Consider the following 72089-nt stretch of genomic DNA (forward strand, 5'->3'; position numbering starts at 1 on the left):
AATTTTGAAATTTCCTATAGGATTTGTAATTATCAGAACCTGATTCCTACAGCTGAGGTATCCCAGACCTCATGTATCCCATTTCAGGAGCCATAATGCTTTCAATTCAAGTGGAACAGGTTCTTAATCTTGATTTTTTGTGCTCAGGTGTTTATATTAAAAGCCTACCTAGTCACAACGTGGAGCAAAACAGGGATAATTCCAATCAAACATCTAAACCCAAGGAAAGTCAGAGGGGAGGGAAAAAAAAGACATGTCCAAGCCAACAGGGAGTGAAATAGTTGTGATCAGTCCTCAGCCTTGCTGATTTTGGGAGAGGACACAAAACCAAAGGGTAAAAATATACCTCATGTAAGCAAACAGCTGCCTGCTCTGGTTAAACAGTGTGGGAGGAGACATTTCCTTGCTTCACAGTGTGCCCTCCTTTCCTGATGGAGTCTGGAGCTCTGCAAGACCACATGGAGATCTGCGGGTCCAAAGCGCTTTACAAGTAGAACCCACACTACTGCCCAAAAATTAAATACAGCTTCTTCTTGCCAGTATCCATTCAACCCTTTGTGTAAGAAAAATGGGAATATGCTGGTAGATCTTCAGACCCCCACCCTTAGAAAGGAACATTCATACCTTGAGCACAGAGCTGACAATTAGGCTGTGGATACTCTCCCGAGGCAGGAGGGACCATCCTGGCTGCAGCCCCAACCAGGATCTCACCACAGCACAGGGGATGGATCTGTGCACAGCTGGGAGCCCCAGGGAGAGCCACAAAGCAGCAGCTCCATGTGGAATACCACTGCCCAGCCTCACCCTTCTGAGGGAGCTGGAAAATAAAAAGTTCATGTTTAGATTAAGAAAATGGAAAAGGGAAGAGCAAGGAAAGATATCTTCTGAAACATTTTGTATTTTGTCCTCAAACATAAGTGGAACAAAAGTGCTGTGTAAAAATCAGTGTGAAACAAAGCCCCAGAAGAAGAGCTAAAGGCTATGCCTCCCTTCCTCTAATTTATTGCCAGAGTTATTCAGAGTGCAGACACTTAATCCCTAATGTAAACCTGCAAGCAACATTATTTACCTTTAGGAAGACCTGGGACTTTTGTCTTTTCATTGTGTGGGCTGCGAAGGAAAGATGGATTCAATTGCTTTCTGCAGATATCAATATGGAATTTAAGGAGGTGGAAGGGCCGGCATTCCTTGGAATGACTCAAGTGCACATTTGCTGTCTCCAAAGAAAGGAGTTTACAATGGACAATGACAGAAACACGATCCCACCGTGTTGGTCTGTGGCATTTGGACTTGTTTAGTGAGGCACCTGAAGGAGGCGTTTCCTTACAGCACCAGCTGAAAGAACCAAGTGTGTGTGTGCAAGAGTAGAGGGCTTTCCTGCCTAAGGGTGATTTTATGCCACAAACAAATGTTCATGGTCATAATGAAAGTGACTCTGCATTCCTTCACAGTTATCACATTAGATAGTTTTCATCCTTCTTAATGAAAAAACTATTAATGAGAATGAAACTGGCCTCTAAAGCATTTCATCCCTGCTTTCAGGAAAATGGATCAAGGGCCGGTTCTCATTATTTTTCCAAACTGAGCAGAATACATTTTAATGAGGCTTCTTTAAGCTTTACTCCCTGTCTGGCTTCTGCCATTCCATCTCACGGCATTTCTGTGCTCAGGTCACAGCTGCCTTAGCAACATTAAAATATGGGGTGCATGCAGGCCTGAAACACACGTGATCCTCTCTTAGAACAAGTTTAAATTTTAAACTTATTGGAACGCGTGATCCGAGTACCTGGAACAGCTTTCTCAATAACCTTTCCACAGGAAAATGGAATCAAAAACAGCCAGTGGGAACAATTCCAGCTCCAAGCAATTGGCTCCTGATCACCAAGTCTGACGGTGTGTGGCTGGGGCTGGCACCCTGTGCTGCCCAGGGCGAGCAGCCTCCACAGCCACGAGTGCCCCGGCTGTGCCAGGGCTCCATCCCCACCCCAGAGGGACACGGGGCCGGTCCCAGCAAACGGGGCCCTGGGGTGGCAGCTGGCCCTGGGAGCACAGGGGCACCTGCAGCCCACAGCACCTTCAGCCCCAGGCACCCGCTCCTGGGGCTAAATGTGAGTTCTCCTTTCCATGGTCCTACAATGCAGCCTTTCCCAGAGGTACAGAGAGGAAAGGGTCAGGCTTAGGGACACACCCTCCACTTGCAGCGCCTGCTGCACCCAGGCCTCGATACCAATGATCTTTCCCTCTGCTCGTGGTGCAGTGTCCTGCCAGCACCATTTTCCACGCCATTCACTTCTTCTCTTTTCCCTTTGCTAGCTCCAGCTTCTCCACTGCAGTAGGTGAAATTCACTCATCCTCACCTTAAAGGTTCTCTGTCCTTCACTCCCCGCTCATTACCTCTCACATGGGACCCAGGGAAGGACCTGGGCACCCCTGCACACCCTGGGACAGCAGCTGGCCATCCATCCCCTGTGCTGGGGCTGTCCTCCGTGCCTTTGGCACAGGGGCACGCACAGATGGCCCTGGAGCCAGGGCTGAGCCACTAAACCCCTTGGAGGGGACACAATCTCCTGTCCCAGGCCTGAGAAGCGATGTGCACAAAGTACCCACGGCCCTACCAAGCTAAATAACAGAAGGAGATAAAGAACAGGGAAATGAAGGAGAAGAGAGGACAAGCAATAAGCAAATATCCCCTGATTTCTGCAGAAAATGTTACCCCAGTGCCACTGCACACTGATGGATGAGAGGAGTAGGGCAAAGCAGGAGGATTTTTCCAAACCTTTGGCAGCCATCCGTCGTCCAGAGCTGGGAATGACCCCCTTGGTGCAGCTCCTCAGGCCAGGGCTCCCTGAGCCACCCACACAGAGGATGGATCCTCAAACAGCAGGCACAGGTGACAAGGTAAGGAGCCCAGCACACCATGCCTAGGAGATAAATGGATCCATCTGTCAGCAGTTACTTCACAGGGGAATTGCTCCCAGTTATGCTAGGAACAGCTTTTCACGAAACACGGATCTAAAGTACCACAGAGAGGAGGAAAATGTACCAAGGAAATTCCTGATATAATGGAAATTGAAAAGAGCACTGGACTCTGCTGTTATAACTGCAAAGAGAATGGAGAGTTTGATAGAGGCGACAGTGGAACAGCTTCTGGGGTATTATTTGGCTGGGACAGCAATCTTCTCATCACGTGTCCAGCCTGTCCCCAGAGGTCATTTTCAAGGCGCACGCTGAGGTGAGAAAGAGCAGAGGCGTGTGACAATCTCTGATGGCTGCAGAGAAATGTTCACTGTGCTGCCTTCCTGCCACAGAAGGGACAGCCACGTGTCAGATGGTGGGAGGGTGTCAGTGAAACACTGCAGTTTGGCTACCCTGAACTGAAATCCTTCACACAGCCCACCCCCAGCCCTTTCTCTTATGACACCAAGTCAATGAACCCATATCAGGGGGCAGGCAAATATTTTCCCTCCCCAGTTTCTTCTGGGTTTTGGTGTGAGAGACGTGGATGGCACGGGTGGCCCCAGAGCTGCTGCCCACAGCCCTGAGGGAGTGTGACACATTCCTTTGGGCTCCAAATCCCTTGGAGCTCTCCCCAGAGCCCGGCTGCTGGAACACACCACGCTTGTTTGGCAGGCACCAAACCGAGCCTCAGGTTGTGCTGTAGCCCCAGAGGGGATTCAATAATGCTGAATTTAAAGTGAGTAGAAACAGCACTGCTGTCACAAGGACACAAATACTGAATTACTGCATCTCTTTGAGATGGGCTGAATTATGATAGTGCTTCGCTGACTGATTCATGCTGGAATCCACATTTACAAATTACATTCACCAATAAACTTGGCTTTGGTGTGGCACAGAAGTTATTGCTGTTACCTGGGAAATGTTTTCTGCTTTGGCTTTTGTTCCTGGGCATGCTGCACACCAAACAATGAACTTCCCACATCAAACAGCTTCCCTGAAACATCTGCTACCAGGAAGCTTGTCTGCAACTTGCAATGGTGGATGACTTTCTGACAGGCAATAGCAATTCAGATCAGATGCAGACAGATTTAGTACCTAGAAGCTCCCAGTTTATTAAGATCACCACTGATTTATTCAAGCACCCTCCTCTCTTTTCAGCACCATTGAGAAATGAATCACTTGGCTGTGGTGCTCAGGGCTCAAGGTTCTGGTTCCTTGTAGCTGACAGGAAATACAGCTTTGCCAGCTGTGAGAACTCCTCACTCTCCTGCCCTGAGTGGGAGAGGACAGGAAGGATATGATGTTTTTACCAATGTTCATCCTCTCTTTAATTACATGGGCTGCTGCAAAGGAGTCATTCTTCTGCCAGAATTTCCCACCCACGAATGTCTGTCTATCCTTTAGTGATTTTAGATAGAAGATGTGGATTCCCTCTCTTGCTTATAAGTAGTGGTTGAAATCTTTAGTAAGCCAATATTTTAAGGAAAGAGGGCCCACAGTGTCTCTGACAAAGCTGATTATAGAACATCAGAATGAGGACACACCGCTATTCAAAAAGTTTTATAGGGAGTGAAGATTTATAGAGGTGTTCTGCTGATTCATGAGGAGGAGATATGGAAATGCATCTCTGGCAGCCACTCAGTGATGAAATATGTAGCACGTAATGCATTTGTCTGTAAGACAAATACGTGTGTTGGCCGATTAAAAAAGATACACAGACTTCTGCAAATAAAGCAGCAATTTTTCTCAGGAACAAACCAGCTAATTGTAAAACCAACAGGAAACAAAATCTGCCTGTTGAGTAACTACAATTTTCGCTAAACAGGAAACTTTCAGTATTAATTCCTAATGTGCTTCATACACAACCTCAGTATGTGATGACCAGTGTAAACTCTGAATACTTGCAATGCACCACCCTGCTGCTTCTAGGCCACTGCCAGGGTCTGTGGGGCACAGCAGGCACACACAGGTGGCTCAGGGTTTTTTCATTACTGGTTTTTAAAGTCGCCCTCAGAATCTGTCAATGTAAGAAACAATTTCTTCAGCAAGAGCAGCTCAGCTTCAAGCATTCAACAAGTGATAAATGAAGCTTTTCCAAACCAGGAGTGCCTACAGTGTTGATAAGGCAGTGTGTGAATGCTGATGGATAAATGTCATCTGCCTGAGTAAGCCAGATTCCAGCTTGTGCTCACATGGAAACGATTTGCATTTGTCCAGATGTGCTGATGTTACATGCCTTTTGGAGAAGAAAACAGAAATGCTAAAAAACACTTTCTCCCTATTTATGTTTAAAAATAAATTACTCAGTTGCTCTGTCAGGTTCAGAAACTTGAAGCAATTGATGCTGTTGGAGAAAAAAATATCAGGATATAAATCATCAAGCTTGTAATCTAAAATTTCTCAAGTCCTTTGGCAAAAATAAGACCAAACTGTGTGATGGGTTCAGGCACAAACTCCTGAGAGATGAGGGCTTTGAAATCTGTAGATTTCCCTGAGACCTCGTGGTTCAATACATTTTCTCCCAAGTTTTAGCTCTGCTAAAAGGAGAGATAGTAGATCTGGATAAGTCTTAATTCAAAAAGGAAGATGGGCTGATACCTCAGGACTGACAATATTTTGGATTTTTTTCTGGTTCTGTCGGGTTTAATGGAACGCACAATGTTCAAAGGATGTTCTGCTTTTCATGAATCTTTTTTGCATTTTCTCTTCCATCCCTTAAGAAAAAGGAAGGAGAAGATAAATGGCAAGAGGAAAGGAGCGTTTGTTGCTTTGCGGTGTACAAAAGAGAGGGGGAAAAAGAAGTGTAACGTGGAACACACAGAAAATGGTTGTTACCAATTTCTGTGAAGTAGGAGCACTAACTTTAACAACTGCTACATAAACCCCTCTAGGTTGTTCTCTTTGCTCATCCATAACCTCTTTTATCTTGTTAGGATGGGATATCAAAACACGTGGTGCTAACCAAAACTACAGAGCAGCAGAGCTGCTGCATTACCCTGCAGTCCCTTTCCAGCGAGGAATTCTGAGGCAGCTGCAGCCTTTGAGGGAAACTCCCAGCGGCAGAGCTGGCAGCAGAGCCTGAGCTCCTGTGCTGGGGATCAGGGGTGCTGCCCACAGGGGGCACAGAGGGGACTCTCTGCTGTTCCTCACCTCTCAGCCTGAGGGGACAGTGCTCAGCTTGGAGCCTGAGCTCCTGTGCTGGGGATCAGGGGTGCTGCCCACAGGGGGCACAGAGGGGACTCTCTGCTGTTCCTCACCTCTCAGCCTGAGGGGACAGTGCTCAGCTTGGAGCCTGAGCTCCTGTGCTGGGGATCAGGGGTGCTGCCCACAGGGGGCACAGAGGGGACTCTCTGCTGTTCCTCACCTCTCAGCCTGAGGGGACAGTGCTCAGCTTGGAGCCTGAGCTCCTGTGCTGGGGATCAGGGGTGCTGCCCACAGGGGGCACAGAGGGGACTCTCTGCTGTTCCTCACCTCTCAGCCTGAGGGGACAGTGCTCAGCTTGGAGCCTGAGCTCCTGTGCTGGGGATCAGGGGTGCTGCCCACAGGGGGCACAGAGGGGACTCTCTGCTGTTCCTCACCTCTCAGCCTGAGGGGACAGTGCTCAGCTTGCAGCCAGCCTGGGAGGCCGTGTGAGGACCATTCCTGCAGCGAGGCAGAGCAATCCCAGGGCAGTGCCAGCTTCTCCCAGCAGCTGCACCAAATCCCTGCTCTGAATATCCATGGGCACGCGACCAGGCACTGTTCTTTCAGCACAGGCAGCCATGGACTCAAGTTTTGCATTATTTTGACCTTTCTCATCCTCTGCCATCACATCTCCCCCTTCACTTGCTCAGGGAGCTCTTGCCTGACCCTCCCTCCCTCAGCCATGGGCCAGGGTCACCCTTTGAGCTGCACTGCCCTTGGCAGCTCCCCCTGAATTCCATCCCAGTGTCCATTTTGTCAAGGTCACCTCCAACAATCCTGCTCTCTTCTAAAGCCATGGCAGAGTCCCCCTGCACAGTTGCTCCCCCGTGACTTCATTCAAGGCTGGAACTCTCCTCTCCCTGCTCTTGGGCATGAGGGATCCTTAGGATCAAATCCCCCTGGGCAGCGTTTAAGGGGCAGCTCCTGCCCTAAGGAGGGCAGGACAGGACAGGGGAGAGGAAGGGGCAGGGCAGGGCAGGACAGAGCAGGACCAAACCCCTTTGGTGCATGGGGGTTTCTGCATCTCATCAGAGAGGTCACAGGAGTGGGTGCACATACACAAACCCCAGAACTCTCTCACACTGAGAACTGGCTGTTCACATGGCAATTCTTCCTCAGCCTCTCAGTAGTGGGGATTAGAGGGACTTCCTAACTGCACGAAACCAGCTTTGTTATACAAAATATTTTAGGTCTTTCATTGAATAAAGCTTTACTTTCTTGGTTCATCTACTCTGAGAACACTGCATCTGTTCCATATCCCTTGTTGGCACCCTCTGGATAACATGAAAATTCAGCAGCAGCAATTCCCTGTGTCACACTTAGGGTCTCCTTTCAATTAAAACATTAAAGCTGTGCCAAAACCCTACAGAAACCTGGAATAAGATTTCAGTGGCATGCTTCATTTTTTGCTGCCGTGGGCCCTTGAATCCTGCCATGCTCCTGGAGCCATCCACAAGCACTGCCCAGGATGGAGCCTTGCTCAGTAACTGCATCCTCTCTTCTTTTCTTCTTTAGCCCTGCAGTGGCTGGATGGAACTACCCAGCCTAATTATTATCCTGCAGGATATCCTACAGGAATCTCATCAGATAAAGAAATTGTTTTAACACCATAAAACATTAACACAGCCCAAAATATCTGAGCCCAGGGCAGAGGTACCAAGCCAGCTGTGCCTGCACAGATCAGAGGGCTTTGGTCACTCTGCTCTGCTGGGGAATGAACATTTTCAGTTGGATGAGCTGAAATGGGGAACTGAGGGAAGGAGATGTTGATGCCACAGCCAATATGGATCGAAGCTGAACTCACCATTTGCACGATTCCCCTTACACATACAATAGGAAGAACAGAAAGAATGAAATCCCAAGCTCTGAGGCATTGAGAGAAGGTGGTGTATGAAGGTTTCTGTATAACTCCAAATATTCCTTGTAATCAGGGTATAGGAAATAGTTGATTGAAAACAACAGCTAAAACCTTTTGTTTTTCATTAACCAAACCTTTTGTTATTCATACCAGAACTAAGCCCAAGGGATCTGGTGTGCAGGTGAAAGATCAGCTCTAAACCTGTTCTACTTCTCTGCCAGAGCTGACAATGTACAGAACACAGCTCTACAAACTAATGGGGCTGATCCTATTGCAGGCTCTCTCCTTAAACTGCACATTAATCTCATAACAAGATGCTGCACCTTTGGGAAAACACAACTTTTTATGTGACCACTTTTGTGTGTAATGCCAGAATTATTTGGAGAACAGCAAAAAGGGTTTTTTTAGGGTAGAGAGAGGCTGAGAACAAATCCCTCTGATGTCACTCTTTTAGAAGTTGTCCTTCTGTCAGGTATGGTTAATGCTGGAATTTTGAGCAGAACAGTTCACAGTGCTCTGATGGCTACCCAGAAAGGACCAGAAAACAGAGGTTTAGTGAAGTATTTGACCAGGCAGAACAAAAACAGCCAAAAGTATTCAAGGTAACACCTCCACCCACAATGAGAAATCCAGTGGATTTCTTATATATTTCTCATAAAATCATAGGAAGACACAAAGGAATGCAGAGACAATCACAGGCAGCTAAAACCCAGCAGCCTCAGAGACAGAATCAAACCCAGTCATGTCTCTTCACCACCTCACCAGTGCACTTTGCCATCCAGTCCTAAATGGGGAAGATTAGAGAATAGGTTTAAGTTGAACAATTTGTACCACAAGGAAGAAAACCTAACCAAGGTTTGCAAAGAACATTTTTATATCCGTAATTCTGTTTTAAATATTACTTCCCTTACAACTCTTACTTCACTGCAAAGTACATTTTTCTCAAGTGGAAATAAGAAATTAAACAGGTATTCTTACTGAGAGGATGATTTGCCATCTGTTGAGAAATCTGAGCTATAATTTACAGAAATAGGTTACCTAATAAAAACTCCTTACAAAAGCAACAGGATTGGAAAGGACCAGGACAGGTCATTTCTCACAAGGAAGTGACCCATTACTGATTCCAATGATGTTAAAAAATCAATAGTTCTCTGATTTTTGCCTTTCCTAGGCTGACAGATTGGTAACACTTTGTTCTCCCACCTGTGCTTCCAGGCCCCGGCTGATGCTGAGGGAGTTTCCCTGTTTCCCTTGCAAGTGGCTCCCACTTTGGTGGCAGAGACTGGAAGCCTCTCTTTGCATGGAGAGGTCAGAGTTCCAGTACCTTGAATTCAAATTACCATTGTAAACCCAAACTTTTCTTATTTTGGTCATTCCAGTCTTTTCAGACTGGATGGAGACCCTGGGTGCTAAAGATTGCCTTTGTTAGCAGAAGCAGGCTCTATAAGCCATGGTGCTGTTAATATTTCCAGTTATCTTGGCTTCCTTAATATCATTCAGCTATTTCTGTTCTCTATGGGTGCCTTACTCTGCTTGACTCTGTTTCACTTTGAACCTGCACTGATGCTGAGGGTTTCACACATTTTTTATCACACTGTGCAAAATGCTGCTGGAATCTTTGTGCAGACTCTCTGGTGACAGAAAAAGGTTATTATTGCCATCTCCCTTGTATTGTGTCTCCAGAAATCCGTGCACGTGCTGTGCAGCCGCCCATTCTGCACTGGAACCTGAAGAAATCATTTTGTTGTACTGACCACAAGAGCACTTGCTCAAAGAGGTGTCTTTCTAATTGTCCATTTCTAGAGCTGGTGCATGCACAATGCAGAGCCTCCAGGAGGGCTGCAGTGATTGGCTCCAGTTAGCTGTGCCTCAGCACTGGGGCTGCTGCCTGGCACAGAGGTGAAACCATCCAGGCTGAAAGGAAAAGGCTCTGGCAGGTTGGAATGCAGAGAGCAGAGAATTGCATTCACTGAGGGCAGGGATGGAAGAGCTGCATCCACACTCTCTCCCAGTCACTCCATTTCTCTGTTCCTGACATTCTCAAGGATCCTAACCCACATGGAGCTTTTGTGACCCCAATCCTCCATCTACAGAGGCAGAGAACAAAGAGTGAGCAGGCTTTCCTCCCCTCTGAACAGTTTCCATGCTTCCATTAATTCCATCTGCTTTCTCTCTGCTGTCCCACCCTCCCAACAGTCTGTGCCAAGGATCAGCAACTGCCCAAACTAAATGGCCACTGAGTGCCATTACTCAGAAATATTTCTGTGTGAGCAGCAGGTTCACCCAGGGCACCCCAGCCAGCCCTGCAGCCATTCCCCACTGGCACACAAAGAGCAGCTGGATATTGAGACACAGCTGTGATATCCATTACTGCCCACAGGCTCACCTTGGAGAACCTGGGGAGACCTGTGCCTTGCAAACAGCATCAAATGGAAATGATGAAATAAACCAGAAAAAGAAAAAGCCATCTAGTGAGTCTGCTGGCTTACTGTGCTCCATATTCCTAAAAACTCGCTTTGCAGTCAGGAAGGACACAGGGGGTTTGAATCATTTTCTGCCTTTACACCTTCCCTACCACCAGAAGTAACATGGGGATGCTCTTCAATAAACAAATCTGCTCTTTTCTCTCAAGGTTTGTGTACACTCTGAGTGCACTGGTGACATCAGATTTTTCACCAGGGAAATGAAAGAAACCAACAAAACCAACAGCCCACATTGCTGAAAACCCAAGAAGCTAAGCTGGTCACGTCTCTGAAATATGGTATGAGCAGAAAGAGAAATACAATAAAAATCCCCATCCAGCACAAACTGGGAAGTGATGGAACGAGGGCTTTCCTACTGAGGCTGTCTCCAGTTACCACCCTTCTGAGCATTGTCCATTATCCATTCTGCACTGAGGAGGCTCTCAGGCCAAAATTTAAAAGGTGACTGACAAACACAGGAGGCCAAAATGAAGCAAAAGAATCACAAGCAGAGCCTATGGAAGAAGCCTTCTGTAAAACATGAGGGAGCCCTGAGCCACACTGGATTAGTTTCCTCTTTTTTTCCTCTTTAATTCTCTTCTAGCAGACAATATTTCCTATCCCCCCTCTCCTGAGTCCCTACAGCGTGCAAGCTCTGTGCTGGGATGCAGGCAGGCTGAGAAGTGCAGCTGTGCTCTAGAGCTGCTGGAGCTGGGAGACACATTCTCAGTGAGTAAAAAGCACACTTCCATCACTGACACACAAAAACTGCCCTCCCAAACCTCACCACACGTGAAACAGATCCCTGGATCAGTCCCATCTCCAGCCCTGCCCACTGCCGTGCAGGCCTGTTGGCAGTACAGCTGGGACACAGCTGGGACACAAGGGACACTGTTCCCATGGTCTCACAAAGGCCCCAGGGATGCAGGCTCAGTGTTTGTCACATTCTGCACAAGCCTGGGGAAAAACCCCGAGCCCATCACCTTCACTCCTCCAGGGGCTGTCAGGCGGCTGGAGAAGGGCAAAGCTCCCTTCCACCTGCAGCAGCAGCCAAATCTCTTTGGGAGAGCAATCCCATCTCCACAGGCACCTCCTGCCTCTGCACTCTGTGTATCCTTCCTTCCAGCAGTGACACACCTGCAAGGGACACAAGCAGCAATTACCTCTTCTGCAGGAAAAGCCCATCCTGCCCCTCCACACCAACCTGTCCCTTGCTCGTGGTTTAGCTGCTGTTCCTATTGCAGTTAGAGATTATCGATGTTTCCAATGGAGACGGGCTGGAGACACACCAGGATCTAATCATTAATAATATTTTGACCTGTAGGCCCAGATGGGCAGGAAAAAATGCTCACTCAAGAGGAGTTTTTCCTTAACTCCAGCAGACCCTGGATTTTCCATTGAATGTTTTCATTTTCAGCTGCAATCACCAGAAATAACATTAATGACTTTCAGTGCAGGGCAGAAATAATTAGAGGCAGAGCAGGTGTCCAGCTTACATGCTTATGCTAAGAAAAGACTGAGAAAAATCATGGCAAAACTTGATAACCTGAGGGGAGAAAAAAGCAAACAAGCTCAGGGGTGAGATCTAAATCAAATATAAAGCAATCTATATCTTCCATTAAAGCCATTGTGGAACTGGGCATTTTGCAAAGGTCTTGATTGAAAACCATGGCAGAGTTAATGGGTTTGACTCAAATGATCCTCAGCACTTCAGTAAGGAGCAAGGAGAAAGGAGGCCCACGAAAGCACAACTTGAAACGTTAGTGCAAAACCATACAACAGAAAGGAAACCATTTCAATTGCTCTAGGAAGGACTATACATTGCCTTGTTCTCAAAACTAGAGGGAGACTCAAGAGTGCAGAATCTCATTAGAATTTCAGCACTGGATTTCTTTTATAAACAGCATATCAGTAAGATTTACCAATATTGTCTCAATATACTGAAAGCTTTATTATTTGTTCTTGGACAAGTAGCATTTTTCTAATTCTTTACTTCTAATAAAAAACAGTAGAGATGTTTTTGTGCTGAATTGAAAGCTAATTAGCACATTCATATCTGCCAAAAATTCAATAACTTGTACTCATTTTGGGTTCTTTTCTGGTCAGTTTAATTTAATTTTTCAGTTTAATTAAATTTTTAATTTTTCAGTTTGATTAAATTTTTTTCAGTTTAATTAAATTTTTTAATTAAATTATCAAATTTTTTGATAAAATAAAGGAGGATATGAAAAAATTAATAGCTTAGGCTAGGTTTTTCACAGGCAATTAGTAGTTAGAGCCCATTAAACTAAGGAGGGAAGCAGATCAATAATTTCTAGGGCTTTTTTAATGTTTCCCTTGAAATTTTAGGATCATCAGGAAAGGACAAAGAGCAGTCACGATCCAAGAGAATTTCCTGGGATCCAGGGACAAAACACATTGTTGAGGGGCTGAGAAACAGGAGTTCAGAGCTGCTGAGGCTGCTGACAGCCTCTTACAGTGGGTGCTCTGTTTCAGAAGCTGGGATTTCAAGAGGAGGCAAAGTGGGTCATAAATGCTACTGAGAGCTGAAAATCAGGAGATGAAAACCACTCCAGAGCACTGAAGTGTGGTGGGTCTGATTACAGCAATCAAAATGCTGTCCCATTTTGCTACAGTTTGTCTTGAACAGCAAGGCTAAGGAAAAAAAGGCCAAAAAAGAAAAGCCGTGTGATCCTAAACTGTGAGTGTGCACCAATGTTCCAGCCCTGCCAGGGGCTGCACAGGCACCTGGTCCCAAAGGTACCGTGGGATTCATCTGGGTTTGTGCTGGCAGCCAAAGCCACTCCTGCTGCTTCAGCAGGCCTTGCCCTCCCGCCCACGCTCTGAATCCCTGCGGGTTTGGCACTGAGCCCCGACTGCTTCCCACCAAACACCCGCACACCCAGCTCCATCCCTGACATCACCCTGAGGTGCCTCTGAGCGTGCACCGGCCTGGCTGCCTTGGCACGTGGCCAGGGGGACAGCAAAGGGACATTTGTCCCCTCACGACCCTGGGCAAGCGGAGCGTGCTCAGAGCACCCGGGCACGGCCCCCTGTGGGAAACCTCCTGGCTGAAGGCAGCTCCGAGGATCACTGCACAAACCTCTGCAGCTGCCCCACACACACAGTGACAGTGACAGCTCCATCCAACCAGCCCCCACTGGCTCTCCTGGAGCAGCAGGGGACAGCAGAACAAACAGCAGGTGACAAAGGCTGGGTCCTGCCCACCTTGAGCCCCAGTGACTCCAAAGTGCTGCTGCCACACACCAGTCCTCTCCTCCTCCTGCCAGCTGACTCTGCAAGCTCATCCCAGTTCATCTGGGAGCTGCTGTGCTTGTGAACTGGGGAGGGCTTCAACAATCAATCACGTGGGAGATATTAAAGGCACTAGAGAGCAAACAAACAAACCCACAAAGAAAAGAAAGAAACCTGAGTACCAACAGCAGTACCCAGTGCAGATTAAAAACACAAACAAACAAAATAACTTCATGTGGTTTAAATCCTAATCCTCAGGGATGAGTTGAGCACCAAGGTGCACAGGCCTTGTTTATTACCAGTGAGCTGAGAACTGAGAACACCCTTCCATTTCTTTAGGCAGCATCACATAAAGCCTATTTTCAAGAGTGAAATGAATAACGGGATTGAGATAAACTCTGTGCAAGGGGAGGTACTGGGCAGTGCTTCTGAGTGCCACAGGCTGGGAGAATCCATGGAGGCATTTCCACTCACATCCCAGAAAGCACCCAGGGCATCAGCAGTTGCTGTGATCCCCTCTCCCACAATGACCATCACTGCTGTCCTCTGTGCTCTCCCCTGCTCACACTGCCTCCCTTCCCTTCCCTGATGGCAATGCTCCATCACACAGCTCCCTCAGGGGCACAGCAAGCAGGGATGTTTCCATTTTGTACTTCAGGAATCTCTGCAGGTTTAACAGTTTTAAAACAGACATGAGGCTGCTCTTGGTGTTTTTCCTTCAGCTGTGAAAAGTCTTTAAATGCCCCAATGTGCACCATGTGACCCCCTGAGCTCAGTCCTTTAGTGGCACAGGCCCTTAAATGTGAACTCAACAGATACTTCAGGTGAGGTGTCAGCAGTGCATAAGCAACAAGCTGACATAAATCCTGAGGAATTTAACTTACAAAAAACTTGAATTCCTTCTTTACTCCAGAAGGATCTCTTGAACCTTTGCACTAGCTTTACATGGCTCCTTAAGCTACATCAGCAGGACGGTGCAGCAGCTTACAGCAACTAAGTCACAAGCAAATGTATGTAAAAACAGTGTAAGGACACTTCAAAAAATGGACTTTGCAGAAAATCAATACATTGTCACTGGGGTGCATCACCCAGCATCACCATCTAATGTATTGCACTAAACCAGCTGGAGCAAAAGGAATCAAACCCAATCACCACCGGGGAAAGCAATTCTATTTATCATGAACCCACAGGGCCATTTCAAATAGTTTTTCCCAAACAGCTTCCACACTCCTTAGAGTCCCATTTGGATCTCAGCTCTGTCACTCTGCACTTCCATCTCTGTACACTCAAAATAATAATAAGAAAAATCTAATTCCTGGGGGGAAAAGGGGATTTTTGTTTCACCCAGGCTGTGAGTAGCATTATCCCAACCTGAGGTGAAAACACCAATGAATCAACGTTTCCTTAACTGACTTCACTGTAATCCTGGTATTGACCCCTGAGGAAGCAATTAAGGAGCAATAATTACAAATGGATGAGTATTTCTTCCTGAGGCACACAGCATTTTACGATGCAACTTCATGAAGTAGCTCTAAGGTATTTCCTGCAACATATTTCAATAAAAGAAAATATAAGCCACTCAATGTAAGCATTGAGGATTTAAGGAATTACTCAAATAATGAATGCATGAAGCTATTAACCATCCTGGAGAATTAAAATGTGCCCCTACGTGATGAACCAAAAGCAGCAAGTCATTTCAAGTCTGCAGGATTGATTTGATACATGTGACTGAAATATAATTACAGAAACACCAAACTGTGCTGTACCTAGAGAAAACTAGCCCAGACTGCTAGACCATGAGCACACCTCTGCAACAGCTTTTATTTGGTCCATCTGTTACCTCCTGGAAATGGTTCCAGCCAGGGAGGTTATCATGTGGCAGTTACCCCCAGGTAAAGGCACAGCATAATGAAATCAGCCATTTTTTAGTTTCATTTCATTGCAATCTTCTGCTGTACTGAAATATCAGGAGGATCAGCATGACTAAGTAAAATTTTGCTCAAGCACAGCTTATTGCATAAGAGCAGTAGCAAGCAAAGAGCCCTGATACCAGACTAAAGTGGGCGCAGGTTATCTCTGAGTGTCAGGTATTTAACGGGAAAAGTTATAATAGGAAAGACTTAGAAAATTAAAACATTTTCTTTCTGAAACAGGTCACTGGAACGTTCTCTGCTAAAAGCAGCTGCAACACTGTGAGATGAAATAAAACACAAAAGGGATGAAAGAATGACCAAGTCTCTACAATCCAAGTCCAAGGGCCACAGGCACCAGGGCTGGCACAGGAAATCCCCTCCCACAGCTCCGAGGACAGGCTCATCTCCCCTGCAGTGCCCCCCCTGCATTTCCCCTCACTCTGGTTCCCCCTTGGGAGCACCTTCTGCTCCCACAGGGAAGGCACCATCTGAGCTGTCCTTCTGCACTGGGAGCTGCTCTGTCTCATGGCTGGGACAGCAGCAGCTGCTCTGCTTAACAGCTTTTCAACTCTGCTTCTACCATTTTCCCATCTACCCTTCCTGCACTGTGAGATTTCCAGTACAAACAGGACTCCTGTTGGCTACTGGAAAAGTGAAATATCATTAAATAATTTTGCTGGATAGCAATCAACCACACTTCTCTCACCTGTCACTCCTCAAACATGCAAGTAAAGTAGAAGTATTTGGAACAGAGATCCCTTGTTTTTATTTTCTTTTTTCCCCCCTGTCTCTTCATTGTGCTTTGTTGATAGGTAAAAGGCTAATTCAGTCTCAAGACTCTTCTGTGTCCACCCCAACTATTTCACTGCAATAAATGACGTTGCTGTGAATATATTTTAATTAGTGATTTCATAGTTGGAATTGTGCAATTGGAATACAGTAGGCATGAGGAGCTATTGAAATAGTATAAAAAGGCATAATTATTTTCAAAAGCTCTGTGGGAATAACACAGATAAAAAAAATCCCCTGCTGGCACCTGTTTTCTGTGTCCAGTGTATCATTAGCACCTCACAGTCTCTCTGTACTCATCAAAGGCAAGATCACAGGTGCTGGAGATTTTTCCTTCTCTGTTTGCTGCTCCTTGCTGAGGTCATTATAATGAAGACCAGATTTTTACTTCATTTGACAATTTCGTTCTAATTGACTGAAAGATGTTACAAAGAAAAATGGGAACAAACCCCAGAGATTCAGAAGGATTTTCCTGACTCCTGGGCCTGACCTGGGACTCTTTCATGCAACGTGGAATAAGTGAAGTAGGGCCTAAGAAGAAAAAATCAAACCCTTGTCATACCTGTTACTGCTGAAGGCAGGCTGGCAAGGGCTCTGAGGAGTGAGCAGAAGGAAAATCTTGAAAGAAGCACCAGCTCATTTCGGATCTGAACTCCAACTTGCAAGCAAGATGCTGGGCTAGAGGAACTTGGTATAAAATGAAGGCTTTGAAACTTGACTAATTCAGAAAACGAGACTTTTCAAATCCCGTAAAATGAACGGATTACAAAAGCAATTCAGTGAACCTGCCGTGCCTTCCAACGTGCATCTCACTGCAAAGGCTGACAGCGTCTCTGCTTCTCCTCCTGCAATGCAGACTTGGCCTCTGCCTCACTCATCCCTCTTTGGTGTTCAATTGTTCCACCATTTCTCCAACCCTACTCATCAGCTGAGAGGAGCAGGACTGACAGAGGAGGAGCTTGCTTGGGAGTGACCTCCTCAGCACAGCCCAGCAGCATCCCTCCCTGGCAGCAGACTGCTGGAATTATTTACCTGGGCATGGCTCTGGGCACGAAGGTGCTGTCACCGAGAGCACCAAACAAACAGGAGCCCTGTTTGCAGAGAAACCTCAGGATAAATTATGTCCAGGTGTCATGGGATCTCCTGCCTGAATCCATCAATACTAAGGCCTTTGCAAGAGGAAGGGAAGGTTCAAAGATGGGGACTGGGAGTTCAGAAAGCAGCCAGGTCACCTGAAATGCAGCAGCCCTAAAACCCAGGCTCAAAAGCAGGGGAAAAGGCAAAAATCATAAAATAGTCCCAAGTATGAACACTTAGTCAGTGATGCAAGACATGAAGACTGCGAGTATTTGCCTGTGCTTTTCTACAGAATGCTTGGGAGGAAGTCTGAGCAGCCTGCACAGACTTGAAAGGAACATGCAGTAAAGCAACTCAACAGCAGAGAGTTTAGAAACTACAGAGGGGTGGATGAAGAGTTAAGACATAAAGGTCACTGTGCAAGGACCTTGCCAACTCTGTATTGGGTGCTTTCTTGGCTATCTCAGTTCTAAAAGGAAGAGAAGCTCACTCAAGTTGCAATATGGAATAGACTCCAGTCTGATTTGTACAAAGCTCCCAAATGCTGTGTATCACTGAGGAAATCAAAACACAAAACCAAGTTCTTCTGGGAATAAAAAAGACTGAAATCAAGTAATAAAAAAAAATTATCCCCACCTGCTGCCTTGCAGTTGGTGGAAATTGAACATCTTGGATGCATCTGCCCACCCTGGACAAATAATTGCTGTTTACCATCCTAGGGGAAAGCCAGGAAAGCAGGGGAGGGAGATCATAATCCTCAGAGCATTCCCCTCCTTTTCATGGAGTGTACTCAACAAAGCTGTGATCACTCAGAACCCCTGATGAGATGCCTCCTCCAGTGACCAAAGCTCAGCTTTTCCCAGATACGGCCATCTTAACAAGAGCAAGGAAATTATCTACTCCATTCATATTGCTGAAGTCTGAGTGAGAACAGGTACCTCCAGCTGTTCAAGGAAAGGCAGAGGGATGCACCACATGCTCCCCACCTCCCTCCCTGCTGCACTGGGCTCTCTGTGCACCTCAGTAAGGAAAGAGGCTGAGTTCTATTCCTTCCTGATGTTCCAGAGAGGAGCGAGCACCCAGGACTGCACAGCAGCCTTACAGAGATTGCAATCTGCTCCTACAGAACAACCCCCCCTTCTCCTGGTACTTCCTGAATGGAGGAATGAGATGGGGGTGCTGTGTGGTTGAACGGAGGGAAAACACTGCTGAGACACTCAATATTAGCACTACACTTTCTGGGTCTCCAAATTAGGATGCAAAAGAAGGATGCAGCCCCTGCCTTAGCCAATGGAAAGGGAATATTTTTGCATATTTTTGATATGTGATCTTATCAGCAGACAGCTTTTTCTTTGCAGTAAAATAAACCCTTGTAATTCCACAGTACAGAAATCTGGCAGTACAGAAAGGAATCTTTATGATGGCTGAAAGTCTCTGCACAGCACATATTGCAGCTTAGGATAATTATTTATTACTGGTGCTACCATTCCTGAGCCTTTAATGCACTTGTGGCTAGTGGGCAGAAAATGAGCAATCTCTGGTGACAACAGCAGAAATGCACTTCTTCCCATGGCAAGTAACTTTTTCAAGTTGCTGTCAGGCTGTAATATTTTTCTCCTCTGTGCAAGAGCATTAAAATGAAAACTCTGGATATATAAATCGGAGTAGGGTGAGTGTACTCCTGTGCCAAGAGGGAACCAAATTAATCCTGGGCATGTTAAAGCTGAGAGGGGCCTCCTGGATCATCCTGGTGTGCCTCCCTTCCCCTGGCCATGAACAGCTGCTGCTGCCACTGGAGCAGAACCCTAAACAGCCCAGGATGGGGAAGGAATGCCAGCCTCTCCCCTCCAGCTGCTCATTAGTGCATTAACATTTTCTACAAGCTATTTCATACAACAGTCTACTTCCTATTTACTTCTCTATGCCTCTCTGCTTTTTCCTGGACCTTATCAACTACTCACATCATCACCTCTACATTCACAGTGAACTTTCCCTACCTAGGTTATTGTCAGACTGACCTTCCCTCTAGAGGGCCTTTTTCTCCTAATGCATAAAAAGAACTTCCTTTGTTCTGGTTTCCGTCCATTACATCTTTTCAATACCCAATAATTCCTCAGCACCTTGAGAGTCCCTACAGTGCAGGTATTCATACACAAGCACATCCCTCCCTCTCTGCTCCAGCATGGAGGCACACAAGTGACAGCCCTGTGACAAACAGCCAAGCTGAGGAACCACGTGGGAGCCTTTCAGAGCCACCAAGAGGAATTGCCAATCCCCAGTGGCAGCATGTGTGCACACACGGGTGTGCCAAGGCAGAAGCCAAGAGAGCAGCCATTTGCTGCATGACCAACATTCCTCCTGCAGGAATGGCTCTCCTCAGGTGCTTTCAGAGCAGTCAGATGGATCTGCTGGGATACAATTTCATTTATTTCCTCTTCACAGAAACTATCACTCTGGGAGTGAAATAAGGCACATGAGGGGATCCCATCCATCTCTCTGCCATTAGGCCCAGCAGAATAAAGCCTCCTGTTCCCTGAATTTAGCTGCCCAAGCCTTACACAACAGGCTCTCCTTGCTTGCCTGCATCAGCACCTGAGGTTTAGCCATGCCACGCTTCCTCACTGGCTGGACCAGGAGCAGAGACCTGCCAGTGCCCGGCAGGAGCTGCATCCCCTTTCCCTCTAGGTCTGCTCCAGCTGCAGCACCCAAGTTATCCACCACCACTTCCCTGAGGTGGAATTCACCATCCAAACGCGGCCCTGCTTCCTCCTGGTGTAATGGTACCTGTGCTTTCCCTAAAAGGGCTTTGCAGATGTCATCTTGAAAGAAATCTACCACAACACTTTACACTCACAGCTGACTGCATTTCCTGGTTTTCCAAAGGGAAAACTTTTTACCATGTTCCTTCTCTCACCAATCTCCTTGTTACAGCTTTTCAATATCTTCAGACCCTTTACCTGGCATCACCTTTCTGCCTCCTGAACACCAGAGCACCTGCCTAGCAGTTTTCTGATGGATCAGCTGAATGCAGGCTACTTTTTCACATTATGGAAATATATTTCTTACTGAAAGTTTGATCCATTTCCATGTTCATTAAAGAGGGTAACAGCTAGTGCTCTTATCAGTAGCTGCAACTTACACATACCCTGAAACTAACACTGTTAATGCTGGTAGTATAAGCTTAGGAACAGATAAAACTCACCAAAACACGTTGGAAAAACAAAAAAAGTTCAGTAGGTTTGGAAGAAAAGGCTAGCTGAATCCTCAGAGTAACCAATTTCAATATTGCTAAATACAAAGTTCTATCCACTATAAAAACTTCAGACAATGGTCTCCCATTGGGTTTCAGTTTAGTTCAGGTCTGTCATTTTCAAAGACTTCTTTTGCTATAGTTCAAAGCTCCATAAAGTAGGTGCAGAGACGGTAGCACAGCAACCACCACAAAGTGAGTTTAAATACAGAGAAAATGAGCTTTTAGCTTTCTAATAGCAGAGCTTTCATATTCATATCTTCTTGCTGGCTTTGAAACACCTGTTTCTATTTCAGTGACTTGATTCATTCTATCAGTACAGAAAGCTGAATGGCATTACTGAACTGCAATTAAATCAACCTGGTTTATGTGAATATTCTTTGGTCATGGACAAACAGAAAACCGAATTGTCAATGGTGAGGAACTCATTTCATGTCTAAATTAAATTATCATTTCCTTGAAGCAGAAGAAGGGTGGTTCTCTGCATGAAGCAGAATTTGTTCCCCGAGTGGGCGCAAGAATAAATCTACTTCTTCCTGCTGACTCAGGAAAACCAAATAAACCCAAACATTCACCACTGTGATTTCAAAAATCAGTTTTGAGGTTATATATGTGCCCTCTCTGCACAATAATGTGAACTCTGTCAGAACAGCTGAAGGACCAAGAGTTCAGAGTTTTGGCACCTCGGTGACTTTTCCTGTTCACCTGAACTGAGTTTAAAACTGACTGGCCTTGGATTTCCATCTTTGTTTGAAAAGATCTTGGTGCCTGGAGAAGCGGATGTGAAATGCTGATTTAAAGAGCATCTCCAGCTGGTAACATCTGCACGCCTGTGCAGGCACACAGCCTGAAAAACAGTGGATAATAATCAATGAACACTTTTAAACTCCAATTGTGCATCTTTGTTAGGCTTGAAGCCTTTTGCCTTCTCCATTATTTTTTTAATGAGGGTGATTTTTCCTGCTGATGTATTAACTGAAACTATCACCTTGCAAAGAACTTTCCTCTACCAGTGCTAGATGCAAAACCAAAAAGCAAACCTAGGAATGCCTGCCACACTCCAGCACACAAAGCTGCTGCTGCTGCTTTTAATGGCTTAGTCTGAAGGCTTTGCTGCTCTTCCTTTGCTCTGCTAATGGGAAGGACTGGGAGACCTCTTTGAACTAGCTACAGACACCAAAGACTGAATAAACAAGTATTCTTCATCCCATTTCTCTTAAGCGTTTGTCCTGACAGATGTCTTCTCCCTCCTGAGGTGTGGATTATAGTTTGTGTTTCCCTTTTTTTCCCCCTTTAGCCCTTGAAGCATTTCACACCCTGCTGGGCAAATGCCCAGAAGTAATCAGACTGACTGAACACGGAAACGCAGACAAAAGAAAAGGCTGGAAGCTACTGTTCTTCTCCCAGCTGGCACCGCCAGCTCCTGAGGGCTCAGCCACCACAGCCCACGTTTGTGACAGTACCTGTACGCTCTGGGTGTGTGCAGCCCTTCCGTCGTGCGGCAGCCTGGAGCTGCAGGCTCAGATATCCACCGCGAGCTCCTGGATCTTCCAGGACAAAGCCAGCTCTCCCTGCTGCTCCCGTGTTGCGCTGCCTGTGGAGCAGGGAGGGAAGGAGAGGCACACAGGTTAGCACAGTGGCAGTGCACGAGCTGCCAGGCGTCACCCATCTGACCCGCACCAAAGAGGAAATCTTAATTTTCAGAACTTCCCATCATGCCACACAAGACACTGAAGCCGTCCAAATCTGGAAGGGATAGCCTGGCATGATGCCTCCCCCAGGTCATATCTTACATCAAGAGTTCTTTTTCTCCTGCACAAGGCTCTATATCCTACTTGGACAGATATACAAATATCTATAGAAACTACAGATATTCAATAAGCCATCTTAAATCATAACAGCCAGGCCTCTGTACGACCGTGCTTAACTCCTGCTCAGCTCACGCCATCTCCCCGTTCCTCAGGCATCAGAAACCACTGAAACTCCCGTGTTTTCCTGGGGGCTGCCTGCCTGCAGCTGCCCTCCTCTCACCAACGGGGCCACCTGCCAGGCTCCCCAGGGCACAGCAGCCTCCAAGGGGAGCATTCGTCTGTTTGAGAGGTGATGGAAAGCCTGGGGAAAAAAAAAGCTCAGCGACACTGTGGCTCTGAAGGTGCAAGAATCATTACCCTGGAGACGTGCAGCTCACCTGGTTCATGCTGAGCACGCTCCCTGCTCGCTTCACCTGAGCGTTCAGCTGGAGAGATCCATTTCCACGCGCTGGGCTGGGTCCGTCTCCGTCCCTGCTGCGAGAAGGTGTTCGGGGGGATGCCGCTGCCCGCTCAGCAGACGCTTCACACACTCTGCCAGCAGCAGGGGCAGCCTTTGAGGCCACACCAGCCTGGCACAGAGTCGCTGAGCCATTCTGACTGTGTTAACAGCACCACTGATGAATCCTCAACCTGAACCCCAAATTCACCAGAGCAGTTCTTCCCCAATTTTCTGCTAACAGCTGTACACTGCAGCTCCTCTGCTGTTTCCCACCTACAGACGTGTGCCAGCACAGGAATATCAGTGTATTTTTTTCCTCCACATCTGTCTAATAACGTTGGCTATAATGTTGACATTGTCACGACTATTAAGTCATCCACGCTAAAATGAAATAAACCTCCTACTTTGAAGCACTAAATTCTCTACCAAAGCAAGTGTCTTACTGCTGTCTGCTTGGCCATACTGGGCAGCTTATTTTCATTCGGACAAATAAAATGAGCTTTTCCAGTACAAAACCCCTCTCCAGCAGCAGAGCACGTACCACGAGTAGCTCGGCCAAGAGAAGCGCCCCCGCCAATGCCCGTCAGCGGCCCCCCCGAACCCGCCAGCCCCCCCGAGCCCACAGCCCGGGAGCCCCGCACCGGAAACACCGCGGAAAACCCCGCCGGGGCGGCGCCGCCATCGGGGCGCCGTGCGGGCAGCGCCGCAAGCGGACCGCGAGCCTCGAGTTCCCGGCCCTCTTTGTCGCCGTCTTGGGAAGGTCACCCGAGCCACTCCCGAGACGGCGGCGGCTGCAACTCCTCGGCAGAGTGAGGCGGCTCTGCCACGGCCTGTCGGCGCCCGCCCAACACCCGCCCGCCCGCGGCGCCGCTGAGCCCACAGCCCGCGTGCTCGGCACTGCGTACCTCACGGAAAATCCCGCTGCGGCCTCGGGGTGCCCAACAGCCAGTCTGGGGCACGGACCGCGCGGCTCCTTTCTCCCGCCCCCGTTGCCGCCATCTCGAGAAGGGGTCAAGGCCAAGCGCGTCCCGGCCGAGCCGCTCCCGAGGTCGCGATCGCGCCTGCGCCGCGGCAGAGACGCGTCATGGCCGCCGCCCCCCGGCTGCTGCCGCGCTCTGTGGCGGGCGGGGAAGGCGGGCAGAAAACCAGCTGCGATGCCCTCAAAAAGCCTCTAAAATAAATGCCAAACGCCTGCCTCTTACTCAACAAGAACCAAACAAGCCCCCTTCCTTTAAAACCATATTGAAATATATTTTATATTTCTATTTTTCATATTTACATTTACATGCATATTGATACCGGATATGGATGTGTTAGGCAATTGATATAGTATATTACGTCTATTCCTATTATTGATATTTGTTTATCTTTTCTGTTTTCATAAATATCTTTATATATCGACTGCATATTTCTATACTTAGATTTATATTTATATACCACTTCTATTATTCCAGATAAAAACCCCGTCTCTAAACAAATAAATACAAAAACCTCCTTTCCTTTAAACGACATAGAAATATTTTTATTTATACTTTGTAAAATTACTTTCATATTTATATATATTGTTTCTTTTGACGCATTATATTAATATTTATATACAAGATATATGAAACTCGAAAAACATAATTAAATGATTACTTAAATTATTTACCACATCTACTGCTGCAACTAATTTTTTTCTTAGAGCTTTAAATTTTAAATATATCTGTAAGTATTTAAGACATATTTCTGTACTTACATTTCCACCTTTATACTGTTTGTATTTATAATTTTTATAGTCAAAACCTTGCCAACTGGCAAATAAAAAATCTGCTTTAACTATTTTTATAAAAATATTTCTATTTATTATCTTCATAAGTATGTTTATAATGTGTTAAATATTATATGATAACATATTGATGTACTGTAATTAAAAACATTTTTTATATAGTATTATATTAAAATACTACATATACAGTATTACTTGTACTATGTATTGTATCAATTTTTATTTTTCTATATTTATGAATATTTTCTTTATACAAGTCTGCATATATTTGTCATGCATTTCTATATTTATATTTGGATTGGGGTTTCGTTTCTATTTATAATCTATACTTTTATATAGCTAAAAACATATATAATACCCTGTATTAAAAAATATTATATCATATGGTAATATATAATGATTTATGTAACATGGATTTTTTTTACATATTTGATCTATATTTAAATTTTAAGTTTTTTATTCCTATTTCTATACATATCTTTGTTTTGTTTAATTATCGTTATAGTCCTAATTGTACATTTATAATCCAATTCCTAAATAAAATGACAAAACAAACAGCACCGAATTCCCACCAATATGTTCCAAAACCGTCAAGATACCTCCAAGAGCCAAGCAACTGCCAGCGAAAAAACCACACAACACTCTTTTTGGTAACAATTCTCATCACGACAGGAAAATGGAACCAAAATAAAAGGAAACCCTATAGAGACACACACAGCAAATTACAAAAAGTACTAAAAAAAAGTCAAACCAATTTACTAAACTCCAAACAGTGCCACAGATCCTGAACGTTACTACAAAAAAAAACAAAAAACAAAAAAAAACAACAAAATTCTACCTTTCCACTAACTCAAAGAATAACCAATCCACTGTAAAAATAACTTTAAAAACCGAACTAATTAACGAAATGGAAAAAAATTTAACCACTAAAAACTAAGAAAATAACTACCCAAATAAATACATACTTTAAAAACCCACCATATAAATACCCATGTTCCCAAAAAAAACCCCCTGATAAACAATACTCAAATACATTAAAAGACAACAACAACAAAAAAAAGAAAATAAGGAAACCAACAATAAGAATAATCACAAAATGCAAGTAAACTTAAATCTGACACAAAAAAATTATTCCCAACTGAATAAACCCATAGTGCCTCAAGCTATCAAAATAAAAATACCACCTAGAAACAAACACAAAGCCTAAAGACAAACGTAACCATAAACAATGTCTCCCAAATTACCCGTAACCATAAAACATACACTACAATCAAACAAACCAAATAAATAAAAGCCCTGGAAGACGATGAACACACAGGCAATTATCGAGATTAAAAACCCGCCGCTATGAACGACACGACGCTACCTCAAGCCCCACAAAACAAACACTACACCCTCACGCTAATAAAAGCCGCCGCAACAGAATTAAAATCCGAGCCGCTGCTTCACGCTACGACCCGTAAAAACCATTGCGCGCCTTTAAAAACACAATACCCCGTCAAAAAAAACCAAAAAAACCAAAAAACAAAAACAAAAACAAAAACCAAAAAAACACACCACCCAAAATCCGACTACAAAACTGAATCCAAAACAAACCTTTATCATCCCTACCGGCACCGAGAACCGTACAACTCAGGAAGAACACCGTATCCCTTAGGTACAGCCGCTGCAAACCGAACACAACGATGCAATCAATGCCTACAAAGCACCTCCGAACCACGGCACCGCCGAACTGTGAGCGGCCGAACGCCGCGCTCGCTGCCGGCCCCGGACGGAGCGCGGCTCCCGGCAGGAAAGCGGCTCCTCCGGCGGCGCCTCCGGCACGCGGCGCCGTTCAGGGGAGCCCCGCCCGCTGCCCCTGCCCGGCGGGGCCGGCACCGGGGCCGGGGCTACCGGCGGCGCCCGAGCCCGGAGCGGACGGAGCGGCCGGCACCGCCCGGGCCGGCGCAGCAGCGCCCGCGCCGCCTCTGCCGCCCTCGCCCGGCCCGGCACGGCTCCCCTCGGCTCCGCACGGCTCGCACCGGCGCGGCTCCGCCACTGCCGCCCTCGGCCGGCCCGGCCGCGCCAAATCCCCCGTGCGCCCCGGCTGCTGCCCGGGCCGTGCCAGCGGCGCTCCCGAGCGAGAACGTTCCGGGCCGGGCCGCGGGCACGAGCAGTGCCCTCCGATGCAGCGGCACAGCCCCATTGCAGCCCTGCAAACGCTGCCAGAGCTGCGGCTTCCCGCAGCCGAACCCCGAAACTGACGCCGCCGGCGGGGCTCACCTCACTTCAACAAGGGCAAAGAAATGCCTTCTCCCCTTCAGTTTCGTCCCCTACGAGAGCAGAAAAGAAGGGGCGCTCCTCAAATGAAAGCCTTCGACTGATGGGAAAGGGCGATTTCGACCTCCATTCCAACCCTTGAAAAGGAGGGACACCAGGGCTGCCCCCTCCATTTAAACCAGAGGGTGATGAAAATGGGGTGGCTGCCTTCAAATCAAACCCATAACACCACAGGAATACTTTTCCCATTCCCCTTAAAATAGAATGCAGGGATTCCCTGTCACCCCCGGGATACCCGTAACAGCCTGGAAAAGGCAGCTTTTCCTGCAATCAACACCCTTAAAACCCCAAGTGAAGAGGGATCCCCTCAGCTCAAACGCAGACAATAAAAGAAGAGTAGCTGCTTCCTTCTCCTTAATCGCTTTTGTCCTCATAAGCCCCATTTCTGTTCCTGGGGATCCGGGGAGGGACTGGCGAGTGAAATTGCAAAGGGGAAGGAGAAAATTCCCCGCTCCAAACCCACACGGGCTCACCTGTTCAGCTGCTGCTCCCCGGCACCAAGATTCGTCCCTCGGCGCCTCCTTTAAGCGATGCTCCACGTATCCAAGCGCGGATCCAGGCGTTCCCCCCGACCCTGTGAGAAGCTCTCGCAGTCCTTCCATGAGACAGCGCCGGGAGCGCCCCACAAACCCCTCCACTCAGCAGCTCCACGCTAAAGGGAGCTGAGGCAAAGCCTCCCCCTAAAACAGCCTTGCCCCGGCAGGAGCGGGCCCCTCATCATCCTCACACTCACACCTGGTGCTATTCCGATCCCCCATCAAATGCCTTTGCCATTTTAATTCAAAGCGCCAACCCTGCAGTCCACTTCCCAGCCCCACAGTGATTTCAGCTGCGCCCCAAGAGTTGCCATGACAGGCGCAGGCAATATTCCAGCATCAATGGGGTATTCAGTCGCAAGCTTGCAGCCCCCTTTTCCCACTCCACACATCCTGTTCTACTGTTAGTCGCAATACCCAGCCCCTGCATCCATGTCAAGGCCTACAGTGATCTCGGCGCAAGAACACTCCAGTCCCTTTACCAGCCTTAAGGTCGCTGTGATGTGTTAAGCCGCAACTCTAGTCCCACATAGATTACAAGATCAGGCCCAGTGATTTCAGCCTTTTCAGATCTTGACCCACAAGCTTTATTTCACTGCCAGCTCTCTTCTTCCAGTTCCAGCTCTGTGTTTCTCCAGCTTGAAATGGCAGCATCTTCCCTTGGCTCCAGGTCGGCAACAATTCAGCTCCCGCACGAGCCTCTGGCAGCCCACCCCACCATCCATGTCCGAGCCCTGCAGTGATTTTAGCTCCCACCGAGCTGTCCCCAGTGACTTTGCCAAGCCCTGCATAAGTTCTCCTGGATGCCCATAGCCCCATTCACAGGTCTAGTGCCTTTGCCATTTTCATTCAAAATGCCAGCCCCGCAGTCCCCTTCCCAGCCCCACAGTGCGCCCCAAGAGTTGCCATGACAGGCGCAGGCAATATTCTAGAATCGACGGGGTTTTCAGGCGCAAGCTTGCAGCCCCCTTTTCCCACCCCTTTTCCCACTCCACACGTCCTGTTCTACTGTTAGTCGTAATACCCAGCCCCTGCATCCATGTCACAGGCCTACAGTGATCTCGGCGCAAGAACACTCCAGTCCCTTGACCAGCCCTAAGGTTGCTGTGATGTGTTAAGCCGCAACACCAGTCCCACAATGATGACAAGGCCAGCCGCAGTGATTTCAGCTCTTTCAGTTCCTGACCCACAAGCTTTATTTTACCGTCTCTGTGCCAGCCCTATAGTTCGTATGTTGTGCGCAGCCCCGATCCCTGATCCACAATAATGAAAACTCCAGGCCCAGTGATTTCAGCTCTTTCAGCTCCTGACCCACAAGCTTTATTTCACTGCCAGCTCTCTTCTTCCAGCTCTGTGTCCCATTCTGCAATTTGTCCTCAGATCCACAGTGAGAATCCCTTGTAGCAGTGACTGTTTCTGCAGCACTGCAGTCCCCACCCCGTCCCCAGTGATTTCAGCTCCAGTCCCACAAGCTTTATTTACCTGCCAGCTCTTCTCTTGCACTTCCTGCTCAACATCTTCACAGTAGTGCCACACAATACTACTTCTGCTTCTCAGGACAGGATCTTTGTTTTAGCTCTGGTTCTTGCGCTCAGATGACAGCCCTTACAGCAATTTCAATTCCAACCATGCAGTTCATCTCCCCGCTCCACAATCCCATCCCAGCCCCGCAGGGGTTTTACACCAAACCCTACCATATTTCTGTCTCCTCCAGCTCTGCTGCCTCAGCTCCAGCTCCTCAGCTTCCTACTGGCTGCAGCTAAAAGCTGCTCATGCTTCTCACTGCACCTTGGGGCTGTTGATAAGGCCACAAATCAGTTACTGCCATCCTTTCAATTTCAATATCTCTAGAAGCTGTCCCACCCACCCACCCACCCCTAAGTGGCATCCCGACTCTGGGGACACTGGAGGCCTGAAGATCAACATCCACCTTCCCCCTCACCCTGGCTCTCAGCCCAGCACCTGAACAAAGGCCCCCTCAGGCAGCTCCAGGGGCTGGGAATAGCCACTGGACTCCTGCCCCCCATCCCAAAAGGCACTCTCGGGCTGGTTCTTGGGCCCTAGAACCCTCTGAGCCCCCACACCCTCAGCCCCTCGTTGGCACCACGGGGCAGGGGCTGGGAACCCCCAGGCATAACCTGCAGGCCCTGTGCTGCAGCTCCATGCCTTCCTCCCATGGCATTTATCTAGCCTCAGCATTTCCACCACTCCACACGGTTTTGGGCCTGACTCATGCCAAAATCATTATTCCACACTCTGGGGTTTTATATCCCCACTGCTCTCACAACTGGTGTTTCAGCCCCAGTCCCACAACCCTTACCGAATTAATATGAGACATCTAGTAAAGAAAACAAATCAAACCAAAAAGATGTATTAAAACGGGCAATAATAAAATAACACAATTAAGAAAAAAAACACCACAAGTAAAACCAAAATAAAGTAATAAAAATACAAAAAGCAAGCTTTATTCCTCGTATTCTGAACATTTCTTTAAATCCAGAAACCGCGAAGCGGCTACTTCCCAGCCCCCAGTGACAGCAGGCGGTCCGTCCCCCCCCCCGCGCCACTCCAGGCCCCACACCAGCCGCCGGCTACCCGAGCCACGCAGGGCGCGGCAGAAAGAACTGGACACGGCCGGCCCCCAGACACCGCCGCAGGCGCCGCGTCCGTGCTCACCGGCGCTCCCCGGATCAGCTGCCGCGGGGGGCCCGTCCTGGCGCAGCGCCGCTCCTCGGATCGCGCATCCGCAGCTCCCGTCGCTCCTCGCTTCACCGCCCAACTGATGCCATTGCCGCCCCAAGGCACGCTATTTATGCCCCGCGGGCGGACAGCCAGCCAATCACAACCCGAGGCAGCGCCTGCCGGCTCCACCAATCCCAGCCCGCCCATTCCCGCCGCGCTCGGCCCCGCGACTCCCCGCGGTCCCCTCAAGCGCTGCTCCCGCCGCCGCCATTGCAGTGGCCGCGTCCGCCCGCTCCCCGCCGCCTGCCCGTTTCCCTGGACCAGAACCTGATCCCCACCAGGACCTGAACTGGAAGCTCCCGGCCGCCCTTCCCGTCCGCAACAGCTCCTGCCGAGGCAGCGGCAGCGGGGACGCTGCTCCGCCGGCTCCCAAAGCGGCGGTGGCGGGAACGGCGCCTCAGACGTACGGGCGAGCGGGGCCAGTCTGAGGGGTCCAGCCGCGACTGAGCGGGCTGAGATTGGCGGGACCGCTTCCGGTTTGAAAGGGCGGCTGTGATTGGACAGGGCAGACGGAGAAAGGCGGGCCGTGATTGGCGGGCTTGGGAGCCGTCAGGCTCTTTCTTTTAAACAATATTTAAATATATATATCCTTATGTTTTCATATTTATAGTCACATTTATATTTAAAATATATAATAATGTATATTGCTTACTTAAAAATTTATCTTTATCAATGTTAAGTTATAAAGAAATTTATGTTCTATATTGCATCTACTCCAAGCACTTATTTATTTATTTTTATACATATTTTTATATATTGGTTATATATTTCTGTGTTAAGATTTTTACATCTGTAACAGTTGCATTATTTAAAATAAAAACCCTTCCTCTACTTAAATAAAAGCCAAAAAATTCCCTTTCCTTTAAAATATATCTACCTATTTTTATATTTATATTCTCATTTATAATTCATATTGCCATACAATGTTATTTATAGTCCATATTACAACTCTGAATTTTACTCACATATATTTATAATTAAATTTCTATTCATAGATTAGTAAACTGTCTATATATATATATTATTCATTTCTATATTAAGATTCACAATTTTATAATACTTAAAATATTTCAACAAAAAACCCTGCCTCTAACCAAATAAAAACCAAAGACACCCCCTAATATACACAATATCTGAAATTCTATTTTCCCTCATATCTTCAGTTTTAGTGTATTCAAAAAGCAGGCTGCTAGAAAACGAGCTGCATTGCAAAGGACCAAAACTTGCCAAAACTGAGCTCACAGATGTTGCAAAAGCAGGGGAAAAAGACGAGGAGGAAGACAAAAATTGGAGGGGAAGATATGAGGCACATGGCATGGATAATTTAAAAAAAAAGAAAAAGAAAAAAATCTTTCCCAAAGTCAAAGCCATCAAAAGGCATGGCATGCCATCAAGGCCAGGGACAGGCACCAAGGATTCGTCTATTGGTCCGCAGTGAAATCGCAAGATCCCTTTTCTCTTAAGAAAATGAAATTTCATTTCCTTTCGGGAAAGGAAAAGGAATCTTGCAAGCCTAAAAAGAAAGGCTTACAAACACTCTGGAAAGGAGATAGGATCAAATAAAATGCAATTGAAAAAAAACCTCAAAAAAACCAAAAAATCAGGAGTTTTAGTGTCTTCAAAAAATAGGTTGTGAGGAAATCAGCTGCATTGCAAAGGATCAAAACATGCTTAAACGAAGCTCCCAGATGTTGCAAAAGCAGGGGAGAAAGTCAAGGAGGAAGACACAACTTAGGGGGCAAGATATGAGGGACATGGCATGGACACTCCATAAAACAACAAAAAAAGAACAAAATCTTTCCCAAAGTCAAAGCCATCAAAAGGCATGGCATGCCATCAAGGGCAGGGACAGGCACCAAAGATTCCTCTATTGGTCCCCATTGAAATCGCAAGGTTCCTTTTCCCTTCCCGAAAGGAAATTATATTTTGCATTTCTCTCTAATAACATAAAAATAAACCCGCCCCCTTCTTTTTAAAGATACTGTCATTTTTAATTTATACTTTTTATAATTATATTCATATTTTTATTTCATGTTTCTTTTGACTTATTCTATTATTAATTATTTAGAATATAGATAATATTCTAAATTTATATTTAAATGATTATTTAAATCATTTATTATATCCACCGTTGCAACTAATCTTTTCTTATATTCCTAAATTTTATATATCTGTCTGTATTTATCACATTTTTTATACTTAAACTTCTACCTTTACTTTTTTAATATTCATTATTTTTATAGTAAACCCCTGGCTTTTGGCAAATATAAAACCTGCTTTTTTTGAGTATTTTAAAAATATCTTTATTTTTATAATTTTCATATCGATGTAATCATTTTTTAAATAGTATGTGATAACATATTGTTCTGCTGTATTTATAAATATTTTATACATATTTCCTATAACATGTTATAATACTATATATACAGTATTACTTGTATTAATCATTGAATACTATATATACAGTATTACTTGTATTAATCATTGTATCAATTTTTATTTTTCTATAATTATGAATATTTTCTATTTCTATATATGTCTGCATATATTTGTCATACATTTCTGTCTTTATATTTTGATTGTGGTTTCGTTTCTATTTATAATCTCTATTTTTGTATATCTATAAACAAATATAATACCCTGTATTTAAAAATACTATATCCTAGTGTAATATATAATGATTTACACTACATGGATTTTTTATATATGTATTCGGTCTCTATTCAATTTTAAGTTTTTATTCCGATTTCTATACATATCTTTGTTTTGTTTAATTATAGTTATAATTTTACATTTAAAGTCCAATTCCTAAATAAAATGACGAAACAAACAGCATCGAATTGCCACCAATATCTTCAAAAACATCAAGCTAAAAAACCACACAATGCTCTTTTCCATAACAGTCCTAATCACATCAGAAAAATGGAACCAAAATAAAAGAAAACCCTATAGAAACACACACAGCAAATCACAAAAACTACTTAGAAAAAAAATCAAACCAATTTACTAAACTCCAAAGAGTTCCACTGACCCTGAACATTATTTAATGTTCAGGGTCAGTGGAACCCTAAAACACAACCTCTACACTAACTCAAAGAAGAACCAATACTCCGTAGAAATAATTTTAAAAACCGAACTAATTAACGAAGTGGAAAAAAATCTTAACCACTAAAAACTAAGAAAATTCCTACCCAAATAAAAAAACTATTTAAAGAGACCCACCATATAAATACCCACGTTCCCAAAAATTAAACTAATAAACTGCAATCAAATACATCAAAGGACAAAAAAAAAAAAAAAAAACCAACAACAAAAACAAAAAAAACCCCACCAAAACCAAAACCAAATAAACTTAAATTTACAACAAAAAAATTACTCCCAACTGAATAAACCAATAGTGCCTCAAGCTATCAAAATAAAAATACCACCTAGAAACAAACACAAAGCCTAAAGACAAACGTAACCATAAACAATGTCTCCCAAATTACCCGTAACCATAAAACATACACTACAATCAAACAAATCAAATAAATAAAAGCTCTGGAAGACGATAAACACACAGGCAATTATCAAGACTTAAAACCCGCTGGTATGAACGACACGGCTCAAGCCCCCCAAAACAAACACTACACACTCACGCTAATAAAAGCCGCCGCAACAGAATTAAAATGCGAACCGCTGCTTCACGCTACGACCCGTAAAAAGCATTGCACGCCGGAGAGCCCCGCCCGCTGCCCCTGCCCGCCGGGGCCGGCACCGGGGCCGGGGCTACCGGCGGCGCCCGAGCCCGCGCCCGGAGCGGACGGAGCGGCCGGCACCGCCCGGGCCGGCGCAGCAGCGCCCGCGCCGCCTCTGCCGCCCTCGGCCGGCCCGGCACGGCTCCCCTCGGCTCCGCACGGCTCCGCCACTGCCGCCCTCGGCCGGCCCGGCCGCGCCAAATCCCCCGTGCGCCCCGGCAGCTGCCCGGGCCGTGCCAGCGGCGCTCCCGAGCGAGAACGTTCCGGGCCGGGCCGCGGGCACGAGCAGCGCCCTCCGATGCAGCGGCACAGCCCCATTGCAGCCCTGCAAACGCTGCCAGAGCTGCGGCTTCCCGCAGCCGAACCCCGAAACTGACGCCGCCGGCGGGGCTCACCTCACTTCAACAAGGGCAAAGAAATGCCTTCTCCCCTTCAGTTTCGTCCCCTACGAGAGCAGAAAAGAAGGGGCGCTCCTCAAATGAAAGCCTTCGACTGATGGGAAAGGGCGATTTCGACCTCCATTCCAACCCTTGAAAAGGAGGGACACCAGGGCTGCCCCCTCCATTTAAACCAGAGGGTGATGAAAATGGGGTGGCTGCCTTCAAATCAAACCCATAACACCACAGGAATACTTTTCCCATTCCCCTTAAAATAGAACGCAGGGATTCCCTGTCACCCCCGGGATACCCATAACAGCCTGGAAAAGGCAGCTTTTCCTGCAATCAACACCCTTAAAACCCCAAGTGAAGAGGGATCCCCTCAGCTCAAATGCAGACAATAAAAGAAGAGTAGCTGCTTCCTTCTCCTTAATCCCTTTTGTCCTCATAAGCCCCATTTCTGTTCCTGGGGATCCGGGGAGGGACTGGCGAGTGAAATTGCAAAGGGAAAGGAGAAAATTCCCCGCTCCAAACCCACACGGGCTCACCTGTTCAGCCGCTGCTCCCCGGCACCAAGATTCGTCCCTCGGCGCCTCCTTTAAGCGATGCTCCACGTATCCAAGCGCGGATCCAGGCGTTCCCCCCGACCCTGTGAGAAGCTCCCGCAGTCCTTCCATGAGCGCCCCACAAACCCCTCCACTCAGCAGCTCCATGCAAAAGGGAGCTGAGGCAAAGCCTCCCCCTAAAACAGCCTCGCCCCGGCAGGAGCGGGCCCTCATCATCCTCACACTCACACCTGGGCTGCTCCGAGCCCCCATCATCCTCACACTCACACCTGGGCTGCTCCGAGCCCCCTATTTTTCATATTTATATTCGCATTTATATTTAGAATTTATATTACTGTACAATAAAAATTATATTGTATATTGCATCTCTTCATGTTACTTACATAGATTTCTATTTCTATTTCTATTCATAGTTTGATATTATATCTTTATATCTCTATATATTTCTTATATATTTCTGTATGTCGATTTACATTTCTATAGTACTTATATTATTTAAAATAAAACCCCTGCCTCTAACGAAATAAAAAGCAAAGACACCCCTTTATTTAAACCACATTTAAAATTTTAAAATTAATTTTGTTTGTCATAATTCTATTCACATTTACATTTGTAATTTTCATTTGTTTTATTTATAGATATTATATATATTGGAGAGAATACCTTTTAATAGATATATTCTTTTGACACAATATATTTTTAACTTATATTTATATATATTAAATATTTATTGATATCGACATATATATGATATATTTCGATTTCTATTTTTATATTTTTTATTAAATCCCCAGCCTATACCCCAATAAAAGCCAAACAATCCCCAATTTATTTAAACTGTATTTAAACATAAATCCTGTCACAGCTGCATTGCACAGCAGTGCCCCAAGCGAATCTGACACTTGTTCATCACCTGGACCTGAAACTGAACCCGCTCACCTTGATCGCACCTGGCAGAACCATTTTCATACCTTTTTCTGGCATTTCTTGTTTTTTTTTCTTGAGTTTTTGTGGCCTTTATTGCCTCTCTTTCTTGCCTTGTTTCTTGGGGCTTTTACTCCCTTTTTCCTTGATTTTTTTCTGGCATTTCTTGGGGTTTTTTCTTCGTTTCTTCTTGCCCATCTTGGTGTTTTTTCTGCTTGCCCCCTCCTTGGGTTTGTTTTTGTTTTTTTGTTTTTTTTTTTTTTTTTTGTTTTTTTTTTGTTTTTTCCCCTGGGTTTTTCTTTGCCATTTTGGCGTTTTGGTTTTTTTTTTTTTTTCTGGATTTTTTCTTCCCCATCTTGGTTTTTTGTTCTGATTTTATTTCTTGCCCATCTTGGGGTTTTTCCCTGGTCTGTTTTCAGGGATTTTTCTTGCCCATCTTGGGGTTCTCTTCTGGGCGTTTTCTTGCCCATCTTGTTGTTGTTGTTGTTTGGGTTTTTTTGTTTGTTTGGTTTTGGTTTTGGTTTTTTTTTCCTGTTTTTTTTTTTTTCTGTGGTATTTCTGGGATTTTTCTTGCCCATCTTGGTTTTTTTTGGGGGGGGTTTACTCGCCCATCTCGAGTTTTTTTTCTGTGGGTTTGTTTTTTGTTGGTTTTTTTTTTCTTTTTCTTTTTTTTTTCCCCTAGGTTTCTCCTTGCCCTCCTGGTTTTTGATTTTTTTTTTGTCTGTCTTCCTTCCTTCCTCCCTTCCTGTCCTTCCTTCTTTCTTCCTTTCAGTTCCTTTCCTTATTTTCTTTTTTTCTTTTTCTTTCTTACTTTCTTTCTTTCTTTCCCTGTATTTCTAATCTTGGTTTTCCTTTCTAGCTTTAGAATAAAAAAGCAGCAGTAGTAACTTTCAGGCTATCTGGGAGTAAAAAAAACTCCAAAACGAAACTGATTTAAAGAAAACTATTTATTCCCTGGGAGCCTGAAATTTTCTACTGCTGCACATGACATAGAGCTTTTAATTTCTTCTTATAGAGAGTTGATATTTTATACTTTCTTTATACAGCGCCCCCTGCCGTCTGCCCGCAGTGCACTGCAGGCACAGCGATCCCAGCCGTCTGCAAGGGCGCACTGCAGGCACAGCGATCCCTGCCGTCTGCAAGGGCGCACTGCAGGCACAGCAATCCCTGCCGCCTGCACAGGCGCACTGCAGGCACAGCGATCCCTGCCGTCTGCACAGGCGCACTGCAGGCAGAGCGCTGCGGCGTTGTTCGGTTCTGTTGAATGAAACTCGGCTGAATTCGGCTTGGTTCGGCTCTTGGTCTAAACTCGTTTCAGTTCGGCTCTTCGGCCGAACTCGGCACGGTTCGACTAAACTCGGTCATATTGGGCACATTGTCTAAATGCGGCCAGTGCCGGCTACACTCGGCTATCGGTTCCAGTCGGCTATCATGGTCTCTTGGTGTAAACTGGGCTATTTTGGGCCGCCCTGGGCTCTTCGGTTCAAGTCGGCTGTTTTCGGCCACCCTGGGCTCTTCGGGTAAACTCGGCTGTTTCCGGCCACACTCGGCTCTTCGGAACAATTCAGCCCGGCTCGGCTCCCTCAGGGCGGGAAGGCGGCCGTGAGAGGACCCCAGCACAGCGAGGCGTTTAACCCAGATGCCTGGCACAAACCCGCCAAAATACGCCCGCCCGCGGCGCCGCTGAGCCCACAGCATGTGTCGGGTACACATGAAATGCCACAGAAAAATCCGTCGGGGCCGCCATGACGTCGGTATTCCGTGCAGGCAGTCCAGTTACACCCACACCGGTCCTCCACTTCCCCGTCCTTTTCGCCGCCATGCTGAGAAGGTCAATTAAAAGTCCGCGACACCCGCGACGCGCCACTCCCAAGGTGGCGGCCTCTCGGGGCAGGGCTGCAGTACCGCGCTCTGCCCACAAGGCGGCAGCACTGCCGCACGCCCCAGCCGGGGGCGCAGCGCGCCTCGGGGCTGCGGGCAGGGAAGGCGGCGAAAAAGAACAGGGGCGGCCCCCGCCGAAAACTGCTCTGAAATAAATGCCCCAAAACAACCGCGAAGAGGAAAAATAAACTTCTGCCTCTAATCTAATAGGATAAAAGACAAAACAAAACAAAACACAACACAAAAAAAAAAAAAAAAACCCAAACAATTTCTTTTAAAAAATATTTAGGTATTTTTTTAAATATTTTTTCATATTAATATTCACATTTCTATTTACAATGTATATTGATGTACACTGTCCATTTATACATTTCTTTTTATAAATACATTTCTATTCCATATTGCATATATCCCTAAAACTTAAATTTATTTGTGTATTTTTATACATATTTTTACATAATAAGTATATATTTCTGTTACGATTTTTACTCCTGTAACACTTGGATTATTTAAAATAAAACCTTTGCCTCCATCCAAATTAAAGCCAAAAACAACCCTTTTCTTCTCAACTGTATTTAAATATTTTTTAAAATTCTATTTTTCAGGTTCATATTCACATTTACATTTAAAATGTATACTTATGTATACTGTTATTTGCATTCTTCATTACATCTCATCCTATTATTTGTTTTTCTTTATATTTTGTGTTTATATATATATTTAGATCTTGATTGTATATCTCAATATTTAGAAATATATGACAATAATATCTACATTCATATTATTTAAAATAAAAAACCTGCCTCTAACACAATAAGAATAAAAAAAAACCCAACCCTTTGTTTTAAACAATATTTAAATATATTTTATCCTAATGTTCAATGTTTATGTTCATATTTGTATTTATAATGTATATTAATGTATATTGCTTACTTATACATTTATCTTTACCAATGTCAACTTAGAAATAAATTTATATTCTATATTACATCTGATGGGAGTAGTTATTTATATTTTTTATATATTTTTATTCATATTTTTTTATATTTGATTAAATGTTTCTGCGTCAAGATTTTTACTTCTGGAAGACTTATATTATTCAAAATAAAACCCCTGCCTCTACTTAAGTAAAAGCCAAAACGTTCCATTTCTTTTAAACTATATTTACATATTTTTATATTTATATTCCCATTTATAATTTATATTGCCGTATAATGTTATATATATTCTATACTACAACTCTTCATATTACTTACATATATTTATATATAAATTTATATTCATACTTCAGCAATTTCTCTTTATATATTTATTATATATTTCTATCTTAAAATCCACATTTCTATATTACCTATATTATTTAAAATAAAACTCCTGCCTCTAACCAAATAAAAACCAAGGACACCCCTTTATTTGAACCAGATTTAAAATTTAGGAAGTAAACTTATTTTTCAAAATTATAATGATATTTATATGGATATTTTTATTTAATATATATAATAGATATTATATATATTAGAGAGAATACCTTCTAATATAATAATAGATATATATTTTCTGTATTATATATTTTTTTACTTATATTTATTTAAATTAAATAAATATATACAAATATATATACAAAAACAATCTGATAAGAGACTAAGAACTTTTTCAACAGATAGCCACAGTACTAATTTCAGACTTGGAAAAATATTTAGGCGTAATCACTACCACAAAATTAACCCAAAGTAGAAAAATTACCAGAAAACCAACAAAACGAGCTAAACTCATTTCTGAGCACCACAGTCCTTCCTCACTCACAATATGCAATTAATTCTCTCCTGCCATTTACATCCCCAGCATCATCCCATGCTGAGCATTCCTGGCACCAGAAGTCACTCGGAGCCAATTAACATCCAGCTTTCCCTTCCTCAGGACTGTGTGCTTTCTGTGTCTTTATGCACACAAGGAGCAGCTGTCAGACCCACCTCTCAGCAGCCTAACGAGCACCCAGATGTTCTCTCCAGGTTCAGGGGCTGCTCACAGTGAGGCAGCTTTCAATCCAGCCAGGATTGCCTCGCTTCTTCCCTGGCAGTAGCCTTGCACAATTACCTCAGCTGGAAGTCAGACCCCACTCCCTGAATTCTCATCTCTGCCTTTAAGTAATGCGTTGTGTGGAAGACTGTGCAGCAGTTTCTGAAAGAAAGTGATTTCAGGAGAAATGGGAAATTCATGGTCTCCAGTTTCTCAGTTAGTTGGTGAGTGTCAGGGGTCATCTAATAACAGCACCATCAACAGTTTCAGCACTACCTCTGTGCAACCAATACTTGTTAGGACATGAAGTGCAGTGCTGTCATGGCTAAAGTGAAGAGAAGTGCTGTCACGGCTAAACGCTTTCAGGGATCAGGGACATGGGGAGGAAGCAGGAAGGCAGGAGATCAGGAGTTTCACAGTGCCTCTCACCATAGCTCTGTGCCAAGTACTTGACACTGGCAGGGGTCCGTGCACAAATCACAAACAGGGCAGGGCTGCTGGGAACATCCTTGAGCCGTTTGATTTTCCAGCATCAGCCTCATTCCATGGTTATAGCAATGGGAAGATGCCACCAGCTCACATCCCAGGCAGCAGACCAAGAACTCAATGTCACAACTCACTTTATCAGTTTTTTGCCCAATCACACAAAGCAAAAGCACATTGACAGTAGCTCTATCCAACCACTGTAAGCACAGGTACCTTTGCTTAAACAATGCTTGCTTATTTCAAATACAATACCTGCTTGTGAGCCTTAAACACAATGCACAGAGCTCCAGTATTAAGCCTAGAACTTCCTAATATCTTGCTAGATAAACTTCCTGTAGCTTAGGGAGTTATTCTAGGCGAGTGTTAATACACAGACCATTGTTCTATTTGTCCTTGCTTTTCCACAGTTTAAATAGTTTTTCTGCTGACCAATCTCATGGCTGCTGCTCAGCTCTGATCACAGTTCTGCTGTCTCTGAGGCCTGCCTTTTGCAGCTTTCCCAAACCCCTCTGATTTTACACATTCCCACAGTACTCAGTGCTGGATGAACCCTAGTGCAGAAACAGAGGAAGCAGGATTTAGAGTGAGTCTACTCACCCAAAGTACTGGGAAAGAAACTCCCTATCAGATGAGTTCTGCAGACCACAGACAGGAGCAAATGCAGTTACAATGGGTTACGCCTGAGAACTGTGCTCACATGCAGTTTCCCTGGGGGGTTTTGGCCCTGCTAGCAAACGTCACCCTTGGAAGCACATGAGCAGAAACAGATGGGTCCCCCAGCGAGCACCTTGATAAGATAACCCTCACAAAAAAACCATTCCATCCCCTGTGGTAAACTATAACTGCTGAACTGCCAGCTGATGGCATTGCTGCCCCAGGGCTCTGTGTTTGTAACTCTGCACACGTTGGGAGCGAGAGCAGCTGAGCTGACACTTTTCTATGGGGAGGAGCCTTCAGTTTGCACGTCCTTTTCAACCACTCCAAGCAAAGACACCGGCCCAGGGTTACAAGGAATAACAGCTGTGGAACTTCTCCTTGAAAATGCTACAGCTGAAATAAAGCTGCCAAGGTGTGCTGATATGGGCCATTCTTGTTTCTCACACAGAACCTGTCACAAAACTGAATGCTGCAACAGGAGCAGACAGCATGCCAAGTAGGCACTGCTGATCTGAAATGCATCCAAAATAACTAAACCTCCTGAGCCTGGAAATCCCGGCTTGAAATTCCATTACAATAAACTTTCCAGCACTGGCACTCTGGGATTTGGAAAGTAGAGTCTGTTGTCTTGGTCTTGTTAATTCCTTGATTTATCCTCACTTTTGTGTTCAGCCCCAAATAAGTCAGATTCTACTCAATTACAGTCTGAACTGGACAATATTTCCCTACTCAGCTGAGTGGTGTTCCATCACAGTGAAATAAAAAAAAGGCTACAAAGATGCAGCACAGGTCCAGGTCTTTTCTTTCCTTAGCTTGCTATGCCTACATTTTTATTACTACTCCATTTTCCTAGAAACCTACTTAGACTGGGAGAATACTACCAGTTACCTGCCTATCTGTGAAAGTTATCACAAAACCCAGAAGAAATAATCCAGATTAGGACCAAAACCAGCCCCCCCCAAAATTGCCACATCTTGCAGAAGAGAATTCCACCAATAAGCCTGCTCTGGTGCAGATATAGCAGGCAGAATTTTTTTCCAAGCAAAATACAGCTGGACCTTGACTAATCCTTCACATTGAAATGAAGTTGTATTTTTGTACCTGGGAAAACTCTAATAAGTATAGTCAAAGAAACTATTCTGATAGAGAAGGGAAATACCTCCTTTATTCACATGTTAAAAAGTCTTGGATTGGTTCCTCAACATTTTGGAATTCACTTCCAGTTTTCTTGCCCAGCACAGCAATCACTGCCAGTCTCAGTCACAGGTGCATTGACAGAATCCTAAAAGATGCTGAGGACCAGTCCTAAATTCATTTATGAGTTCAGTTCTGTTATCAGAAGGATAGCATCAGTTTTCTTTGTCCCTATCTAGTTTTCTTCCTCGATTTTCAATTTCCCAGAAGGGAAGCCCGAGACTCCCACATTTGTCCTTTCCTTACTGGAAGCCTCTTCAGGGAAGATGAGGCATTATCAGATGTCATTGCTTTCCTTGTCCTGGGGACCCTCAAACACCACCACAGTCTGATTACTTGTTTAGAGACAAAACCATTTGAATTAGTGCTAGGAACCTTGTCCCACTTCTATTGGACCTCTATTTCTGCTTCTCTTGTGTTTTTATTTCACCAGACTGCAACTTGTTCAGATTTGTTTGTCAGCAAACCTGGCATGTCAAAAAATTGTTCAACTGAGAAGTTCCATCTCAAAGTGCTTAGGCTATCAGATAACCCAGGCAATGTTTTACTCACACCCTGATAGTTAAAATTATTAAACTTGCATCCCACCTAGCATGTTGACACAGCATTACCAGGAAACAAAGTTCATTTTGTCTACACATGCAAAAATCATGAGGTGAAAGACGTGGCAGAGCATTTTGACTGATACAGCAAAGTTCTTACGACATAAAGTAGTGTGTGTGGTTTTCCTGGTTTTTTTTGTTGTTGCTGTATCTTTATTTTTTTAAATAATACACAAAATTCAGTCATTTGAGAAAATCATCAAAGAGTAATTGCCACACCAGCGCTATTTAGCACGTTCCTTTCTCCTTTTTTCCCTGACTGAAACCCACATCAAGTAATTACATGCAATTAAACATATTCTTTCCAATGCTTTTGCCTTGTTTTCTTTTTTCATTTCACTACAATTACTGTGAATTCTCTTTTACTCATCAACTTGCACTTTTCAAGCAAATTTTCATGCATTTTATGCATCAAAAGGGCCAATACCTCAAAGAGGAGGATCTTTGTAGCCTGCCCTGATGGAGGGCCATTTCATCCAAATCTCATCATTTTCATCCAAATCTGTTCTGCGCCTCATCAAGGCTCTGATAATGGGCTCTACACAGCAGAAATAGTCAAATTGCAGTTTGAACCAGAGAAATTTTTTTTATTTGCTGCAAAGTAGCAATTACACGAATCTTCAGCTACAAAAGGGAACCTCTCAAACAACAGTGCTGTAAATCAAGCAGTTTGTTCACTTGAGATAGGAACCTAATAAGAGAAAAATATTCTCCAAAAGAATTCATCCCATCATTGAATTTTTAGGCTGTTTGAGATACAGACTGTGTCTGGATGCCTAAGGGGGTCTTAAGAGCTACACAGGCAGTGGTATGGTGCAAATAGCAAACACATGCGAGTCAGCACTGACAGACAGAAAGGGCAGGATCCCTGTCCTTTATCAAATCACTATGGATAGGATCTTCCTTGTCTCAAATATTTTAGGAGCACAAACACTCTTCAGCCTCCATTAAATAACATGGTATTGACTCCTCTCTATGCCAAGGATTGAAGAAACATGCTACAGCCTCACCTAGAGGAGTTATAACAACTCCCAGTCCTATGCACAGGTGACCTGCCCAATTACTAACTAAAACAGATTAATAACAGAAATATAGTCAGAGACCAACAGAACTAATTAACCTTTTTCTACAGAACATCATACTTGTTTCTCATCCTCTCCATGAACCAGTTGCCACCAAAAACATATGGGGAAACCAGAGAGCCTGAAGGAAACCATTCCTCCATGAACTCCATGTTCTTAGCACTCAAAGCTCCAGGGAATTTTCCTTGAGCAGGTAAGGATATGGTGACAATGCACTTTGAGACTATTACTGCATGATGCTCCCAGGCAATCCATTCCAACAGACTGATTCACCTCAGCCCAGCTGAGCACACCACAGGAGCAGAATAACTCTGCTAGAGCTGGTTTCTGTATGGAACAGGCTGATGAGCTCCAGCCACTGTGCTGTGCCCAGTGATTCCAGCTCACCTCTCTGAATTTCTGCTGAAATGGGAGGGCAGGTTGCCAACACAGGCTGGGATTAGACAGAAGGCAGCACTGGAATCAGCTGGGGGCTCAGGACTCAGGAGCTCCCCACCTGAGAGCTCGCATGTGTTTTGTTCTGCTGAAAATCCAATTTTGTCACTGGTCTGGAAAGAGAAGTGTTCTTGAATCATTTTCATCTGAGAAGCAGTTGAAAATATGTATAGAAATATATAGTATACATAGAAATATATGTTATATAGAATATATACTTTACATATAATATTATATCTATTATTATATATAATCACATATTTTATATATTATATATTATTAATATATATTATATCTAATTCTATATATCTAGAGCTATATCTAGAGCTATGTGTTAAACCATCCATTTTTGCCTGAACATCAGTTCCCTGTCTGAAGTTAAAATCATGAACAGTGAACATGTTATGGACAGTGGAAGCTGAAAGCCAAACTAATTTACAGATGGATCCTGAAAACTCAGCAGAGTTAGACTACTGAAGTCAAAAGGCTCCAATATTTTATTTTCTATTTTAACCTAAAAAGGATTGTCTGGTGACATTTCAGGTTCAAATTGAGGTTGGGATAACAATTAAAATTGTAGAAGTAAAATGCCACAAGCTCTGTACATGACTGGAATCAACTTAGTCCACACAGCTATGAAGGTAATCAATTCCTAATGTTGTTTCCTGTGAGTACAATGAATTGTATAAACATAAATGCTCAAAAGTTAAGTTTATGTTTGGATTCTTCAAAACACAAACTTTTAGGGATGATAAAAACGCCTGGCTTTTCCTTCTTCCTCAGAGAATTCTCAGCTGGTATTTTGCTTTGACAATTTATGCTTCTATTCTGAATCTGAAAATAATCATCAGTAACTCAAACGGGCATAGGAAATTACATTATTTTTTCCCAGCCAACCCATGATACCACTGCACAGTTTTGTGAGGGAAAGTTTCATTTGCCTTCCAGCCATCAGGCACTGGCCAGCATTCAAGCAAGCACATCCATTCAGGTGAAGGACCGGCTTGTGGCATGACTGAGCAGCCAAATTCAATTCATCCTTAGAGTGAACCCAATTAATATTTGTAAATAGAATATATACTTTATATATAGTATTATATATATTATATAGAATTATATATTTTATCTATTATATACTATGAATATATATTATACATAATTCTATATAAAATAGAACCATACCTAGAACTGTATTCAGAACCATACTTAACACATATACAGAACATATACAGAACATACATAGAACTATATATGGAATTTATCTAGAACATTCTGGAACGTACCTAGAACTGTATCTAGAACACAGCTGGAAAATACCTAGAAATGTATCCAGAACACACACAGAACATAATCCAGAACGCACCTAGAACCTAGTCTAGAACGCACCTAGAACGTAGCCTAGAACGCAGTCTAGAACATACCTAGAACGTAGGCCAGAACATACCGAGAACGTATTCTGGAACGCACCTGGAATGCAGACTAGAACATACTTAGAACGCAGTCTAGAACATACCTAGAAGGCAGTCTAGAACCTACCTAGAACGCAGTCTAGAACCTTTTACGACAGTCGCGCTTTACGGCACCTTTTACGACAGTCGCGCTTTACGGCCGGTTTTACGACAGTCGCGCTTTACGGCACCTTTTACGACAGTCGCGCTTTGCGGCACCTTTGACGACAGTCGCGCTTTACGGCCGGTTTTACGACAGTCGCGCTTTACGCCACCTTTGAAGACAGTCGCGCTTTACGGCACCTTTTACGACAGTCGCGCTTTACGACAGGGTTTACGACAGCCGCGCTTTACGACAGGGTTTACGACAGTCGCGCTTTACGGCACCTTTTACGACAGTCGCGCTTTACGGCCGGTTTTACGACAGTCGCGCTTTACGCCACCTTTGACGACAGTCGCGCTTTACGACCGGTTTTACGACAGTCGCGCTTTACGGCACATTTTACGACAGTCGCGCTTTACGACACCTTTTACGACACTCGGGCTTTACGGCACCTTTTACGACAGTCGCGCTTTACGGCCGGTTTTACGACAGTCGCGCTTTACGACACCTTTTACGACAGTCGCACTTTACGGCCGGTTTTACGACAGTCGCGCTTTGCGGCCGGTTTTACGACAGTCGCGCTTTACGACACCTTTTACGACAGTCGCGCTTTACGACCGGTTATACGACGGTCGCGCTTTACGACACCTTTTACGACAGTCGCGCTTTACGGCACATTTTACGACAGTCGCGCTTTACGACACCTTTTACGACACTCGGGCTTTACGGCACCTTTTACGACAGTCGCGCTTTACGGCCGGTTTTACGACAGTCGCGCTTCACGACACCTTTTACGACAGTCGCGCTTTACGGAACCTTTTACGACAGTCGCGCTTTGCGGCCGGTTTTACGACAGTCGCGCTTTACGACACCTTTTACGACAGTCGCGCTTTACGACCGGTTATACGACGGTCGCGCTTTACGACACCTTTTACGACAGTCGCGCTTTACAGCACCTTTTACGACAGTCGCGCTGTACGACAACTTTTACGAAAGTCGCACTTTACGGCCGGGTTTACGACAGTCGCGCTTTACGGCACCTTTTACGACAGTCGCGCTTTACGACACCTTTTACGACACTCGGGCTTTACGGCACCTTTTACGACAGTCGCGCTTTACGGCCGGTTGTACAACAGTCGCGATTTACGACACCTTTTACGACAGTCGCGCTTTACGGCAGCTGTTACGACAGTCGCGCTTTACGACCGGGTTTACGACAGTCGGGCTTTACGGCACCTTTTACGGCAGTCGCGCTTTACGGCCGGTTTTACGACAGTCGCGCTTTACGGCACCTTTGACGACAGTCGCGCTTTACGGCCGGTTTTACGACAGTCGCGCTTTACGACACCTTTTACGACAGTCGCGCTGTACGACAACTTTTACGAAAGTCGCACTTTACGGCCGGGTTTACGACAGTCGCGCTTTACGGCCGGTTTCACGACAGTCGCGCTTTACGGCCGGGTTTACGACAGTCGCGCTTTACGACACCTTTTACGACAGTCGCGCTTTACGACCGGCTTTACGACGGTCGCGCTTTACGGCAGCTGTTACGACAGTCGCGCTTTACGGCCGGTTTTACGACAGTCGCGATTTACGACACCTTTTACGACAGTCGGGCTTTACGGCAGCTGTTACGACAGTCGCGCTTTACGGCCGCTTTTACGACAGTCGCGATTTACGACACCTTTTACGACAGTCGGGCTTTACGGCAGCTGTTACGACAGTCGCGCTTTACGGCCGGTTTTACGACAGTCGGGCTTTACGGCAGCCGTTACGACAGTCGCGCTTTACGGCCGGTTTTACGACAGTCGCGATTTACGACACCTTTTACGACAGTCGGGCTTTACGGCAGCTGTTACGACAGTCGCGCTTTACGGCCGGTTTTACGACAGTCGGGCTTTACGGCAGCTGTTACGACAGTCGCGCTTTACGGCCGGTTTTACGACAGTCGCGCTTTACGGCCGGTTTTACGAGAGTCGCGATTTACGACACCTTTTACGACAGTCGCGCTTTACGACCGGCTTTACGACGGTCGCGCTTTACGGCAGCTGTTACGACAGTCGCGCTTTACGGCCGGGTTTACGACAGTCGCGCTTTACGGCATCTTTTACGACAGTCGCGCTTTACGACACCTTTTACGACAGTCGGGCTTTACGGCAGCTGTTACGACAGTCGCGCTTTACGACCGGTTTTACGACAGTCACGCTTTACGGCACCTTTTACGACAGTCGCGCTTTACGGCCGGTTGTACGACAGTCGCGCTTTACGACACCTTTTACGACAGTCGCGCTTTACGACACCTTTTACGACAGTCGCGCTTTACGGCACCTTTTACGACAGTCGCGTTTTACGACACCTTTGACGACAGTCGCGCTTTACGGCCGGTTTTACGACAGTCGCGCTTTACGGCAGCTGTTACGACAGTCGCGCTTTACGGCCGGTTTTACGACAGTCGCGATTTACGACACCTTTTACGACAGTCGCGCTTTACGGCAGCTGTTACGACAGTCGCGCTTTACGACCGGTTTTACGACAGTCGCGCTTTATGGCAGCTGTTACGACAGTCGCGCTTTACGGCCGGTTTACGACAGTCGCGATTTACGACACCTTTTACGACAGTCGCGCTTTACGGCCGGTTTTACGACAGTCGCGCTTTACGGCCGGTTTTACGACAGTCGCGTTTTACAAAACTTTTTACGGCAGTCGCGCTTTACGGCCGGTTTTATGACAGTCGCGCTTTACGGCATCTTTTACGACAGTCGCGCTTTACGACACCTTTTACGACAGTCGGGCTTTACGGCACCTTTTACGACAGTCGCGCTTTACGGCCGGTTTTACGACAGTCGCGCTTTACGACACCTTTTACGACAGTCGCGCTTTGCGGCACCTTTTACGACAGTCGCGCTTCACGGCACCTTTTACGACAGTCGCGCTTCACGGCCGGTTTTACGACAGTCGCGCTTTACGGCACCTTTTACGACAGGTTTTTCTTGCCCATCTTGAGGTTTTTTCCTGTGTTTTTTTCTGGGATTCTTCTTGCCCATCTTGGGGTTTTTTTCCTTGGCTTTCGTTGGGTGTGTTCCGAGTTTTTTCTTGCCCATCTTGGAGTTTTTTTCGGTGATTTTTCTGGGTTTCTTGTTTATCTTTTCCTTGCCCATCTTGTTTTTTTTTTCCTGAGTCTTTCTCTTGCCCATCTTGTTTTTTTTTTTCCCTGGGTTTTCTTGCCCATGTTGGGTTTTTTTCCTTGTTTTTTTTTGGATTTTTCTTGCCCGTCTTGGGGTTTTTTAGCTTTTTTTCCTGGGTTTCCTCTAGCTCCTCTTGAGGTTTTTTCCCTGGGATTGTTCTGGGTTTTTTCTTGAATTTTTCTTGCCCATCTTGAAGTTTTTTTCCTGGGTTTTTGTGGGGTTTTTTTGTTGCCCATCTTGGGGTTTTTCCTGCATTTTTTCTGGGTTTTTCTTGCCCATCACGGGCTTTTTTACTGAGTTTTTTGGGTCTTTTCTAGCTTATCTTGGGGTATTTTTCTGGGTTTTTACTAGGCCGGGACCAAAAAAAAAATAAAAACAACAGCCAGGGTGGGAGGCAGCTGGGGATTTTTTATTCTCAATTTAACAACGAGTTGCAAAACTTGAAAAGCAAAAGTCATATACACAAGGTTAAATCCAGTGAGCATGCACTCACACACGCAGAGATGAGCAGATAGACACAGCCACGTGCTCTCACACACACTCACACACTCCTTCCACTTACATGCTCGCTGCGGCCCTTACCTGAGATGCTGAAGAAGGTGCTTTGACTCATCTTCTGGCTGCCGCTCCTTGAGGTAAATGGCAGATCCTGGGGAAATCAGCAGCCTCGGGGACCTTATACGACAGGAAGGATCAACAAGTGGCTATCTGACAGCTAGGACTTGTCCCCACTCTGGACTGATAAATTTTCTACCCAAAATCCCACAAAACACAGATGAACAGTAAAGTTGTTATAACTGTTCCACCTAACTGTGACTACAGGCCAGGGCAGGCCAGCTCCGATCAGAAGTGGTACAGTGTAAGTACACACAATATAAGCTGACGCATACAGTGCAAGTGTACATAGAGTGTAAGTACACACAATATAAGGCGACATGCTTACATACAGTGTAAGTACAGACAATATAAGGCAATGCACTTACATACAGTATAAGCCAGCATAGGTACATGCAATGTAAGTACATACAGTATAAGCCAACATAGGTACACACAATATAAACCAACACAGGTACATGCAATATAAGTACATACAGTATAAGCCAACATAGGAACATACAATATAAACCACAACTTAAGGTAACTCTCTGGAAGATTACTGATTGAGCCCTATACCCTTGGAGAAGATGGAACCTATAGAACTACTGCAGTCACGTGAGGAGGGTGTAAGATGCTCCCTCTACAAGTCCAAGAAAATGGAAAAAAAGGCACAACCAAAGCTGGTAGTGAGAAGGAAGATGGATGAGAACATCTTGTCCCTGTGAGACATTCCTGTCTCAACGAATAAAAATGTAAAGATGCTGGAATAAGGGATATCTGGAAAGGAATGTGAGTAGAACACGGCCTATATGGCACAGAAGAGTGCCGATAAAGCATCGAGATGTAACAAAGGCCTGTGACGTGGAAGACAATGGACACAGACTATGTAACACAGACACCATAACATAGACACAGATGACATAACACAGAGACAAGTTGCTACTGCTTGGCACTTGCCCCTTAGGGACCCGAGAGTCCTAGCACAAGACAAGCCAGAGGCCAATGAGGCCAAGGGAAAGGAAGCCGTATGATGACACCACGTGATGATGAAATGTAACTCATTAAAGGAAGTTAGGGCCAAAGCAGTTAAGAGAATGCCCAAGAGGCTCAGCAAGCCTAGAGAAGGAAGCGGACTGCCGGGTGACCGCGGCTATAGCTCCGGACCTGAAGGCGAGCTCCTTGGGGGAAAGAGCCGTGACGACATCGAGTCGAGGAAGGCAGATGACGCAAAGTTCATGAGAATGTGGAGATGGGTCGGAACTGCCCTGCCCAGCAAAGGCTCTGGTGAGGCTGAGGAGAAACCCTCTCCCTTTACTTCCAGGGAGCCCGTCCCACTACAGGCCTCTCCGCTAAGCTGACATCAGATTGCCTCCTGTGATAGGAAAGGCTTCTCCCCTTCTCCCAACCACTGGCCCTGACATTTAGCTTTTGGAAGACAAGCGGACAAAAGCCATCATCGGTCAGACAGGGACATTGAGATGTTCTCAACGTGTGTGCTTCGGTGCTGCCGCTTCCAAGCTGTGGCTACGAGCCTCCCCAGGGTACCTAAGGCAAAACAGAAAAGGTGACTACTGCCCTCAAAAACAGTAATCCCCGGGAGTCCTCTGCATCACTGCCCCAGCTCACCTCAAGTCTTGATTTGACTCCAGAGGCTGCCCAGAAGGTACCTGCAAAAAGAAAACGGACACGCCCAGCATGCTGCTGCATAACGCTCGCCTATGAGTCAGCCTGCATAAACCCCGAGTCACCTGCCCTCCTCTGTTCCTTGGCATGCCTAGGGCAGCGACAGCACCTGCAAAGAAACAAAGCAGAAAAGCATGCTCAGATACTGTGAAAACACAACCTCCCAACCCTGACAAGTATGCCACACCAATACCTTAAGCTTGCACCCACCTGGCATGGGCATGCTGGGCTAGGATAGATGGCAAGCAGAAAATCTAAAATAAAAATAGGAATAATACATACTTAGAGCAGCACCAAAAACTGAGACCTCAGAAATAACAATACCTTCGGTACCCTACTCAATGCTCACCTTGCCCACTCAGCCTTGACACCTGCTCTCTGCCTTGACTCAAATAAAGACAAAGAGCAGAGCTGAAACAGCCACCATTTATGCTTCCTCTACAGAGACAAACAGTGACTGACCTGCACGGGGGAATCCCCTCACCCAGGATGGGTGGCTCTGCCCTGGATTTTATCCTTCTGCAACTAAAAGAAAGTCAGGATGAAAGTCAAAGGGCGGCAGGATACCTTATGGGCTCCAGATATCCTGCGTCCATCTACAAATCCCATCTAGAGCCCACCTGCACCCCACATTACAAATTCCAAGTCCCCGGGACTTCTCCTATTGCACCAGGCTATGCAGCAGGGCAGAGCAGCCCCAGCACAAATGTGTGCTGACACCTGTGACACAGGACAGACAGGATGTGACAAACAAAGGGCACAAGACACAGACAGAAATCTCTTTGCAAGGAAAACGGCTGCCAGGACTGAGAGAATGCAAAAGGAGATGACCGAGCCGAGACCGATGGTGAGCTGATGAGGCTCAGAGAACCCTGGAGGAAGAAGATGCTAACTGAAAGATCTTTTCCAAGAACTGCAAAGATTGATGCCTAGCAATCCTATGGTCAGAATCCTCTGCCTAACCTCACATTCTTACAAGTCCTAGTCCACCATAATGGATCCAGGTGGGGCATAGCTGTCCATACAGCTCAGAACAAGACCTGACAAGACATCTGACTGGATGCTTCCAAAGAGAGATGGAAGTCTGATACCTGTCTGAGCTCCCGTGTCAAAAGTTCTATGGCCTGGGTGCCAGGCCAAGGAATGCAGAGATCACAGATGCTAACAATGATGCCAAGATTTCTGACAGACCCCTCAAAGGGCTAAGGAATAAGACATGAGATACACAAAAGACAAGTGACATGAGACACACCGGGACTGCTCTGCCCTGCTCCACACCTCAGCACTGTGATCAAAAGCGAGACTTGGCTTTTATGGGGCCTAAGGGGCCACTTCATGAAAAACACCCACCTCCTAAGTGGACTCAAAAACCCCTCCCAGTAATTCCCAAACCAGCACCATGCCTTCATCCCCACTGTGGGTCGTAGCCCTCTACTTATCTCTCAGACATCTGGGGATGCCAGTCTGTGTCAGGTGCAAAGAAAGGCCACCTCATCAGCTGGGAAGGTCCTGCTGGCACAGGGCTGGTGTCTCTCAAACAGCTATATTAAACAAAACCAAACATAAGTGCCTGAGCCTGGCACCACATCGGCCAAAACCCCACCACTCTGCTACTCACCGCGCTCCTAAGACGGCCCGGCACCTCCTAACCCTGACCCTCTGCCTCACATGGAATGCATCTGCACCTGAAAGAAAGTTAGAGCTTATGTCAAACACCACCAGGGTAACTCACAAGCCGCAAACACCTTATGTCAACCTAGGAACAGCATCTAAAGCCCAAGTACAGCCCACATTACTAATTCAACTCCCCAGGCCTGTCCTATTGCAGCAGGCCATGCGGCAGGGCAAAACAGCTCTGGCACAAATATGTGCAGACACCCGTGACACAGAACGTGACAAACAGGGGGACACAAAGCACGACACATCATGCTTGTGGTGAGAGACTCAAGGGGAGAAGGCAAAAGGGACCCCAAAGACACACCACGTAACATGGCACACCGGACAATAAGACACAGACCAGAGCTGTTCTGCACTGCCCGCCTGAAAGCTGCCATCAAAAGTAGAGCCTCTCCCTTTAGCTGTCCTAACAGGCCCTTGGAGAAGATTGCTTTTCCCTCTGCTAATTTTGAAATCTGCCCCAAAAACTCCCAACCCACTACTCTCCCCGCATCCCATCTCCAGGCCGTGGCCCCCAACTTATCTTTTGCATGATCGGTGATGGGAATCCACGTTGCACCTGAAATGAGTCTGCCTCGGAGGGCCTCGTGATGGCCTGTCAGCCTCTCAGTCAGCTACAATGATGAAAACCAAAACCAAAGTGTGAGTCCAGAGTTATGTGGGACAAATCCCACCAAGGCAGCTACTTGCCCTTTCCTGAGTGTGCCGGGCTCCTTCAGCCTCCAGCTTCATCCTGATTCCAAGGCTGTGGCCTTTATTAGGAGTGGCACCTGGGTTAGGGAAAGGCAAAGTTAAATGGCATTCCTGTGACTGCAGTGGATGACCTTGTGTGCTGTAAGACATGTGAAAAACTCTGCTAGGCTTCTGAGAAGCCTTGGGAGGGGGGGCCCTCAAATAAACAAATAAACACCCTCTCTCACCCTGCTGTCTGCAAACCTCCCCCTGCCCACAATAACTCCTAACTGGATACCTGCTCACCCTCCCTCTCCCAGTCACAATCCTCAACTCACCTGAAACCTCAATCTCAAACATCATCCTTCACACTGGGCAGATCCCTCTTGTGACATGATGAATCTGCTGAAAAATTGTTTTGCTTGAGAGCTGAGTAATAAGAACTACTTCTCTCCACTGATGACCTTGGCTGCTGGTATGCAGATTGACTTCCTAAAAAGAAAGACAAAGAACAGAGCTGTAACACAGTCACCATACACACTTCTGCTGCAGAGACAAATGCAGCCTCACCTGCTAAGGGGAATCCCCTCACTAAGGATGGGGCCCTCTGGCACTGATTTAATCCATCTGAATCTGAAAAAAAAAGTTAGGGCAAGAGTCACACTGTTGCAGGATAAGGTAAGAGCTCCAGATATCCTGGGTCCATCAACAAATCCCATCTAGAGTCCAACTACACCCCACATTACAAATTCCAAGTCCCCGGGCCCTCTCCTATTGCACCTGGCTACGCGGCAGGGCAGAGCAGCCCCGGCACAAATGTGTGCAGACACCCGTGACACAGGACAGGACGTGACAGACAATGGGGACACAACACCGACAGAAACCTCTTGGCAAGGAAAATGGCTGCAAGGACTGAGAGAATGCAAAAGGAGATGACCAAGCTGAGACCGATGGTGAGCTGATGAGGCTCAGAGAATCCTGGACAAAGAAGATGCTAAACTGAATGGTTTATTCCAAGAACTGTAAAGATGGATGTCCAGGAATCCTACAGTCAGAAGCCTCTACCTAACCTCACATTCTTTCAAGTCCTAATCCACCACAATGGATCCAGGTGGGGCATAGCTGTCCAATACAGCCCGGAATATGACCTGACAAGACATCTGACTGGACGCTTCTAAAGAGAACAATTTTGACTGGGGAGCTCAGACAGCTATCAGAATTGCATCTATGGCCTGTGTTCCAGGCCAAGGAATGCAGAGATCACAGATGCTAACAATGATGCCAGGGTTTCTGACAGGCTCCCCCCTAAGGTAAAAGACATGAGATACACAAACAACACCTAATGCACAACAGACATGCGACACGAGACACACCCGGATTGCTCTGCCCTGCTGCACACCTCAGCACTGCGACCAAAAGTGAGACTTTGCTTTTATGGGGCCAAATGGGCCACATCTTGGCTACCCTCATTTCCAGAGCCAACTCAAACCCCCCACCCACGTCAGGGAGTCCTGACCCAGCACCCCGCTTTCATCCCCTCTGTGGGTTGCAACCCTCTACTTATCTCTCAGACATCTGGGGATGCCAGTCAGTCTCAGGTGCAAAGAAAGGCCACACCTCCAGCTGGGAAGGTCCTGCTGGCACCACACTGGTGTCTCTCAGACAGCTAGATTAAACATAACCAAACATCAGTGCCTGAGCTTGGCACCACATCAGCAAAAACCCCAGCACTCTGCTACTCACCGCGCTCCTAAGAAGGCCCGGCACCTCCTAACCCTGACCCTCTGCCACACATGGAATGCATCTGCACCTGAAAGAAAGTGAGAACATAAGTCAAACACCACCAGGGTAACTCACAAGCTGCAAACACCTTATGTCAATCAAGGAACAGCATCTAGAGCCCACGTACACCCCACATTACAAATTCCAACTCCCCAGGTTGGTCCCATTGCAGCAGGCCATGCAGCAGGGCAGAACAGCTCTGGCATAAATACGTGCAGACACCCGTGACACAGAACGTGACAAACAGGGGGACATCAAACACGACACATCATGCTTGTGGTGAGGACCTCGAGGGGAAAAGGCAAAAGGGCCCTCAAAGACACACCAGGGAACACAGCACACCGGACAACACGACAGACCAGAGCTGTTCTGCACTGCCCGCCTGAAAGCTGCCATCAAAAGTAGAGCCTCTCCCTTTAGCTGTCCTAAGAGGCCCTTGGAGAAGAATGCTTTTCCCTCTGCTAATTTTGAAATCTGCCCCAAGAAACCCCAACCCACTACTCTCCCATCATCCCATCTCCAGGCCGTGGCCCCCGACTTATCTTTTGCATGATCGGTGATGGGAATCCACGTTGCACCTGAAATGAGTCTGCCTCGGAGGGCCTCGTGATGGCCTGTCAGCCTCTCGGTCAGCTACAATGATGAAAACCAAAACCAAAGTGTGAGTCCAGAGTTATGTGGGCCAAATCCCACCAAGGCAGCTACTTGCCCTCTCCTGAGTGTGCCTGGCTCCTTCAGCTTCCAGCTTCATCCTGATTCCAAGGCTGTGGCCTTTATTAGGAGTGGCACCTGGGTTAGAGAAAGGCAAACCTAAATAGCATTCCTGTGAGTGCAGTGGATGACCCTGTGTGCTGTAAGACATGTGAAAAACTCTGCTAGGCTTCTGAGAAGCCTTGGGAGGGCCCCTCAAATAAAGAAATAAACACCCTTTCTCACCCTGCTGACTGCAAATCACCCCTCCCAAGAACTCCTAACTGGACACCTGCTCACCCTCCCTCTCCCAGTCACAATCCTCAACTCACCTGAAACCTCAATCTCAAACATCATCCTTCACACTGGGCAGATGCCTCTTGTGACATGACGAATCTGCTGAAAAATTGTTGTGCTTGAGAGCTGAGCAGTAACAACCACTTCTCTCCACTGCTCACCTTGGCTGCTGGTATCCAGATTGACTTCCTAAAAAGAAAGACAAAGAACAGAGCTGTAACAGAGTCACCATACACACTTCTGCTGCAGAGACAAATGGGACCTCACCTGCTCGGGGCAATCCCCTCACCCGGGATGGGGCCCTCAGGCACAGATTTAATCCATCTGAATCTGAAAAAAGTTAGGGCAAGAGTCACACTGTTGCAGGATAAGCTAAGAGCTCCAGATTTCCTGGGTCCATCTGCAAACCCCATCTAGAGTCCAACTACACCCCACATTACAAATTCCACATCCCCGGGCCCTCTCCTATTGCACCAGGCTATGGCAGCAGGGCAGAGCAGCTCCAGCACAAATGTGTGCAGACACCCGTGACACAGGACAGGACAAACAATGGGCACAAGACACAGACAGAAATCTCTTGGCAAGGGAAAGGGCTGCAAGGACTGAGAGGACGCAAAAGGAGATTACTGAGGTGAGACCAATGGTGAGCTGATGAGGCTCAGAGAACCCTGGAGGAAGAAGATGCTAGACTGAATGATTTGTTCCAAGAACAGCAAAGGTGGATGCCCAAGAATCCTACACTCAGAAGCCTCTACCTGCCCTCACATTCTTACAAGTCCTAATCAGCCACAATGGATCCTGGCGGGGCATAGCTGTCCATACAGCTCAGAACAAGACCTGACAAGACATCTGACTGGATGCTTCCAAAGAGAGATGCATTTCTGATGCCTGTCCGAGCTCCCGAGTCAAAAGTTCCATGGCACGCGTGCCAGGCCAAGGAATACTGAGATAACGGATGCTAAGAATGGTGCCAAGGTTTCTGACAGGCCTCTCAAAGGGCTAAGGTAAAGGACATGAGATACACAAACAACACATAATGCACAACAGACAAGTGACACGAGACACACCGGAACTGCTCTGCCCGGCGCACCTCAGCACTGGGATCAAAAGCGAGACTTGGCTTTTATGAGGCCTAAGGGGCCCTCTTGGCTACCCTCATCTCCAGAGCCAACTCAAAACACCCCCCTCCCAGGGAGTCCTGACCCAGCACCCTACTTTCATGCCCTCTGTGTGTCATGGCCCTCTACTTACCTCTCAGACATCTGGGGATGCTGGTCCATGTCAGGTGCAAAAAAAGGCCACCTCGTCAGCTGGGAAGGTCCTGCTGGCACAGGGCTGGTGTCTCTCAAACAGCTATATTAAACAAAACCAAATATCAGTGTCTGAGCTTGGCACCGCATCGGCCAAATCCCCACCACTCTGCTACTCACCGCGCTCCTAGGAAGGCCCAACACCTCCTAACCCCAACCCTCTGCCATGGATGCAATGCATCTGCACCTGAAAGAAAGTTAGAACACATGTCAAACACCACCAGGACAACTCACAAGCTGCAAACACCTTATGTCAATCTAGGAATAGCATCTAGAGCCCATGTACACCCCACGTTACAAATTCCAACTCCCCATGGTTTGTCCTATTGCAGCAGGCCATGCGGCAGGGCAAAACAGCTCTGGCACCAATGTGTGCAGACACCCGTGACACAGAACGTGACAAACAGGGGGACATCAAACACAACACATCATGCTTGTGGTGAGGGCCTTGAGGGGAGAAGGCAAAAGGGATCCCAAAGACACACCAGGGAACACAGCACACCGGACAACAAGACACAGACCAGAGCTGTTCTGCACTGCCCGCCTGAAAGCTGCCATCAAAAGTAGAGCCTCTCCCTTTAGCTGTCCTAGCAGACCCTTGGAGAAGATTGCTTTTCCCTCTGCTAATCCTTAAATCTGCCCCAGGAACTCCCAATCTGCTACTCTCCCATCTCCAGGCTGTCGCCCCCAACTTATCTTTTGCATGATCGGTGATGGGAATCCACGTTGCACCTGAAATGAGTCTGCCTCGGAGGGCCCCGTGATGGCCTGTCAGCCTCTCGGTCAGCTACAATGAAGAAAACCAAAACCAAAGTGTGAGTCCAGAGTTATGTGGGCCAAATCCCACCAAGGCAGCTACTTGCCCTCTCCTGAGTGTGCCTGGCTCCCTCAGCCTCCAGCTTCATCCTGATTCCAAGGCTGTGGCCTTTATTAGGAGTGGCACCTGGGTTAGAGAAAGGCAAAGTTAAATGGCATTCCTGTGAGTGCAGTGGATGACCTTGTGTGCTGTAAGACATGTGAAAACCTCTGCTAGGCTTCTGAGAAGCCTTGTGTAGGGGGGCCCTCAAATAAACAAATAAACACCCTCTCTCACCCTGCTGTCTGCAAACCTCCCCCTGCCCACAATAACTCCTAACTGGATACCTGCTCACCCTCCCTCTCCCAGTCACAATCCTCAACTCACCTGAAGCCTCTATCTCAAACATCATCCTTCACACTGGGCACATGCCTCTTGTGACATGATGAATCCGCTGAAAAATTGTTTTGCTTGAGAGCTAAGTAATAAGAACTACTTCTCTCCACTGCTCACCTTGACTGCTGGTATCCAGATTGACTTCCTAAAAAGAAAGACAAAGAACAGAGCTGTAACAGAGTCACCATACACACTTCTGCTGCAGAGACAAATGCAGCCTCACCTGCTAAGGGGAATCCCCTCACCAAGGATGGGGCCCTCTGGCACTGATTTAATCCATCTGAATCTGAAAAAAAAAAGTTAGGGCAAGAGTCACACTGTTGCAGGATAAGGTAAGAGCTCCAGATATCCTGGGTCCATCAACAAAACCCATCTAGAGTCCAACTACACCCCACATTACAAATTCCAAGTCCCCGGGCCCTCTCCTATTTCACCAGGCTATGGCAGCAGGGCAGAGCAGCTCCAGCACAAATGTGTGCAGACACCCGTGACACAGGACAGGACGTGACAGACAATGGGGACACAACACAGACACAAACCTCTTGGCAAGGAAAATGGCTGCAAGGACTGAGAGAATGCAAAAGGAGATGACCAAGCTGAGACCGATGATGAGCTGATGAGGCTCAGAGAATCCTGGAGAAAGAAGATGCTAACTGAATGATTGATTCCAAGAACAGCAAAGACGGATGCCTAGCAATCCTATGGTCAGAATCCTCTCCCTGCCCTCACATTCTTTCAAGTTCTAATCCACCACAATGGATCCTGGCGGGGCATAGCTGTCCATACAGCTCAGAACAAGACCTGACAAGACATCTGACTGGATGCTTCCAAAGAGAGAGCTTTTGACTGGGGAGCTGAGACAGGTATCAGAATCACATCTATGCCCTGGGTGCCAGGCCAAGGAATGCAGAGATCACAGATGCTAAGAATGATGCCAAGGTTTCTGACAGACCCCTGGAAAGGGCTAAGGTAAAAGACATGAGATACACAAACAACACATAATGCACAACAGACACGCGACACGAGACACACTGGGACTGCTCTGCCCTGTGCACGTCAGCACTGTGATCAAAAGTGAGACCTTGCTTTTATGGGGCCTAAGGGGCCACTTCATGGACACCCCCCACCTCCTAAGTGGACTCAAAAACCCCTCCCAGTAATTCCCAAACCAGCACCCCGCTTTCATCCCCTTTGTGGGTCACAGCCCTCTACTTATCTCGCAGACATCTGGGGATGCCAGTCCGTGTCAGGTGCAAAGAAAGGCCACCTCGTCAGCTGGGAAGGTCCTGCTGGCACCGGGCTGGTGTCTCTCAGACAGCTGTATTAAACAAAACCAAACATCAGTGCCTGGTCTTGGCACCACATCAGCCAAACCCCACCAGTCTGCTACTCACCGTGCTCCCAGGAATGCCCGGCTGCTCGGACCGCACGCTTCGGGCACACTCAGAGACCGACGCCGTCGTCACAGGGGACGTCTAGGTTAGGAGCAGATGAGGTGATTTCCCAGGGCTGAAACCTGAGCAGACCCTCGCTCCTCCGCCCTGCTGCCCCGACTCACCGCAACTCCTCAGCAGTTGCCCAAGGCTATCCTGGTGACACCTTTAAATAGAAAAGGCAGAGGCTTCATTGCTGAGTCCTGTGATACTTCCGCAGGCCTCGGGAGAGCACGAACCCGGGGCGTCGGCCGGTCAGTGACTGGGGCTTGGCGTGCTCTGAGTGGATTGCCTAAAGCACAGAAACAGGAACAGATGCTTAGAGTTGCACTGGAAAGTGAGCCTCGAACAATAGCACTGCTTCTGTACCCTACTCAATGCTCACCTTGCCCACCTCATCTTGACTGCTGATATCCAGCTTTATTTCCTAAAAAGAAAAACAACAGTGCTGTAACAGAGTCACACTTCACACTCCCCGTGCAGAGACAAACAGTGACTGACCTGCTAGGGGGAACCTCTTCACCCGGGATGGGTGGAGGGATTTTGCCCTGGATTTTATCCTTCTGTGTCTGAAAGAAAGTGAGGAGAAAAGTCAAAGGGCTGCAGGATAACTTCACAGCTCCAAACACCTTGTGCCTATCTAGGAATATCATCTAGAGCCTGCCAACACCCCACAAACTGCAGTTCCCAGGACTCGTCCCATTGCAGCAGGCCATGCAGCAGGGCAAAACAGCTCCGGCACAAATGTGTGCAGACACCCGTGACACAGAACGTGACAAACAGGGGGACACGAAACACAACACATCATGCTTGTGGTGAGGGCCTCAAGGGGAGAAGGCAGAGATCTCTGACCACAGGGATCCCAAAGACACACCAGGGAACACAGCACACCGGACAACATGACACAGACCAGAGCTGTTCTGCACTGCCCGCCTGAAAGCTGCCATCAAGAGTAGAGCCTCTCCCTTTAGCCGTCCTAAGAGGCCCTTGGAGAAGATTGCCTTTCCCTCTGCTAATCCTTAAATCTGCCCCAGGAACTCCCAATCTGCTACTCTCCTATCTCCAGGCTGTCGCCCCCAACTTATCTTTTGCATGATCGGTGATGGGAATCCACGTTGCACCTGAAATGAGTCTGCCTTGGAGGGCCCCGTGATGGCCTGTCAGCCTCTCGGTCAGCTACAATGAAGAAAACCAAAACCAAAGTGTGAGTCCAGAGTTATGTGGGACAAATCCCACCAAGGCGGCTACTTGCCCTCTCCTGAGTGTGCCTGGCTCCTTTAGCCTCCAGCTTCATCCTGATTCCAAGGCTGTGGCCTTTATTAGGAGTGGCACCTGGGTTAGGGAAAGGCAAAGTTAAATGGCATTCCTGTGAGTGCAGTGGATGACCTTGTGTGCTGTAAGACATGTGAAAACCTCTGCTAGGCTTCTGAGAAGCCTTGTGTAGGGGGGCCCTCAAATAAACAAATAAACACCCTCTCTCACCATGCTGCCTGCAAACCTCCCCCTGCCCACAATAACTCCTAACTGGATACCTGCTCACCCTCCCTCTCCCAGTCACAATCCTCAACTCACCTGAAACCTCAATCTCAAACATCATCCTTCACACTGGGCAGATCCCTCTTGTGACATGATGAATCTGCTGAAAAATTGTTGTGCTTGAGAGCTGAGCAATAACAACCACTTCTCTCCACTGCTCACCTTGGCTGCTGGTATCCAGATTGACTTCCTAAAAAGAAAGACAAAGAACAGAGCTGTAACACAGTCACCATACACACTTCTGCTGCAGAGACAAATGCAGCCTCACCTGCTCGGGGCAATCCCCTCACTAAGGATGGGGCCCTCAGGCACAGATTTAATCCATCTGAATCTGAAAAAAAAAGTTAGGGCAAGAGTCACACTGTTGCAGGATAAGGTAAGAGCTCCAGATATCCTGGGTCCATCAACAAATCCCATCTAGAGTCCAACTACACCCCACATTACAAATTCCAAGTCCCCGGGCCCTCTCCTATTTCACCAGGCTATGGCAGCAGGGCAGAGCAGCTCCAGCACAAATGTGTGCAGACACCCGTGACACAGGACAGGACAAACAATGGGCACAAGACACAGACAGAAATCTCTTGGCAAGGGAAAGGGCTGCAAGGACTGAGAGGACGCAAAAGGAGATTACTGAGGTGAGACCAATGGTGAGCTGATGAGGCTCAGAGAACCCTGGAGGAAGAAGATGCTAGACTGAATGATTTGTTCCAAGAACAGCAAAGGTGGATGCCCAAGAATCCTACACTCAGAAGCCTCTACCTGCCCTCACATTCTTACAAGTCCTAATCAGCCACAATGGATCCTGGCGGGGCATAGCTGTCCATACAGCTCAGAACAAGACCTGACAAGACATCTGACTGGATGCTTCCAAAGAGAGATGCATTTCTGATGCCTGTCCGAGCTCCCGAGTCAAAAGTTCCATGGCACGCGTGCCAGGCCAAGGAATACTGAGATAACGGATGCTAAGAATGGTGCCAAGGTTTCTGACAGGCCTCTCAAAGGGCTAAGGTAAAGGACATGAGATACACAAACAACACATAATGCACAACAGACAAGTGACACGAGACACACCGGAACTGCTCTGCCCTGCGCACCTCAGCACTGGGATCAAAAGCGAGACTTGGCTTTTATGAGGCCTAAGGGGCCCTCTTGGCTACCCTCATCTCCAGAGCCAACTCAAAACACCCCCCTCCCAGGGAGTCCTGACCCAGCACCCTACTTTCATGCCCTCTGTGTGTCATGGCCCTCTACTTACCTCTCAGACATCTGGGGATGCTGGTCCATGTCAGGTGCAAAAAAAGGCCACCTCGTCAGCTGGGAAGGTCCTGCTGGCACAGGGCTGGTGTCTCTCAAACAGCTATATTAAACAAAACCAAATATCAGTGTCTGAGCTTGGCACCGCATCGGCCAAATCCCCACCACTCTGCTACTCACCGCGCTCCTAGGAAGGCCCAACACCTCCTAACCCTGACCCCCTGCCATGGATGCAATGCATCTGCACCTGAAAGAAAGTTAGAACACATGTCAAACACCACCAGGATAACTCACAAGCTGCAAACACCTTATGTCAATCTAGGAATAGCATCTAGAGCCCATGTACACCCCACGTTACAAATTCCAACTCCCCATGGTTTGTCCTATTGCAGCAGGCCATGCGGCAGGGCAAAACAGCTCTGGCACCAATGTGTGCAGACACCCGTGACACAGAACGTGACAAACAGGGGGACATCAAACACAACACATCATGCTTGTGGTGAGGGCCTTGAGGGGAGAAGGCAAAAGGGATACCAAAGACACACCAGGGAACACAGCACACCGGACAACAAGACACAGACCAGAGCTGTTCTGCACTGCCCGCCTGAAAGCTGCCATCAAAAGTAGAGCCTCTCCCTTTAGCTGTCCTAGCAGACCCTTGGAGAAGAAGGCTTTTCCCTCTGCTAATCCTTAAATCTGCCCCAGGAACTCCCAATCTGCTATTCTCCCATCTCCAGGCTGTCGCCCCCAACTTATCTTTTGCATGATCGGTGATGGGAATCCACGTTGCACCTGAAATGAGTCTGCCTCGGAGGGCCCCGTGATGGCCTGTCAGCCTCTCGGTCAGCTACAATGAAGAAAACCAAAACCAAAGTGTGAGTCCAGAGTTATGTGGGCCAAATCCCACCAAGGCAGCTACTTGCCCTCTCCTGATTGTGCCGGGCTCCCTCAGCCTCCAGCTTCATCCTGATTCCAAGGCTGTGGCCTTTATTAGGAGTGGCACCTGGGTTAGAGAAAGGCAAAGTTAAATGGCATTCCTGTGAGTGCAGTGGATGACCTTGTGTGCTGTAAGACATGTGAAAACCTCTGCTAGGCTTCTGAGAAGCCTTGTGTAGGGGGGCCCTCAAATAAACAAATAAACACCCTCTCTCACCCTGCTGTCTGCAAACCTCCCCCTGCCCACAATAACTCCTAACTGGATACCTGCTCACCCTCCCTCTCCCAGTCACAATCCTCAACTCACCTGAAGCCTCTATCTCAAACATCATCCTTCACACTGGGCACATGCCTCTTGTGACATGATGAATCTGCTGAAAAATTGCTGTGCTTGAGAGCGGAGCAATAACAACCACTTCTCTCCACCGCTCACCTTGGCTGCTGGTATCCAGATTGACTTCCTAAAAAGAAAGACAAAGAACAGAGCTGTAACAGAGTCACCATACACACTTCTGCTGCAGAGACAAATGGGACCTCACCTGCTCGGGGCAATCCCCTCACCAAGGATGGGGCCCTCTGGCACTGATTTAATCCATCTGAATCTGAAAAAAAAAGTTAGGGCAAGAGTCACACTGTTGCAGGATAAGGTAAGAGCTCCAGATATCCTGGGTCCATCAACAAAACCAATCTAGAGTCCAATTACACCCCACATTACAAATTCCAAGTCCCCGGGCCCTCTCCTATTTCACCAGGCTATGGCAGCAGGGCAGAGCAGCTCCAGCACAAATGTGTGCAGACACCCGTGACACAGGACAGGACGTGACAGACAATGGGGACACAACACAGACACAAACCTCTTGGCAAGGAAAATGGCTGCAAGGACTGAGAGAATGCAAAAGGAGATGACCAAGCTGAGACCGATGGTGAGCTGATGAGGCTCAGAGAATCCTGGAGAAAGAAGATGCTAACTGAATGATTGATTCCAAGAACAGCAAAGATGGATGCCTAGCAATCCTATGGTCAGAATCCTCTCCCTGCCCTCACATTCTTTCAAGTTCTAATCCACCACAATGGATCCTGGCGGGGCATAGCTGTCCATACAGCTCAGAACAAGACCTGACAAGACATCTGACTGGATGCTTCCAAAGAGAGAGCTTTTGACTGGGGAGCTGAGACAGGTATCAGAATCACATCTATGCCCTGGGTGCCAGGCCAAGGAATGCAGAGATCACAGATGCTAAGAATGATGCCAAGGTTTCTGACAGACCCCTGGAAAGGGCTAAGGTAAAAGACATGAGATACACAAACAACACATAATGCACAACAGACACGCGACACGAGACACACTGGGACTGCTCTGCCCTGTGCACGTCAGCACTGTGATCAAAAGTGAGACCTTGCTTTTATGGGGCCTAAGGGGCCACTTCATGGACACCCCCCACCTCCTAAGTGGACTCAAAAACCCCTCCCAGTAATTCCCAAACCAGCACCCTGCTTTCATCCCCTTTGTGGGTCACAGCCCTCTACTTATCTCGCAGACATCTGGGGATGCCAGTCCGTGTCAGGTGCAAAGAAAGGCCACCTCGTCAGCTGGGAAGGTCCTGCTGGCACCGGGCTGGTGTCTCTCAGACAGCTGTATTAAACAAAACCAAACATCAGTGCCTGGTCTTGGCACCACATCAGCCAAACCCCACCAGTCTGCTACTCACCGTGCTCCCAGGAATGCCCGGCTGCTCGGACCGCACGCTTCGGGCACACTCAGAGACCGACGCCGTCGTCACAGGGGACGTCTAGGTTAGGAGCAGATGAGGTGATTTCCCAGGGCTGAAACCTGAGCAGACCCTCGCTCCTCCGCCCTGCTGCCCCGACTCACCGCAACTCCTCAGCAGTTGCCCAAGGCTATCCTGGTGACACCTTTAAATAGAAAAGGCAGAGGCTTCATTGCTGAGTCCTGTGATACTTCCGCAGGCCTCGGGAGAGCACGAACCCGGGGCGTCGGCCGGTCAGTGACTGGGGCTTGGCGTGCTCTGAGTGGATTGCCTAAAGCACAGAAACAGGAACAGATGCTTAGAGTTGCACTGGAAAGTGAGCCTCGAACAATAGCACTGCTTCTGTACCCTACTCAATGCTCACCTTGCCCACCTCATCTTGACTGCTGATATCCAGCTTTATTTCCTAAAAAGAAAAACAACAGTGCTGTAACAGAGTCACACTTCACACTCCCCGTGCAGAGACAAACAGTGACTGACCTGCTAGGGGGAACCTCTTCACCCGGGATGGGTGGAGGGATTTTGCCCTGGATTTTATCCTTCTGTGTCTGAAAGAAAGTGAGGAGAAAAGTCAAAGGGCTGCAGGATAACTTCACAGCTCCAAACACCTTGTGCCTATCTAGGAATATCATCTAGAGCCTGCCAACACCCCACAAACTGCAGTTCCCAGGACTTGTCCCATTGCAGCAGGCCATGCAGCAGGGCAAAACAGCTCCGGCACAAATGTGTGCAGACACCCGTGACACAGAACGTGACAAACAGGGGGACACGAAACACAACACATCATGCTTGTGGTGAGGGCCTCGAGGGGAGAAGGCAGAGATCTCTGACCACAGGGATCCCAAAGACACACCAGGGAACACAGCACACCGGACAACACGACACAGACCAGAGCTGTTCTGCACTGCCCGCCTGAAAGCTGCCATCAAAAGTAGAGCCTCTCCCTTTAGCCGTCCTAAGAGGCCCTTGGAGAAGATTGCCTTCCCCTCTGCTAATCCTTAAATCTGCCCCAGGAACTCCCAATCTGCTACTCTCCCATCTCCAGGCTGTCGCCCCCAACTTATCTTTTGCATGATCGGTGATGGGAATCCACGTTGCACCTGAAATGAGTCTGCCTTGGAGGGCCCCGTGATGGCCTGTCAGCCTCTCGGTCAGCTACAATGAAGAAAACCAAAACCAAAGTATGAGTCTGGAGTTATGTGGGACAAATCCCACCAAGGCGGCTACTTGCCCTCTCCTGATTGTGCCGGGCTCCTTCAGCCTCCAGCTTCATCCTGATTCCAAGGCTGTGGCCTTTATTAGGAGTGGCACCTGGGTTAGGGAAAGGCAAAGTTAAATGGCATTCCTGTGAGCGCAGCGGATGACCTTGTGTGCTGTAAGACATGTGAAAAACTCTGCTAGGCTTTGAAAAGCCTTGTGTGGGGGGGTCCTCAAATAAACAAATAAATACCCTTTCTCACCCAGCTGCTTGCAAACCCCTCCCAATAACTCCTAACTGGTACCTGCTCAGCCTCCCTCTCCCAGTCACAATCCTCAACTCACCTGAAAACTCGATCTCAAACATCATCCTTCACACTGGGCACATGCCTCTTGTGACATGATGAATCTGCTGAAAAATTGTTGTAATTGACACAACCGGGAACCTCTGGAAGCTGCACTCCTCCTAAAATGAACGAAATAAAACAAGAACAAAACCAGAAATTAAAGGTGCTTTACCACCCCTGAACACAAAATCCAAAATCATCAACTTCAATACTGCCTGTATTCCATGCTGTTTTCTTCACAGTCTCTTCCAAGCCTCTGTTGCTTTAGATGCCCAGAAACACCTGCTGAAAACAAGCTGAAATAAGCTGAAAGAGCCTCTCCACTGAATTGAGAGGGGAGCTCTTACCCCAGCACATCCCAGAGAGGGAATGAAGCCCCTCAGCCACGACTGGGGTTAATATACCCCTGATGGTGCCCGCCCCTCGTTCCCATGGCACCCAGGAAAAGGCAGGGGGTGAATCCCACCGGGTATAAAAGCCCTCAGAGCAGCTGCAGCTGTTTGGCCCCTCTGACTCAGATTCAAGGGCAGTAAAGGGCTTGTTATAGAAGAAAACTCTTCAGAAAAATAACAGCACTTTCTTTTTTGCAACAACTACTTGGAGCAGAAGAACAGAAAACTGGTAAGACATAAAAGTTTGTGTTTAGGTAGCATAGCTAGATAAACTGGGTAATTAGGTAATTTGCTGTTAACTTACATAATTATTCTGTGTTTAACAAAAGCCATCTAATAAATTCACACCCAAAACTCCAGCAGCCCAGCTCGCCCTATCAAAGCTCTATGTTTATACATACAGTAAACAAAACTAAAATCCCAGTAATACTTATCAGAAATCTATGAAAGAAACCTATTGAAATTAATCCTACCTCAAATACAAACCAACCCATCCAGAAAGTTAGCTCCACTCAAACAATTTACACAGAGTTAATAATACCAAGAAATAAAACAACACACCATATACCACCAATTAATATTATAGTGAACGGAAAAAACAATTTTTTTCTTTTTTAAATTTAAACTAACTTATTTTATTAGCTAGAACAAAAAATTTTGCCAGGACTATAACAACACTTCTTCTCCTCCTTCTCCTGAAATGTCCCTTCTCATTCCCAAATTCCTTACAACTTCTGAGTTTAAATCCAAGTAAAAAGCAAAATTCGTGCACTTGTGCGTTCAATGCTCCTGTCAGATTCTGTTTCCCTCCACATCTTCTTACACTTTCAGTCTTCACGCTGTCCTGCCGTGATGAGTCTGACAGAACTGGTACATGTTAGGAGAGGATTTCCCTCCCCAGAGCTGGTTTCCTCACCGCATTTCACTCAATCCCAAGCGGGCAATGATGCACGCTCACCTGAAGGAAGGGGATAAATCTGTAAACGTCACTAAATACATAAAAGGGCATCCCCATTGTTCCAACACTCAGGAGGCCATGCGGCCAAGGTCAGAGCTCTCTGCCCACCGAGGACACGGCAACCAGCATGGCCCTTTGTCCCACTCTCCAGCACGGACCTGTGAAGCCAGAGAGGAGTTTACAGAGACCGGGAGGCGGCGGGACGGGGCGGGCGCCCGGCCCGACCTTCCAAAGCTGGCGGCAGCGAGGGCGGGGAGCGCCACGGCCCCGCTCCGCCGCCTGCCCGCCGCCCCGGGGCCACTCCGCCGGGATTGTCCGGCCCGCGGTCGCTCCCAGCACCTGGAGCGGGGCGGGCGCGGGCTCGGGGGCTGCAGCCCCGTTCCGACGCCGCTGGCTCCCGCCCCTCGCCCTTCCCACGCTCGGCAGCCGCGTCTTTCCCCCGCCCCCGGCGCCCAGCGGCGAGGGGCAGGGCGCTGGCTCGGGGGGTGCAGTACCTCGCTGTGGCCACAGGGGGGCAGACTCACCGGGGTGTGCGAGTTTGCCGCCCTTTTGGCCGCCATTTTGAGAAGGTCAAAGAAAGTCCGCGACATTAGGGACACGCCACACCCCAGATGGCGGCCGTGAGAGGACCCTCGGCAGAAACAGGCGTTTAACCCAGATGCCTGTCAGAAACCCGCGAAATGCGCCCGCCCACGACGCCGCTGACCCCACAGCCTGTGTCGGGTACACCTAAAACGCCACAGAAAATCCCACCGGGGCCGCGCCGGCGTCGGTATTCCATGCAGGCAGTCCAGTTACACCCACACCGGTCCTCCACTTCCCCGCCCTTTTCGCCGCCGTGTTGAGAAGGTCAATTAAAAGTCCGCGACACCCGCGACGCGCCACTCCCAAGGTGGCGGCCTCTCGGTGCAGGGCTGCAGTACCGCGCTCTGCCCACAAGGCGGCAGCACTGCCGCACGCCCCAGCCGGGGGCGCAGCGCGCCTCGGGGCTGCGGGCAGGGAAGGCGGCGAAAAAGAACAGGGGCGGCCCCCGCCGAAAACTGCTCTGAAATAAATGCCAAACACCTGCCTCTTACCCGACCAGAAACAAACAAGCCCCCTTGATTTAAAGCCATGTTTAAATAAAGGTTATATTTCTATTTTTCGTATTTATAGTCACATGCATATTTATAGTGGACATTGATGTAGCATGTAATTTATATAATATATTCTGTCTATTCCTATTGTTTATATGTATTTCTCTTTTGTGTTATTTATAAATATCTTTATTGATTGTATATTTCTATTTTTAAAACTACATTTCTACAATACTTTTATTATTTGAAATAAAAAACCCATTCTAACCAAATAAATACAATAAAACCTCTTTTAAAATGTATTGAAACTTTTTTATATTTATAGTTTGCATGACTATATTCACACTTATATTTATAATCTATATTGATGCATTATATTCATAACAATATAAATATGTATCCTATACAAATAATAGAGATAGATAATGTAAAAATAACTTATCATATCTACTGCTACAACTTATTTTTTTCATGTATTTCTAATTTTGATATTAATCTTTAGCTATTCATGATATATTTCTATACTTAGATTTCAACCTTTATATTATTATCATTTATAATTTTTATACTAAAACTCCTGCTTTTGCCAAATAAAAAACAAAACTCCCCTTTATTTTAAACTACTGTAAAAATATTTTTATTTTTATATTTATCATATCTATAATTGGTTGTATATTATATCACATTGATGTACTATACTTATATCTATTTCATATCTACTTCCTATAATATATTAAGTAAGATATATACAGTTTTACTTGTATTATGGATTGTATCAATTGATGTTATTTCATATTTACAAGTATTTGATCATTTTTTATATATCTGCATATATTTGCAATACATTCCTATTTTTATATTTCAGTTTGGCTTGTGTCTATATTTATATTCTCTATTTATATATCTATCAACATACATAATACTCTATTATGAAATAGAATATCTTATTGTAACATATAATGACTTATGTTACATGTTACATTTTGAAAAGAGATCAAATATATAAAAACAAAAGTGGTTTATTCCCATTTCCACACATCTGTTTCACTTAAATATAGTTACAGTTATAGCTGTACATTTAAAATGCGATTCCTAAATATAATGACAAAACAAACAGCATCGAATTCCCACCAATATCTTCCAAAACCATCAAGATACCTCCAACAGCAAACAACTGCCAGCGAAAAAACCACACAACACTCTTTTCGATAACAGTTCTCATCACGTCAGAAAAATGGAACCAAAATAAAAGGAAACCCTATAGAAACACACACAGCAAATCACAAAAACTACTGAAAAAGATGAAACCAGCCTAATGAACTCCAAACAGTGCCACTGATCCTGAACGTTACTAAAAAAAATAAACAAAATTCTACAAAATTCATTCATTTCTACAAAATTCATGTGTATGTGGCTGTTATTATCTAGGAGTTACTCTCCTACTGATTTACTTCAAAGCCACCTAGATTTGGCACCTGGGGACACCATTTAGTGGTGGGCTTGGCAGTGCAGGGTCAGCACACTTGATAATCTTCAATTGATACTCTTAAAGCTCTTTTCAAAAGTAAATGATTCCATGGGCTGGAAGGTGGCTGAAATATTAACTTACTCATCACTGGAAGCACCCCCTTAAAGATGGTAACTGGTTTAATGGGGCACCCTTCCCTTTCTTAGGAAGCTCTTCATTCAACTGTTCATTGTGCTCCTGTACCACAGTAATGTCGCTGTGAATATATAACCTACATAAAATGTATGTTTGCACAACATATTGCAGAGATCAATAGGGGATTTGGCATGAAATAGGAGCACATAAACCCCATCATTTCAAATAGAAAAGTTAGTAACTACTTGAAGGAAAAAAAAAAAAGTACATTGCTGGAACAAATTTATCATATGTGCATTTTAGGTAGGTTTTACACCTTTTTTTAGGTCCTCTGTCTTTATTCCAGGGAAAAGAAATTCAAGACACAATTTTATTACCTTTGTACTATTCACAGTTTTATTACCTTTGTACTATTCCCATCAAATAAATCTAGCTGTAAGAAGGTCTTTCTCTGTTTTTCAGAAGATCATTCTTGAAATGAAACTTGCTTTTCATTTCAGTGTAACATATCCTGTTTTAATAAAGAGTTTTGCTTCCTATTGAGAGCATTTTGACAAAATAATAAGGTTGCTTTTGTTTGCCATTTAATTTACCAGTGGATCGATAGAGTTAGACATAACTGCTTCTGGTATTAA

The sequence above is a fragment of the Melozone crissalis genome, unplaced genomic scaffold, assembly GCF_028551555.1.
Source record: "Melozone crissalis strain CALT ecotype California unplaced genomic scaffold, PUWL_Pcris_2 ptg000038l_1, whole genome shotgun sequence".
Lineage (NCBI taxonomy): Eukaryota > Metazoa > Chordata > Aves > Passeriformes > Passerellidae > Melozone > Melozone crissalis.